This window comes from Schistosoma mansoni, chromosome 6, assembly GCF_000237925.1.
Source record: "Schistosoma mansoni strain Puerto Rico chromosome 6, complete genome".
Classification (NCBI taxonomy): domain Eukaryota; kingdom Metazoa; phylum Platyhelminthes; class Trematoda; order Strigeidida; family Schistosomatidae; genus Schistosoma; species Schistosoma mansoni.
Genome location: NC_031500.1, coordinates 5,522,561 through 5,580,027, shown reverse-complemented (window position 1 = coordinate 5,580,027; position 57,467 = coordinate 5,522,561). Strand labels below are relative to the sequence as shown.

At 35.4% G+C, this 57,467-nt stretch overlaps 4 protein-coding genes and 1 non-coding gene across 6 annotated transcripts; 2 read left to right on the top strand and 3 right to left on the bottom strand.

Annotated features, from left to right (window-relative positions):
* Window positions 1-6,419: 6,419 nt before the first annotated feature.
* Window positions 6,420-13,228, top strand: Smp_030830.1 (rna-binding ras-gap sh3 binding protein related; the record flags this gene model as incomplete). Of its 2 annotated transcripts, XM_018798051.1 has the most annotated exons (6): window positions 6,501-6,806; window positions 6,839-6,998; window positions 7,030-7,109; window positions 7,151-7,521; window positions 11,433-11,502; window positions 12,831-13,228. In XM_018798051.1, the coding sequence occupies 6 exons, from the start codon at window positions 6,501-6,503 to the stop codon at window positions 12,978-12,980; spliced, it is 1,137 nt and encodes a 378-aa protein (XP_018653031.1). In that variant the 3' UTR covers window positions 12,981-13,228. The 2 variants fall into 2 exon arrangements, with proteins under 2 accessions (XP_018653032.1, XP_018653031.1); XM_018798052.1 differs by lacking the exons at window positions 11,433-11,502; window positions 12,831-13,228 and having other exon boundaries at window positions 6,420-6,806; window positions 7,151-8,226.
* Window positions 13,229-15,008: 1,780 nt separating this feature from the next.
* Window positions 15,009-15,080, top strand: Smp_tRNA_01984_Pseudo_TTG.1.1. The gene has a single exon. It is a non-coding gene (tRNA).
* A 3,323-nt stretch (window positions 15,081-18,403) lies between these two features.
* On the bottom strand, window positions 18,404-30,932 carry Smp_138870 (hypothetical protein; the record flags this gene model as incomplete). The annotated part of the gene is made up of 4 exons (XM_018798049.1): window positions 18,404-18,514; window positions 27,708-27,947; window positions 28,589-28,783; window positions 30,924-30,932. The coding sequence occupies 4 exons, from the start codon at window positions 30,930-30,932 to the stop codon at window positions 18,404-18,406; spliced, it is 555 nt and encodes a 184-aa protein (XP_018653029.1).
* Smp_183070 (hypothetical protein) lies at window positions 25,356-25,907 on the bottom strand (the record flags this gene model as incomplete). Its single annotated transcript, XM_018798050.1, has 2 exons — window positions 25,356-25,676; window positions 25,854-25,907. The coding sequence occupies 2 exons, from the start codon at window positions 25,905-25,907 to the stop codon at window positions 25,356-25,358; spliced, it is 375 nt and encodes a 124-aa protein (XP_018653030.1).
* Window positions 30,933-33,104: 2,172 nt separating the features above from the next.
* Window positions 33,105-53,075, bottom strand: Smp_138860 (hypothetical protein; the record flags this gene model as incomplete). Its single annotated transcript, XM_018798048.1, has 18 exons — window positions 33,105-33,268; window positions 35,705-35,897; window positions 37,034-37,171; window positions 37,516-37,796; window positions 39,607-39,735; window positions 39,883-39,998; window positions 41,865-42,095; window positions 44,346-44,643; window positions 45,426-45,474; window positions 45,663-45,712; window positions 46,738-46,787; window positions 48,206-48,279; window positions 49,781-49,920; window positions 51,074-51,203; window positions 52,511-52,618; window positions 52,651-52,812; window positions 52,846-52,941; window positions 52,980-53,075. 18 exons carry the CDS (start codon window positions 53,073-53,075, stop codon window positions 33,105-33,107), a joined length of 2,505 nt encoding a protein of 834 aa, XP_018653028.1.
* Window positions 53,076-57,467: the final 4,392 nt, after the last annotated feature.

The window sequence follows — 57,467 nt, the reverse complement described above, 5'->3', positions numbered from 1 at the left end:
CCTTAATATATATAGTGCACGCAGTGTTGAGCCACTTAGACTGGTGGCCACATTGCAACTTGATCGATAGCATTCGATCAGCACTAAGGACTTGACATGCATGAGATTGATCACCACCCAGTGATCAATCAATTGTGATGCATTTAGTAAATGGCCGGAAGTATATACCATGCCAAATTGTACTACATCAGAAACAATCCACAAGCTATCTACCCTGTTTAGCTGTTTCGGAGTACCAGAGACCTTAGTAACAGATAACGGCTCACAATTCGTCGCAGAATCGTTTAAGCATTTCTGTAAAGCGAACGGAATAACTCATCTTCGTTCTCCACCCTATCATCCACAATCTAACGGACAAGCAGAACGCTTTGTGGACACCTTTAAACGAGCATTACTGAAGGGATAGGCGAAGGGACGACTGGGCAGGTGATCACGAAATTTTTAACATCCTACAGATCCACTCCGAATCCAAATGTTCCAGACAGCAAGTCTCTTGCGGAAGTCATGTTCGAACCGTCTTCAATGCCATGTTGCCATCCAAATTAGTTGATGAACGCAGTCACAATCAAAATATCCGGAACTTCAATGTCGGCGACAAAGTTTACATTAAATCCTACATCGGGAAGAACCGATGGGAGCAGGGAGAGGTTGTACAAAAATTGGGAGTTCTGTACAGAGTTCGAGGAACTTTTGGGACATGCATACGACACACAAATCAAATCCTTAAAGACAAAAGAACGATGCAGAATCGAAGTAACCGGCCGATTTTTCCGTTAGATTTAATCTTAGATGCACCAATGCCACAAATGCCCAAGGACACTGAAAAGAAGCCGTGGACAAGGAAGACGACGAGAATAATGGGACGACGTCGCAACCCAGTTGTCAAACTACAGGTTGACCCTAGAAAGAAATCTCATTCGGGGGAGGTGTTGAGTCGGCTTCCGGAGAACTCCAACAGAGCTTCCAGAGGCCCAAAATGAGCCCCAGCCAATCAGAGTACGATGGAACATTCTAGAGTTCCAATGTGGCGTGCTACTATTGGTCGGTAGCATAATATGTCGTTAATGGATTGGCTGGAATAGGATGTCGATTTAATATACGCTAACATCTATAAATACCTATGATTTTCTGTACAAAAATGAACCTTGCAGTAAAGTGTTTCTCTCATACTCGTGTCTTCTCTCTGGTGTTCAAGTCGCTGAGTAGTTCCAGTCTGGGGTTATCTGAATAGCTTAGGATCTGAATATAGCGTTCAACCTACAAGACGTATCATCAGGTACAGACCACAAATTGATGACCTTACTTACTATGCAAATATGTTTATGCACTATGATCGTGACAGAAGTTGTTTCAGATTCTATCAGGCGACTTATGTACGAGCTATATGGATTCAACAGAGGCGCGGTATCCATTCATTTATTTGACTAAATAGAATTTTGGCAGTGGAGATGCTTTCAGTTCTTGATGGAAATACCAAATATAATTCCTAATTCCAACTACCAATAGTAAACCCGAATCACTCGCATCAAATTGGCAGCAATTAAATACAGCTTGATTTCGTAATTGTGGCAGTCTGCTTAGCGACCAATCAGAATGAAGTGTGAATAATCCTATCCGCCACTTTTGCAGGCATTAGTGTTCGGTTTTCCTCGTTCTGCGTTTTTTTCGCTGTTTTTCTGTGCAGCTGAATAATTTAATGTTTCTTTGTGCTGAAATTCCGCGGCTAATGTAACACTCCAAGTGTCTATGTAAATTTTCATTGAATCAGCTTTTTTTTATCGAGTTTTGCTACCGCTACTCAGGTTAATGTATCTTTTTAGACATGCTCGCTTGTTTTCTGTTATAAAATGTTGGTACGTTTTGTTTTGAGTATCACTTTGTTGGCTAGTAAGACTTACCTTACAGAAGACAAACGATATAGTACAAAAAACCTTCTCCCAGTAACATTATTAATTGACGGCCTAAATAAGAAAAATCGACGATGTGACTAAACTTACTATGACTTAGGATATCATTCTGACATGCAATGAATATCCGGTGTGATGCAGTCAGACGTGGCAAATAAAAAATACACCCAAAGCAATATTCACAGCACAATCTAGTTTTTAATATAGAAATGCATCATAATATGGCAAATTAAATGACTATATGAACGTAAATATGACCATTATTACGGCTCATGCTATATTGGGTTGACGTGCTAATGTTGAGTTTCAAACCACCTCACTAATTTATAACCCTCATTTGACCCTAGTAGGTGGACATCTTCAAGGTCATTTTAGCACTGCAAAAAGGTCATGTATAAATTATAATCTCATGTCGAATTCTTTCAGGAACTTCGTATACACCAACTAGTCCTTCTCCAAAATTAAAATACATGTTGTTTTTTTAATTCAGATAGACATTTTCTTCCGGTGATGTCAATAGTTCACTGGATATTGTTCATTAAAATCTGAATATCCTTTGACCTAACTGCCCTATTTAAAGTAAAAATTCATATATCTCATAAAGTCATCAGATGTATGTCGAGAATATATCTAAAGTAAAGAAACTGTGGGGATCTACTTCTTAGTTGGACCTTTCTATTACAATATTCAATTGGCATTTATCAGTGTCAAGGACTGTTGACTCGTGAAAAAGCTGAAGACTAAACGACGATTTTTAAATTGCCAAAATAAAAGTGTTTTGAGAAGAGACATTGCGTTCAATCAAATATTTATCTTGTCGTTGGATATCTGAAGTAGACTGCGAGATGTAGTCCAGTTGTCGAGACTCTCGGGGTGAGTACTTGTCTGAAGATGAGCTTAAAGAGAAAGTAAGAGGTTTCTGTTAAGTAAAAAGAGTGAATTCTCGGCCTTCCATAGAGTGTTAAAAATACCGTACAGCATAATACATGGCTAGGAGTACTTTACCGGAAGTGCTGTACCTCGATTCCGTGCATAGCAACCGTCTCGATAAAAATCTTAAAGGTTGCCAAGAGTGGTTAATCCACTGTTGTAAGACTCCTCCGATTGCTGAGTCGGATGCGTCTATGGCGAGCAGGGTTGCCTTTGCGATGAGTTCCTTAACTGTGGAGAATGCTTTTCGCGCTGTGTCGTCTAGATGAATTGATTTCGCATTTCCATGAAGTTGGTCGGTTAGCGGTTCCATAAGGGACGCGCATTTAAGTATGAACCGTATATAGAAAATTACACGACCGTTACATGTGCACAGCTGCTTAATTGTGGTCGGTTCTGGGTAATCCAGAATGGCTGCCACTGTAAAATCCAAACTACGTTTGGGTGAAGAATAAATGTCGGGTAAAAGTGAAGATGCTCGTGCGCTCCAATCGAAATCAGAACAAGGTGATTGGGGTAATAACGGTTCTAAATTTCATCGTAAATACAAATGTACAATTTAACCTAAACAAATATTACCACTCAGTTATTCAACCAATAACTGTTTCCACAATAATTGATCTAAATTACAATAAATAACAAAGTGATAAGAAAAATAAGAAAATTACCGAACACTCCAAAAAATAAGTGTTATTCTATCTTTTCTGGATAGATCAAGTAAAAAATGCGCTCAATATGTTGCTTTATAACACAGTGTTTCCAATTCTGGGAAAGTGCTCCAATTCACAACCAAAATGCACGATACCAGTCAAATCAAGCAACACAATCAAAGAGGGAACAATCAATATGGCTGTCGCCAGGACAAAATATCAATTAGAACAATGTAGCTGTAAATAATTCCACAAAATCAATAGCCCTTTAAGTGCTCGACATTGGATGCTGATCATATTGTTTAAGTGGACTTGTTTAACTGGAGGCTTTCGGTCATGCATCCGTACCAGATCACGTTTCGAACCAGCGTGGGACACAGCTCATACGTTCATTAGCCAGCTTAGAACAAACGCTTCTCGATATATTGATAACGTATCAAATATATCTTTCCTACCTCTTCTCGTCTGACTTATGATTTCCATTGGTCGGGGGAAAGCTTCGTATATAGAAGGTGCCACTGGTCGCTAGTTGTCAAACTAGAAAACCAGTTGCATCTTCAACAACATAGATACAGTTCAAGAAGGAACATAGAAACCCAGTGAAAGCAAAAGTAAAACTGAGAAAACTATTATGAAATGAAGCATTACAATCTCAAATGGCATCAAAAAGGTTAACAATATCTACAAATAAAGAAACCATTAAGAAGAAGTTGCAAATGTATACATGGAGGGATTTTCACACACGAAGCCTTCAAAATGGATCTTACAGCCACTTTGCTCCTAAGAGGTTTGATGCCTTGGGCATCAATGGTGTGTCCTAAGAAGTCTAAGGAGTTGGTTCCGATTTGGTATTTCTGAATGTTTACAGTAATGCCATGCCTTTGGAGTCGATCGAAAACAATGTCCAGATGCTGGAGATGTGATTCTCTGTCCGGACTTGCTATGAGGCAGTCATCAATATAGGCATGTACGAAGTTGAGACCTCGGATACCATCATTGACGAACCTTTGGAAGGTTTGGGCAACATTTCTTAGGCCGAAAGGCGCGCGCGAAAATTCGTTAAGTCCGAAGGGGGTGATGATGGCGGTTTTTGGAATGCCATCAGTAGGCATAGAGGTTTGGACATTAATCAAATCGATTTTCGAAAAGACAGTTGTACTTTTCAAGGTATCTGTCAAATCGTGAATGTGAAGCAACGGATAATGATCGAGAATGGCTTTTGCGTTCAAACGCCGACAATCACCAGTTGGACGTCAATCGTTGCTGTCCTTTTTAGGGACCATGTGCAAAGGAGATGACCAAGGGCTATTTGACGGTCGAATTATTCCTAAGTCCATCATGTGGTCGAATTTGTTTTTAGCCAACCTAAGCTTTTCGGGAGCCAGTCGTCGTGCTTTTGAGAATACAGGTGGTCCTGTAGTCGAGATGTGATGTGTAACATTGTTGGTTACACAAGGCGATTTCGGTTGTGGCTGATATATCCCGGAGTATCTATCAAGTAGTGGTTGATATAAGGGGTCTATGGCGTGCTTAACTGTGACTGGAGATAATCTGTAACTAGAAAAAGGAGTTACGCAAACAGATAACTTAGTGTTACCGTCTATTAACCTTCGTGAGCGTGTGTCGATGAGTAGATTGTGGTATTGTAACACGTCTATACCAGTGATTGGAATAGAGACATCTGCAACAACGAAAATCCAGTAAATGGGTTTGCGTAAACCCACGTTAAGGTAAACGTACCTTTTACCGTATGTAGCGATCGGTTTTCCGTTCGCCGCCTGTAAACGTAAAACAGACTCGTGAATTCTGTCGTTGGGATTTGCTGGAAGTACGCTAACTTCTGCGCCAGTGTCGACGAGGTAGCGACCTTTGTGTTCACATCTGTGACGTAGAAGAGGCGGCTATGTTCGCCGGCTACGGTTGCCGTTAACGCGTGACGGCTTGGAAGTTTCCCGAATTCTTATTCGTGTCGGTCGCCTTGGAGATCGGGTAATTGCAGGGCTTCCTGCAATTTCTAGAAGATTTTCCATACTGGTTATGATACCAACACCAATCGGGATTATCCGTCTCTCGTTGTCTAGAGACAGATCGCCTACATGAAGTGAGTCTTCACGTGGTATGTGACCGTTTACGGTCATCACGAAATCTAAGATAGCGTGCAAGTGTATGACGTAATTCTGTAATGTCATTCTGGGTCGATATTGTCCTGCCGAAAGGGTATTAGCTGAAACGATAGTGGCGCAAGAGTCTTGACCTTCAGTCGTGTAGGAATCTGTTATGTCATTGCCAATTTAAAGTATAAAGATGAACGAGGGGAATATACTCAAAATACGAAAAAATACCACAATATGTGAAAATCAAAATAAAGCAATGATTTATGAAATTCCAAAAAGGAACAGACTCACAGTTTATGGGTTGTTGTACCAGATCACGTCGGGCTCACCAATGAAGATACCATAGGTATTGTAGTTTGACAACGCTTTACCAGCAACACCTATAATTGAATCGTGCCCACCCAGTGAAATCAAAAGTCAGAAGCAAGGAGATTCGAATATATATTTGATAGTTTACCAATATATCGAGAAGGGACTGATCTAAATTGGCTAGTGATCGCGGGAGAAATTGAGCACGGCGTTCTCATTCGTGATCTGGTGCGGATGCATGACCGGGAGTCTTTAGCTAGGTGAGTCTATTAAAACTAATGTGGTCAGCGTCTAATGTCGATCACTTACAGAGCTATTGACTTTGGGGATTTATTCAACTCTACACTGTATCAATTTATCCTCAGAGTATCGGTTGACAACTCGTAAAACTTTTCAAGAATGTGTAGTTCATTCTGAAGTTATGATTTGCATCACTTAGAATTTTTGGGCTGGTACGATTAACATGAAATTTTATTATCTTTCGAATTTTTCGGTCAAGTTCTTTGTTTGAATTCACTTGCAAATCGAGCGCTGGACTCTGTGGTATCGCGTCGTGATTGTGGTTTAAACATCTGGTTTGAAGCTCAGATATGGTTTCTGTAATTGAAAGCAACGCCAGCCCAGATTCTGCATTTACAGTTGTACGAATGGAGCCATCAGACATTTTGAGTCTGGCTGGTCAGTTTGTTGTGCAATATTACACCGTCATGAAAAAGTGTCCATCTGGAATTCATCGTTTCTATAAGGATGATTCCTCTATGATACGCGAGGATACCCCAGTATGTGGTCAAAGAATGATTCACGAAAAAATTATGAGTATGAATCTTCAGGACTCACAAATTGCTATCCTGAAGTTAGACGCCTTACGTGCCAATGGGAATAGCGTACTGATTCATGTGAGTTATTAAAACTCTCTTATTTTAATCAGGTCGCTGGTGAAATAAGTATAGTCAATGAAGAGTTCAGAAGGTTCACCCAGTGCTTTATCTTGAGGGAACAAGCCCCATGCGACTTTTATGTATTAAATGACATATTTCGATATCAAGATTACGTTTATGGTGATTTGAAAACTAATGCGGAGACTAATGGTAAGATCATTTTATCTTATAGCTTCTTCAGATGGTCACTTGGCAAAGGTAAATGAATATAGTCCATCGGAGAATGTATCACATTGCTCGATGCCTCATTCGGCAAGAGACGTAAGTATGTTAGTCGTTCAGTTTACATTGGTTTTATCTAGGATCATTCTCATAGTTGGGAGGGTGTATCTGAAGGAAACTACAAACAGACCATCGATGAGGTTCAGACATGCAGTCCGGAGGTTAAACAAGACCAGTTAACTGTGGATCACACAGTACCACGCTCTTCTGCTTCACCATCTCTTCAGCAGGAACTTGTAAACCAGTCTCATACTATCAGTTCTCCAACGGATACAGCTGTTCAGTCTGGGCCTCCAAGTTGGGCACAAATGGCATCTAGGCAACCTCATCAAGGTGTCCCAAATACACAGGCACCCAAAGGTCTAAGGAATAACGCCAATGTTTCGGAGTATGAGACATCGAACGAACGTCATAGGGCGGGTTTGCGACCACCTGTCGATGGTTCTCAAAGGTACGTTTAGTTTTAGAGGATTTACCGTCGTTATTGTTAATCATACAATGCCAGAGCATTCGAGAGACACTTATCAAAGATGCTTGTCCCCATTGTGTTGAAAACATTCCCGTTTTCTCGTTTTAGGAAAACATGTATGTCTGTTGACAGCGTAAGTTCCTCATTGGTTAGGTCTTTTTCTGTGATTTTAAAGGAAAATAAACTAACAAAACCTGTAACTAGTAGAGCACATTTCGCTCACTTCACTACATTACTTGGTCCGTGTCCTAGCTTCCTCACTTTGCGTTTGTTCAACATCGGTCCATAACTTCTTGTTGTAGCTGTCCGTACACGTTTCATGTTACCGGGATATCAGTTATACACCACTATTTTTGCGTATAAAGTCCAAGATAATTTACAGCATTTTGTATGTGAAATTCAAGGCTCCTGATGACTCAGATTTAGTTTGCTAGGGGAAGTACTTCATTATGGTTCCTACCTAACTTATTGACTCAGAAACTCCAAGATATCTTTTAATACTTATAGGATGAATACTGGTCAGTCCGGTTGTTCAGCTATCAGCCTTTTCTACATAATGATCAAAGAATCGCTCCTGATGACTCAGATTTAGTTTGCTAGGGGAAGTACTTCATTATGGTTCCTACCTAACTTATTGACTCAGAAACTCCAAGATATCTTTTAATACTTATAGGATGAATACTGGTCAGTCCGGTTGTTCAGCTATCAGCCTTTTCTACATAATGATCAAAGAATCACTGGTTTCCTCTAGGTCATGAATTTATAATTTCTCTGTCAACAAGTGCATAAACACTACACGTTTTCTAAGTCGACAAATATTTGGATTCCCTGATGTAAATATTGTGCATGCTCAGTTTTAATTGTTTTAAGTATAGATAGGAAGAAACCAAGGTGTGGGTAGATCAAGACATGGCCTCAACCCATTAAGGCATTGACTGTTTAACTAAACTGTCTTACAGTTAAACTACCTGATCGAAATCGTACAAAGACGCTTATGCGTGTTTAATAATGGTTGGTTCAGGATCGGTCTCAGTGGAGCAAATTCACCTTTCCCTACATGTCAAGTCTCACTTTTATCCCTTATTTCCATTCTTATTAAAAATACTCGTTTATTTTACCGATATAATTTTGCGTTCTTAAGTATTTAGTTATTATTGGGCTTATGGTTAGTATCACTACAATTGCGTCCTTTTTATGAGTACCAAATTGTTAACAATAAGTAGACAAATTTACAGCGATCAACGTGAAATTAGTGTACTGTCTCATGTTTAACGTTATTATAAATGGTTGAGGACGGAATAGAAGAAGCTTTCGCTTAACGGGCTTCCGTATCTAGTAGTAGTGGATCACCAATACCTCTAGGCAAGAATCTAGGTATATTAACGATAATAGAGGAAAAAAGAATTTGGTAAATCAAAATAATATGTTATCCTTAGTCCTTAAGAATAGGTCAAGTTTCCTTCTTATAGGACTCCTGCGAAGTCGCTTGGACTAGCTCAGTCGGCAGCGAATTCCAGCATTTGACAACTCTTACGGAGTAGAGTCAGCAGGTTGGTCATACAAGAATGACCCTTTCTGAAACCGTGCTGTTGGGGTGAGAACAATAATAATAAGTATTCTTGCATACCGTCGTATATTAGAGATTCCATAATTTTAGAAGGTATGGAGAGAAGGGCCAATGATCGGTAGCTTGGGGGTTCACTGCGTCGACCTTCTTTGAAAATCGGTGTGATGTGAACCAGCTTCCAAATTTCCGGCAGTTCGCCTCTACTGAGTGTGAAAACATTTCGCTAAGTGGTGATGCCATGATTGAAGCTGCTTCCCTCAATATAGCAAAATGAACCATGTCCGGACCGGGAGAAGTGTCTTTTCTTAGGTGCTGCAGTTTACGGAGCACCAGGTCAGCACTCAGGTCCACTTCGGAAAGTTCTGTACAGGTGCAGGTGAAGCTCTCGTCAGTATAGTTGATGTGGGTCGGCTGGAATGTCTGAGAGTATTGTTCAGCCAAAAGGTTAGCGGCATCACCGTCGTTATTGGTCGGACCATTAGGACCTAGCAGTTGGGAAACTCCAGTTTTGCCTTTTCGGATTGGAGACAAATTTATCGATAAGCTTGGTCTGGTACTGAAGCCTGTCTTCTCTTATTGCCTTTGAGCATGTGTTCCTTATATGTTTGTATTGCCTGAACGCGACGTTGTTATCAATTCGTTTATATTCGGCCCAACAGTGCTTTTTGCGGCTTAACAAGCGACGAGTGCGGTTCTTGATGATTAGAGGTTGTTTGTAGCTTTTTGGGACCATTTGAGGAACTGAATGCTCAGTAGCACTTAAGATCGTGTGCAGTAAGAAATCCCAGTGAGCATCCACTTCAAGTTGGGGGTTAACATCCCAATCCACCTGTTGTAGATAGTCATGTAATGCTAACACATTCAACCGTTTGAAATTCCAGCGCCTGTTGTTAGTGGGATATCTTAGCTCCGTTTTGCTGACAAAACTGAAGGATAGGACGACGTGATCACTTTTCCCCAGGGGAGCCATGATTGAGAGGTCGTCGACTAGGAATTCTTCATTTGTGAATACCCAGTCTAAGCGTAGCGGCGTCTGACTGTTTCTCCAACGAGTTGTCGACTTCACATTTTCGAATAATCCCAGATCATCGATGAGGTTGAAGAACTGAGCTTCAGTAGAGTTGTCACCTCCAATGTAGGTATGTTCCGCGAAATTATAGGTCTTAAACATAGTAAAATATATAAAGCCCAGTTGTATTTACCAAATATGATGTCACATTAACACACCATAAAATTTGTAAAAGTTGTTATTCTATTTCAGATGACAGGTAAAAATTGATATTACTTTTCTAATAAAATTATATTTAGTCAGAATTCCCGTAAAATACCTACATACCTTAGTTGAATTGACAACATACATTAAAATAAGCGAAGCTAGGTGTTGTGTTATTTAAATTAGTCACTTTGTCTCGTCATATTCATCATCAATTAAACATATATCATGATAAATAAGCCAGTCAGTCGCAACACAAAACTCGACCAAAGTTGTTTCACCACAGTACATTGAAGTAACAATAACTAGATGCATAATAAATGAGTAGAAATGGTAAAAGTAAAGAATATATTTCAGAAAATGTGTGCTTAGGGAGCTGTTAAAGCTTGACGTTTATCGAAGACCGAGAATGGATACGCATGTAGAGTTATTCAGTCACTGATGTACCAGGGTGAAAGTAACCATCACAGTAAATGATGCAGTCAACCCATTCAACTACTTCATTCTCTGAAGTCAGTCTATACGTTTATGCGAACCATCAGTCCGTGGTTACAACAGGGATCAAATAAACGAAATCGAAAGACAAAATTTATTAACAACCTAGTAATTGCTCTTACACGATTAAAAAGAAACTAAGACAAGCAAGTAACTCATGATAAACAAGCGTTTTTCTATTTGAAGGTAGTTACGGAAAAAAGTGAGAATGTCAATGTTACCATGGTAGCAAGAAATTTCTATCTTTTTGGTTGAATGCTAAGGCTTCATCAGTAAGTCATGATCAGCATAAGATCTCCATCTAGGTCTTTCAGTAACTACACCTTTGGTAAGACGCAGTGAATTCGTGCTTCTCTGCTTGTTATTTCATTCAAACTAACTTGAGCATCATTGAAGCTTTTATCGTTGAAGCAACACGTATCCGTGCTGTAGAAAATATTCTTCACTCGGTTGTGGTATGTGTTGGGTTACAAGTTTGGATCTGGCATCTTTTTGATAATAATGATAGGCGCGCTGAACCGTTGCTTTTCATAGGTTGTGGTTGAAAACTCAACCAACCAGGTATGTTTAAGGAACAAAAAATCTACCAAAATACTCTAAATGACTCATTATTTTTAGGGTTCGTAGTATGGGGCCACGTCAGCAAGGTGAATCACGAGGGATTTCAGAAGTGAATTACACACAAGACGTAAGTACATATGCTATTAATACCTTATATTTTCTTATTTGATTCTGTTCAGAAATAATAGTATTTCTAACTTCACTTTATTGCTTTCACTGAAGTTTACCATCATAAATATTTTTGTAGTAGAGTCATTACTTTCACCAAACTCTGACACTAAGATTATAAGTTCAGGAGCGTTTGAGTGCCATGTCATTAGTACATGTATATTCACGTTATTCTGGTTACGTCTAATAATGCGATTCAGGTCTAATTACTATGTAGTACCAGTAATTTAGATTGCTGTTTTGATTTATCCACTCTCTTGTTCTTTCAGCCTACACTGCTAATTATTCATGGTTCATATTGTTTGTGGCCTTATAACAAGAAAGCTTGTTAACGTTTTCCGCTAGCATTCTGTAAATTGAGTAAAAACTTGGCTTCAAAGAAAACTCCAGTTGAAAGACTGCTGTTATTGATTTTACATAACGTGTGTCGCGATCGAATTATAATCAATTGCTTTCGTAATAATTTTTCCGTACACATCGTAACTGGTTTTCAAGCTATGCGTTCATTTAATTAATTTGATGTCATGTGGATTATTTGTCTATTTATTTATTTAAACACATAAATATTGGTACAAAGGGACACCAAATACATATGCGCCACACAAATCATTTGATTTGTGTGAGGGCTGTGGTACTGCCTGGGTGCCCAGACCGAAGCAGGTAGCTTTCTTAGGAGGCCACACCTCGAGCCTTCGACCTAAAGGTCTAGTCCACAAGGCAGTGGAGCATTGTGAGGAGATGCAGTCCCATGGTAGTCGGTGACCAACGATAGGTTCATACGTCATTTGTTCCCTCAGGGTACTGGAGTCCATGTGCACCATTGGTTTGGAATCAGGGTTTTCCAACTCCCCTAGGTGAACTTCCGTGTTCACCAACCCGGTTAAAGCACCGGACATTCTCTTTTTGTCCTCTCAATTTCGTAGACAACACCCCCGCCACAAAAGGCAGTGAGTAGGCCTTCCCTGGCAGGGGCTATATGTGAGAGCATTTCGAGAGGGAGAGCGGACTCTTCCCACTCTCGACCGTACCAGGGCATTTGGGGGTTCATGTGGATAGGTTGTATAAATAAATGCACATGTTTCGCCCCACTATTTATATAACAGTAGATCATATTGGTTAATGTGTTTCATTTCGTCATCAGTAATAGAACTGAACTCACGTTCTTAGACTGATGTAGTAGCAATACCTTTCAGTTATTGTTGTAAAGTATCTGAACTACTATTTGTTTTTAATCAAATTTTTATAAGATTGGTGAAGTCTACCTATCTTATTCTCGTTTTAATACAGAACCGCGTTACTTCTCGAGGAAATGCACCTAGAGGTTCAGGCTTTGGTGGGTCTTCTCGTGGTGGTGGCCGAGGTGGACGTGGTGGGTTGGGAAATGGATCTATGGGTGGAAGAGGTTCTGGAGCAGTCAATCCACGTAGAACAAGTTAATACAAATAATTAAATTATCCTCTCACCTGGACGACACAAATACTACAGATACCTTCACACATTTGTTTACCACATATACTTGTCTCAGCCACCAATATATGTTCTCAAATACACTTAGGAGCCAAACCGTCTGATGACTTAAAGTTTGTCTGCTTTCCGGTTTTGAATTTTTTAGTTAATTTGCCTTCGTGTTTTTCAATATGGCTATTCTCTCACAGGTTCTCGTTAATACATGAGATTGTAAAGTACCCCAATTGTTTTTCTCTTGAGTTTACTATAACTGACACCTTAGGAAATATTTTTTGTACTAGTTTGAATTACGAATTAGTCGTGCATTCGTTACGTGTTATACTGCCTGATAAAACCTCATCCATATGGTGTCATTCTTTAAGTTCTTATGGAAGTCCTTTAGGAACATTTGAATACTTGCTGATACTTTGATGCATTTGAAAATAGATAATTTTACAACAATATCACACCTTATTAATGATCTCATTTATAATTTGAATGAAGTAACTCCAATTTTAAATCTACTGTTTCTGCTCGTTTAAAATCTTTTTTTGTACTCAGACTTTGACAACTTTGCCATCCTTGAAGACAACTGTATGTATTCGGTCAATATACATCTGGAAATGACAGTTTTACAAATTAACAACCGACACAGTGTAGACGAAAATAATGGTTAATAAACATGTTAGAATTAGGCAGTACGACTAGGCGGTTGTGCGCGGACCTAAGTGTGGTACAATACTACATACTAGGTCAACAAATAAAGGAAAGATAACCTGTTCAATGACGAATCAAATTGTTAACTGTCTGAATGATGTAGTTTGGCGTTCATGATACTGTAAAAGCTAGTGGTTTAGCTCCCGTTAGTGTTATCGATATTAAACCTAAATGTACTGTGGCACAGCGTCTGGTTGATATTTTGAAATACCAGTGATTACCTTGGTGATAAAGATTCACGCATGCTATCAGTATTTTCTTTTCTCAAACAGCTATTCTGTGTGTATCTAATTTTTATTATGAACTGTCGACTGTTGGAATATTAAAAGATGGGTGAAACTTGGAAGCTGTTTTGTTTTAAATTAACACACTAAATATCGTAAAAGTGAATGGAACGAAAGAGTGGATGTCGTTAGTTTTTTTCAAGCGTATGACTACAAGGCAGACTGCTCAAAATTTCAGGAGACCTACTTCTCTACCCATTAGTGCCAGTTGAGTCAAATTATACATATTTTGAAAGAAATAAACCGTTATTGAACAGGAAACGTGTTAGGTAACCAAATACAAACATTTTGCTTCATTCACGTTATAGTAGCCGTATGATGGTGTAAGTGTCGAAGGGAAGTCGAGTTCTAATAGGATGGGTACCACCGACAGAAGTGGTTGCCTGTAGTAGCAAGGATGTACAACTGAGAAGTGATAGCAAACAGCATGAGTGGTAAACAGCAAACCCAGAAATTTTTGGCCATACACCATATATGGTTATATGTGCTTATTAAGATGTATATGAATAAAACAATTTATGATTACTTTGTTATGTCCTAAGCCCCATCGAGTATCACGTGACTAAATCACCGATTTGAACACCGGCTTACATGATCTTAGCACTGTGACAAACCAATGACGCGTTAACCAGCACGAACAGCCTAGAGTCATCACTAGTTCTCGCCTAGCTCTGACCATCTGAGTCCAGAACACAATCTCAGCTTCCCCTGCATGAATCGTGCATTTCAGCCATGCGCAGTTTATATACATGCAAACTAGACAACAGCACACCATAAATTAGAACTTAACAATCATACAAGTTCGAGCCAAAATGACTGAGTGTGAGGGACTTTAAATAATAGATTGGGAATAACTTAAGAATAGTAAGTCGTATAATAGAAGTCTAAAGGTCAAATGAAGACTTATAATAAGGAAAATAAGAATATTATCTGGTTCTAAACATCATTGGGAAAATTCGAAAGAACCATACAAAATAGATTTACACTTCACCCCATTGTACAAACTAGTGGCTACTGGGATTCAGTAGCAAAGTGGGTAATGCGATGGCGTTTGGAGCGAACGCTACCGGGTTCGAATCCCGGAGTAAACATCAAGGTTGGGATGCAGGCACGTCCAGCTAAAGAGTCCCAAATAGGACTGGACGTGCGTCCTGGATTCCAGTGCTTGTTATGTTTGTGATTAAAGGGAATATCGAGAGAGGCCACCCACATATTTGCCAATAAGAGACTGGTCAATTGCAGTTCTAACACATCAATGGGAAGATACAAACAAATTATATAGTCTAGTTACTTGATAGTTTTACAACAAGTATATATATGTCTATATAAATATATATATATATATTTCTGGAAGTTTTCATTATGGCCTGCTATCAACTAGGGAGTCATTGTAAACAAACATTCACTAGACAGGACTAAGATTAAAAGCAACTTTTTCAATGTTCATTAGGCATGCCACACTCAAAATCTCTAGTAATTTCCCCGTCCACTTGGTAGGTGAGTGCTGTACACTGGAGTACACTCTTGAGAATTTCATTTTGATGTGTAGGCGAGAATGACAATGATTGGTTGTTTTGCTGAGTCAGACATTAGATAGGATGACAGGTGTTGTGTGTGTTATATATATTCCCCTATCCGTATTATGTATGGACTGTTATTGATTGACTGTTCCTTGTGTCGGATTTTGGTGGAAATATATTGACGCTATAGTCAGGCTAATCTCGTGTTCTTGATCTGAGTTGTGTTGAAGTCCTGTAGAATAGACACTGGGTGGGAATCTAGTGTAGATATTCGTCTAAGGTAAACTAACGTCCCACATACGTGTAAAGTGAAAGGACTGTTATAACAATAAACCCTAACGTTATAACAAGTATCCTTTACAGTTTATAACACATTTCAAGCAAATGCAATTGTTCAGAAATACTGGTTATGGGCCTTCCTAGTTTACTACAGCTCGACATCCCAGATTACAAGCACAAATATAGTGGGTGAGATTTTCTTATGAAAACGACACTCAAGCAATGCCTATTCGCAAGAAGGCTGAGAAATAAAGTAAATTCCCAGATACGAAACACTCAGTGATTGTTAAAAACATGGCGGCTAATCTCAGACCTAGATGGCCGTTTTGACTTGTCAGCAAATAATACTCATACCGTCAAATCAAAGATATATAGGTCTGGAGATGGTACATTTAGATCGCTGAGTCATAATCCAGTTGTCTACAACTTTATTCTAAATGAATTCGTGAAATCGCGTGACAATGACCGAATATAACTAAAGATATATTTAATTTCATTTTACTTCATTGATACGCATGACTTTCAGTGTGCATTTAACTAAAATCAACTGACTGATTTTAACTAATGAGCTGCTGCGAACTTTTCGGAGAACCATTTCAAAACAAAATAATCTGAACTATTCTCAAAATGAAGAAAACTGCCTATATAGATACAGGGTTTCGGACTTAGAATTGCCAATGAATGATCGGTGTTATGATGGTATTCTTCAGATTTATTTTTACAAGGTATTATCTGTTGTACTATACCAGATTAGTGTTTTCTAAAAATAAGAATGCTGTATTGTTTTCCAATTTCTAAGCATTGAAATATGATCGTATTTCGTCATGTGGTAGTTTTGAATAAACTTAATGGTAGTACGACAGTCTCGATTATTGGATGCTTGAGCTAAGATCAGTTCTAAACATCATGATTAATCCATCTACAGCACTAGTGTTTTAATTTTCTTTTTATTCACGTTCTGATTTGAGACCAGTAATACATAGTATCATATTAATTAGTAATTACACTTATATAACTTATAAACATGTATGTGCCTCTAACTAGACTATTTTTCTTTTGGTTATCATCAACTTGAACTGAAAACAAACTAGGTAAGGATTTATCGCAAAGCGGATTGTTGAGCTAATCTTTAAGTGGTGACCGATATCATGTTCATCCAGTCTTTTGGTAATGATTGGATTCGATCGAGCAAGTTACAATGCAGTCACTAGTTTGACTGACTGGACATCGCGTGCAGCATGTTGAGATGTAAGGTGGTTGAAGATTATGGTAACAGATTGAAACTGTTAACAAACTATAGTGTTGAATAAGAATTAAAGTGTAAAATAATTGATTGGTTCATATTTTGATGCATAAAAATAATTGTTAGGTGATTGGAAGTAGCCGGGAGGATACCATGGACGTAGAGGTCTTGTGCTATTTGGCACTTGGTGGCAAGGTTACAGGTATATATATATATATATATATAAAGTTGAGTGTATAACTTATATCACATGTACTCATGTATTCGAAGTTTTTACATAATTTAATGCAATAGATTTTAATCAAGATTGTTGATTTGCATTCTTAATAATATTACATGAAGTGATCGGATGCTTAGTAGTTTCTAGTTTTGAATTCATCTTCTTTGAAAAAAAATTAAACATTCTACACATAATTGAATTATTTCATCCAGATAACTGTAATCTACTAAGATAAAGTGTCAATCTATACACACACATACATTATTTATCCGAAGAGAAATGTAAACACAAAGGAAATAAACGCTGGACAAATCATCAATGGTGGTAAATAAAGGAAATGAAAAAGGAATTTGTATGCAAAAAACGATGAAACAAAAGAATACAGACAACGAAGAGAAGGGAGATAGAAATAAGAGTACCACAACTTTTGATAGTGGATATTCATAAGTATAGATGACTGTCAATCACAAAAGATAAGAAAAGTACCTAAAGAGAAAACAAGACGAACCAATGGAAATTATGAGTAGCGATAATATTAAGGGAGATAGAAATAAGAGTACCACAACTTTTGATAGTGGATATTCATAAGTATAGATGACTGTCAATCACAAAAGATAAGAAAAGTACCTAAAGAGAAAACAAGACGAACCAATGGAAATTATGAGTAGCGATAATATTAATAATATGTGTAAACAAAAAAAAATCATCGTGATATTGGTTAAAATATCGAAGACCCAACAAAATATACACATTTTAATATCTGAAAGACCACACGTATATATATAGGATAATCGAAACAACAAAACTACGTGTATACAAACAATCAAACATATATGGTAAACACATTAGATCACAGTTAGCTAGGAATCGTTGATAGGCAAATCATATATAAATGAATATAAAAGGACAATCAAAATGGGAATAATGATACATATATATTCGTGTAATAAGTTATCATTGCCACAAATAATATTGTATATCAAAATAAGACAAACAACATCAATACAGAGAATAGTGAAATTAAGAAAATCCAAATCACAACAAAGGAGTATTAACAATCGAAAAACAGATTGTAGGATAAGCTTAGGAAAAATCAATACAAGAGAAAGAAGAAGTGAATGATACACTATTACATGTATAGATACATTATGTCATAGATCGAATTTAATCTGTTTGACTAGATTTGTTAAATGTGCAACACATGAATGCACCGCATCCTCCTTGGTAGATCGAATATCGATTCGTATTGTTCCAGTAGTAAACTAAGCACAGTGAGAGACATAACAAGAGTTAACATGTTAGATTGATTAAAGCTATAAATATACGTATAAATATTTTCAGGCCAAAAAACTCTGAAATAATTTATGTGCTGAATAGTTAAAAGTAATGTTCGCAGAGATAAACTATGCTGACAGCCTGAAGCGATTCTAGAAGTTACATGAAACGTAAAATTTTAATATGATTTTACCAAGAAGCGCCGTTCCTAACAGACTTCTTTGCCCGAAAATATAGTGGACCATACAACAATCTCGTCTCTGGATTCCACCCAATCACTGGATATCTTTAGCTAGCCACAGTGACGTAAGATGCTGTTTTTCAACAGTCCAAGGTCCTGTAAGTGATCAACAACCATCCAAATGAGCCAAAATACGAAATCTACTCAAAAGTAGGATTCCTAGCAGTAGATTATTCTTAAGTGCATTCTGAAAATTTCTATATAGTTTGGTTCTATTATATAATTAAATGATAAACCAATTAATTCCAGATAGATACTCAGAGGTTTTGCGCCAAATTCAAAACGCAACGACGGGTGATTAGTACTTTATTGAGACCTATGCAAGAATTTAGTAAAACCTACCTGTTTGGTTACTGAGGCACTTGAAATCAAGATGTGGAGACCATAGAAGTGACCACTACTTCGAAGTTCTAAAGGTTCTTAATATTTAAAACCAAAGAACTGTATCAGTATTCATCTATATGGCTACAATAAATATTTCCATCCCATTTCTAATCATTACGTTTAGCATTAAACCATCTCTTAATCTTAAGCCTAAACCCGACACTTTGTGTGAAAATAATCATCCTTTTTCAACGATCGATAGAAGTACAATATCTAGCATTTTCAAACATTTTTCAGTTCAATTAGTAGGTGAGTCCTGTATACAACAATGTGATTTTCACTGAAAGTTTCAGCTGCCATCTGAAGCTATTATATATGTTTTTTCGTATTAACACAACACTGTTGTGGATTTCAAATTGTCAGATGAAAAAGCAAATAAAGTGAAAGTTAGAGCTTGAAATGAAATCTTCAGTAGAACTTAGGTTTTAATATGCAGCACTCGCTCTCTGAGTGTGAGGAAAAATGCCCGAAAATGTATGATACTATGCACGTACTGAACATAAAAAAAGTGTACGCTACAAATCTGTGGGCAGGTATTCTATTCTTAGCGCCTTTTTAGATCTTCGTTTATTAAGCTATTTATTTGTTTTAGTTGGATTCTAACTGTCTCAAAATTGACTTTACTTCCTCAAGGTCATTCAGGAGTGGTTAAAAGTCATCGACAAAGTATGATCCACCACAGCATAATTTGTGGCATGAACAAAATTTTGTCTGATTCTCAATCTCAAATCTGCTTGGGAAAGAAATTGTCCAGTTTGATTTTGTTAGTGTGTATTCTTATGTATATTCTTGTAGTTTTTGCTGAGAAAAAAACATGAAATCTATGGTGTGAGCATAAACCAAATTGACATATTAAATTTCCATCATCTAGGTATTTGGGATCACATGATTACCCTTTGAAAGTAGTTTTGATCTTATTACTCACTTACCTGTCCTAATTGCTTAGCAATAATACTATTTAACTCACTAAAAAAGTGATCCAAATCAAACTCAGCATAGACTGAGTCCTATGAATAGACTATAAACTAATACTATTATTATTCATGGCTTTATTCAATATTATGTTCTGGTACAATATAGAATTCTGAGCACTATGTGACTCAGAAAAATGAGATGTTCATTTTGTAAATAAAGTTTTAACTAACTACACATTAGTATATAGGTGGGCAGATATAATCAGTGTACACTTGTAAAAATCATAATGATCTATATTAGAATAACGATCAGCAATATTTAACATGTAGCTACTAATTAGTGTTAACAATGTTTAACTCATAAAGATAAGTTAAGGAATAAATAAATGAATAAAAATGAAGACATGGGTTCGAATTATCACAGCTTAGATGGAGAGCACACTAACTTTTTCGATAAGTGTAAGCCTAGATCGTTGGTTTCTGGTAGACACGTTTAACTAATAAGATAATGACTGAAAATTTTCATAGAATTACATCTCTGATTCATTCTTTTTAAATAGGAACATATTGGTTCCAGTGGTATTTAAATATATTTTGTCAACCTTCTAAGTGTTCAGACTTATTTGTGTGAAGTAGATATTTTTCTGTAATTTGAAGGTCATTATAAACATTATTAAATAGATTATTTCTTCATTTCAACTTGATGATAATCACTAATACACTTTCTACCCTACCAATCATACATTTCTTAAGTTTCGTAAACTTTCTCTTTCAATGGCTATTTGTTTTATTGAGATCACTAAGCGATCTTAGTTAAACATTGAACTTGGACCAGTCAGTGTCCCTGAATGCCCTGGCAAGACCGAGGGTGGGGAGAGTCAGCTCTCTCTCTTTTTTTATCTCTCAAAATGCTCTTACATGGCCACGCGTATACAACCACTGCCAGGGAAATCCTATACTGTCTTTTCGCTTCGCGGTGTTGTTTACAAAATTGAGAGGACGAAAAGCGAATGTCCGGTGCTTTAACCGGGTTAGGGGATGTGGAGGATCCACCTAGGGGAGTTGGCAAACCCTGATTCCAAACCAATGGTGCACATGGGCTCCAGGATCCTGATGGAACGAATGGCGTATGAACCTATTGTTGGTCACCGGATACCATGGGACTGCATCTCCTGACGTTGCTCCATTGTCTTGTGGATTAAACCTTTAAGTCGAATGCTTCGGGTGTGCCCCCCTAAGAAAACCACCTGCTTCGGTTTGGGCACCCTGGCAGTATTACAGCTCACACACAAATCAAGTGACTTGTGAGGCGCGTATGTATTTGGTGCCCCTTTGTAACAATATTTATGTGTTCAAATAAAGAGTCAGTATTCTCCATGTAATTTAACAATCTCCACAACCTCCATACTGATAGCTATTTATTTATTCAACATTATGTAGTGAAATTTCATATTACAACTAATTAAATTCTAAGAGACAGAATTAATTACTGGCCTATAATTTATCATATATATATATATATATATATATATATATATATATATATATATATATATATATATATATATATATACGATTGTACACTATTTGGAAAATAAACTTGTTGAGAAAAATCCCTTCTCTGAGTAGATCGCTTTATGATGTATGGGATTATATTTGAACTAAAAATACATTCGCTTCAACAAACAGAAATTAACGAGAAGAGTTGACATGTAATGGTGATTGAAAAATGGAAACGTATACTGGAGAAAGTTTCCTAGTGAGCAGACCAAAAAAATAAGTCAGTATATCAAGACACACTGATTGGATTGTGTGGTGGTGAATTAAGTAGTTTGTCAGTTGATAAGCAGACAGAGAGAAATTAAGTAATGACTGGATTACCGCATGTTCAGTTTACATAATTACGAAGGAAAAATCAAGGAGAAATTCAGAGCACATATATCTGTTACTGGAAGTCTGAAATTATTGATTATAAACTGACAGTGACTTTGCAATTAATATAATTTCTTGATCCCGTGGTAACCACTAAATCTAGTAAGCATAGAGCCCTTGGTTTTGGTACCAGTTAATATCTTTTAGCTAGAATAGCCAAGAGTCTACTTCTAAGTAATGAAGGGAATACATCCATTAGTATGTTTTTTTTTGAAAATCACTCACATCATTCCGACTGTTATAGTCTTATTGATATCACGAACTAATATAAAATAGACAACCATTAATGACGGTGGCGGAATGACGTAGATTGATTTCAGTTGGAATAACGCACCACTGGATTCTCGCCCAGTGGTCTAGAGGTTAGGCGTTTGCGTGTGAAACCGAATGTCCTAAGTTCAATATACTGTGGTGGGATCGTCAGCACACACTCCTGAGAAATCCCATACTACGACGAAATAGCTATCCAGTGCTTCTATGTTCCGAACCATTGTTTAGCTAAGATTAGTACGTAATATCAACAAAATTCAACAATTTCTACAACCACCCATACTGATGGTCTACTAGAATCGTTTTAACGAATGTTTATGTTAACCCGAACAAATTGATGGGTTAGCAGCTGTAATTTCGCAGTGTCGAAAATCCAGATAAGGATGGAAATGCTTAACCAGAAAGCTGAATAACAATTATTAGAAACAGAATTATTTTGGACTCAGTATAGCTCTAGAGAAACATTTTTATCGCAAACAGTTATCGATATAATGAGAAAAAGCAGCACACTAACTGAAAACTTACGGATATTTTCATTAAAATGCATAACGGTTCTCTGAGTGGAATGTATTCTGTGTACAGTGAAGCGGCACGATTATCCAAAGACTCAATTACTAAAAATTAATTGTATGTATAAATAAAAATACATTCATGAAAAGAAAGATAAGCCCGATGAAAATATACATCTGAGCATTTACTAATAAGTATTGGATAAAATACGAGGGGAATGAAGTTCAAGAATGGCTAATATCTTTATCTATCTATGTAACTTGTAATCCGTTTTGTTCGCATTAAAACTATTCTTCTTATGGGGCTTCTACTCTGTCCGAATAAAGAGGTAGATTGGTGATTATAAAACAACCGGCTTGCGATCAGATCGTAGCTTTGAAATCCGTCTCATCATCTATTGATCAGTCATTACACCAACAGTGAAATAATTAAAAACCTAGTACATTAATCTATATTTGATAAATGAATTATGATTACTCTATCCAAATGTAACATAGAAGATATCAACAATTGAGAAATCATTAATGTATATATTCTGAATTATCATTATTTCAAATCATCGAGATGAAGTATCTAAATTTGTCATCATTAGTCAGTCAGTAGTTAGAATTCAACTATAGACACCACAGAAAAACACTGTTTAGCTAAGAGATAGTTAAAATAAAAATAACTGAGATTTCAAGTATAATGATGTCATGTTAATAAAATAATTTCTGAAAAAAATTTAGTAATAAATAATGTAGCCAATCAGTAATCAAGAACAGATTAATGATGACCTAAGACTTAGAAGTAGTTAATCTAAGAACTGTTTAGATAAATGAAGATAGGATTGATGACTTAAGTAAATCTTAGTCAGCGTAGAGTAAATAAAAAACTCATGATCTGGATTCCCAAACAATCAAGTCACAACTATGATATACTCTTATAAATGCAAAATATAAACATATAAATATGAGGTTGTCAACGTTGAAAAATATAATAATCGGGTTGAATATAATTCATTTGTATTGGTTGTTTGAATAGAATGAAACTACAATCCTGGATTCCACTATTAGCCTGGCATATAGTAAGCGCGTAAATAGGATTGTCAGTACAAGTCATCATTTCATTTACTTGTGTGAAGGCTATGATACTGCTCAGGTGCCCAAACCGAAGCAGGTGGTTTTCTTGGGGGGCCACACCTCGAGCCTTTGACCTAAAGGTCTGATCCACGAGGCAGTGGAGCATTGTGAGGAGATGCAGTCCCATGGTAGCCGGTGACCAACAATAGGTTCATACGTCATTTGTTCCCTCAGGATACTGGAGTCCATGTGCACCATTGGTTTGGAATCAGGGTTTTCCAACTCCCCTAGGTGGACTTTCCGTGTCCACCAACCCGATTAAAGCACCGGACATTCGCTTTTCTTCCTCTCAATTTCGTCCTGCTTCAGTCTGGGCACCTGGGCAGTATCACAGCCCTCACACAAATCGAATGAGATTTGTGAGGCGCATATTTATCTGGTGCTTCCTTGTACCAATATTTATGTGTTTAAATAAATAAATAATAAATAACTCTCAATTTCGTAAATAACACCCCGCCACGAGAAGGCAGTGAGTAGGACTTCCCTGTCAGGGGCTATATACGCGTGGCCATGTGAGAGCATTTCGAGAGGGAGAGCGGATTCTCCCCACTCTCGACCGTACCGGGGTATTTGGGGGCTTGGACATGTTCTACGAATGTCGTCCCGGAGAATTCCACGTCGTGCATTATTTGCCGACGCTGGGACTGATTGGAAAAAGCGGAGAGGTGGTCAGTGTATGACATGGTGTTGTGGTATGAAAGGAAGCTGCAAAGGGCTAGCTTCTGTTGGTCCATCACAACTCCCTGGTTGGGGTCCGAGAGATGGTGCAACACAGTGGCTAGAGACGTTATCAGATATGGCTCAGAATAGAAGCCAGTGACGAGCCTGCTGTAACCTTCTTTTACGTTCTTCATAAGGAGTGGTTATAAGTTTCTTAACTGAGAGAGTTCTTCTGGTTGTACATTTCAGTTCCCCCCATTATTACTCTTCTCTTTTTTTTCATCCGTTTTTTTTCTTATTTTATATATACGCATCTTCCTTCTTTCTCCTCCTATTCTCATTATTTTGTGTGGCGCATATGTATCTGGTGCCCTTTTGTACCAATATATATGTGTTTAAATAAATAAATAATTACTACTAGCCACTATCCATCTCTGCTTATAAAATTTAATGTAAGTTGTTTCATACTGAGGATTAATTAGTAAAAGAAAAAAAGATTAGATTTCACAAAATGCAGTCATCATAACATTGGTTATTAAGATTTAATTTAAAATCTGAAACCTAGTTTCAGATTGCCATACTAACCACCTTCAAACATAGCATTGGCACTTAAAGGATGGCATAAAAATATATACATATTTATTCTTTGAAATAATTTTTGTATATTACTAATATGAATCTCAAATGTAAAATAAAAATATTATATCATCAAAACTGACATTTCATATTGTTTAAAAACATCTTCCATATCCATCAACACAGAGGTGAATGCAACACACATAACAGATATTTTCCTTTAGACAATTAACTCACCTAAACATGGTATCTTCTTTTCAAGTACAGATATTATTTGTGCAAAAATTTTATTTGTATGCATTGTTAGAGAACTAGACTTTTCTGATTGACGAATAATTGACAATAAACTAGGACAACAAATTTTTGTTGATTGGAATGAATTCAATTCACCGGTGGATAAAAGGGAAACGAATATGTCAGTATTTATTATTGATGATGATATACAGAACTTAGTTTCAGGTGTAGATATATTATCATTGTTACTACTACTTATGGATTCATTACAATATTGAAGGGATGATAATGGTGAACTATTAGGGCACTGAAATTAAAGCACAAGACAAAGAACAACCCGTAACAAGTTATATTACAAATAGTATTAAAGATTACATCGAGATACACCTAGCAGTCAAGGGATAGGGAGACTAGGTAAAAGTAATGTATGGAAAGCCAGATGCAATAGTCGGTAAGCTAGAAATGAGTAACTCAATATACTTACCTGAATCAGGTGGCTATCATCCACATGTTTAATATCTGGAGATGTTATGAACATCTGTAAATACGCACATAAGCTGCACATACTACCTATTAAGCAAATGTAAGTTTATCTTAACCATTATTATGGTTGACCTGGTCGTCAGCGGCTAAAATAGCGTCTGAGTAATTAAATAATCAGACAGTAGATCATACCATATCAGCTTTCTAATTCTGCTTAGATTCTAACGATATTCAACTTAATATCTGTTCAAAGTGATTACAATGAATGAATGAATAATCCAAAGATAAAATAAATGATAATATATGTGAGTAGCTATTGTGACGAAATTTACGTAGGATGAAAAAGAATGCAGGCTACATAATAGAGTCAATTAGATTTCTTTTTTTGAGTGAATATGTGGTTAGATTAAATAATCATAAAACTACTAAACTCGGCTAGAATATGAAACAACATTCAAAGAAATAGGCAACCAACTAATTAAGTTATTCATTAGTTAAAGTTGATTAACCAACTACGAAATGATAACTAGATGAAAACTTACAGACACTGGGAATGATGAACAGTTGATTCGCTCTAGAACGAGAGTCCTTAGCAGTGTAAAACCATGAAAACTTAAGCTATCAAAATTATAATTCTTAGGTCTTATATTGGAATGTCTGTGTATTGAGAAGAGGAAACCATTATACAGCAATTCTTGGTTTTCTCTAACTGCAGTTAGCATTCGGTAATGAAAACTGACTTCTGATTTGATAATTACACCAAACCTATGATCACATTATAATTATGATTTTTGCAAAAGAAAGAACTTGGTATGACGGCAAAACAAGGATGCTTTATTGAAGGTTATGGCACTTGATATAATCCTATACTGGATACTAGATACATAAATCGGCGAGGCTAAACACTTGACTGGGGATTGGATCAATAGACACCTTATCAAGTGATACGCTTTTACTAAAAGATGACCAAGAGTCCAAGAAAGACCAGTATCAAAGTGTATTATCATACAATATAAAGCAGTTAAGTTTACATATAAGAGAGTCTTTTAAAATTTCGTGTAGCTGGACGTATCTATCTTCATTCTTGAATCGGTTACATTTTATTTTCACTTGACATTACTGTTATATCCTAGCGAAGACATAAGTACGGGTAACTCCCAGGACCTATTAATGGACAATTATTCTATATATATTCCTATTGTCTAACTATTGAGTAATTAGATTGCGTATATCTATATTTATCTTATTATAAGCTTCATTTTGACCTATGACTTATTACTGTACGATTTACTGTTCCTAAATTATACTCAGTTTATTGATTACTGTCCCCCACGTTCACAGTCACATTTGGCTTGATCTTGTACAAATATTATTTTCTATTTTATGGTGTGATGTGGTCTGTCTGTTTGGTATATAAACAGAGTATGCTTGAAATAAATGATTCGCATAACAGAAACTGTCATTGGTGTTCTGGACTCAATTGGAAGGGCTAGGCAGACAAGGGACCAATAAAGACGCTAGACTGCTCATACCAGTTGAACGTCATCGATTTGGTACAGTGTTAATATTAGACAAGTTGTATTTCGATTGGTGGATAATTCACGTGATAAAAAGCTGGATATAAGATCAATAACGAATAAGCATACGTCCTTTGTTTATTTTGTAAAGTCATAACAAATTGGCGACCGCCTTGGTCAAGTCATAACAATTACAACTATCATTAGTACGGCAAGCATAATTTATTCTCTATAGAACCAAATGATAAATAGACATTTGCAGTAGAACTACACTATTTTGTGACATTTATTGAAGTACCCACGTTTTCATAGTGACAAAGAAAAAGAAAATAACATACCTGTTCGTTTTTATCATTATTATGATGAGAATTCAATGATGATTTCGAACGGACTTTTTGTGATGAGAATATTATAGTTTGCTTTATATCTGAGTCGAATGCTTCATAGCCTGATCGATGACAAGTTGTATTGGTAACATTGTTATTCAATGGATTCTCATCATTAATATTCTCGGAAGATATTGATTCATTGACTAGTTGATGATTATTATTCACCTTTTCCTTATTTAATTTATGATGCTTACATGTGAACAAAATACAAAACAAAAATTGGTTCAGTAAATAAGTGAAAATTCGAGCATAAATCAAATAAAGTTTAATATCCCAGTCTATATATATCGGTAATAAATTGTGATTGCTATTTGTTTGCGTACTTTAGTATTATACAATAGTGATAACAATAATATAGAGAATACGATAGACTGAAATCATTTGAATTGATCGATAGGATGCCATGAACACTAAAATGGCTAGACAAACATGAAAGTGGTTACTACTCAATGATTAGTTCATTGTAAATATTTCACTCCTACAGGAGGTCATTCACAGCTTGAATAGCCATGTGGCAAGATTTGAGACTGTGAGCGACACAGAATTCGATTCACCAACAAGCATAATTTCCCCTGAGATTACGAATACATCTTGCCTACGGGTAGTAGCTAGTATGAAACCAAAGTCGAATATTAACTGAAGAAATATTGAACGTTATATATCACTTGTCACGAACTTTCTTAAAGTTTTGGACAAAATGCAAGTAGATATCTGTAACTACACACCGTATAATTAATTTATCTTTAGTGGAATAACAATCGATCTCTTTTATGATGAAAGAGTAATATTTATTTAATTACAGAAGAGGAAAATTTCAGTTGAACACTTACTTTAGACGAAGATTTTGAAGACTTCTTTGGTGAAGTCTTGCGAATTGTCGAATGTTTACTTTGTTGAGATGGAATAGAATGTGATAATTTATTGTTATCTTGTGTAATAAAATTATCCAATACAATATTTAGTCGATGATGTGGATCATTAGCATTTTCAGTATCACTTGGCGATTCGTTATCCATAGATACTCCCTGAATAATGACGATAATAAATAAAAATAGAATGAAGAATGACCCGTTTTCTTCCAAAATGTATTGTATATTACAGGTAGGGTTAGCAATAAGACATGAAGTTACTATGTATGTGAATGCATGTACATGAATGAAAATTTTTTATACAGCAGGTCACTCTTCAAATGCCCTGGTACAATCAAGGGTAAGGAGTTTCTTTTCTCTCTCGAAACGCTCTCATATTGTCATGCATTTATAGGCTCCGCTATGGAAGTAATACTCAAAGCCTTCACGCGGAGAGGGTGTATTTTACGAAAGTGAAAGGACAAAAATCGGATGTCTGGTGCTTAAACTGGATTAGGGGGGGTCTAGGATCTACCTAGAAGAGTTGGAAAACCCTGATTCCAAACCAATAGTGTACATGGGCTCCAGGATCCTGAAAGAATGAACGAAGTATGAACTTACTTAAGGTTTACGACTACCAGGGGATGGCAACTACCGACATTGCTTGGCTGACTTGTGGATAAGATCTTTGGATCGAATACTTGGGGAATGGTGCCTGAGGAAAGCCAACCAACTTCGGTTTAGGAGAGCTGACAGTATCCCAGATCACATAAAGTTTATCTCGTGTGGTGCAAAAATGTTTGGTTCTTAGTAGTGTCAGATATTATGTGAATTGAATAAAGAAATAAAAATGTATGTTACAGAAATGACTGTTTGTAAATATAGACAACACAGGACCTGGGACGAAAGTGTATCGGTTTAATTGGCTACATCTTACACTAAAACAGCAAGGGATGAGATGATCAAAATAAAAAAGTGTAAGAAGAGAATAGTAGTGGACAGCTTAGTGTAGGAAACACAGTTCAAATTAAACTAGTGATAACTATGAAATAACGGATGCAGCTATGACAATGAGACATTTTTCTCGCCATTTCACTAATTGCCATTTCGAATTATAGATGATGATTACCACTATGATCTCAACCTGTTCATCAAGGACTAAATGAAACTTGATGAAGGCTGTTTACTAGAATTCATACATATTCATGTGTAATGAAACATACAGAAATGTTGTTATCTCAAAAAGTCATCTGAATGCTAATTCATAGAACCCAAGTACCACAAGACACTTGCCGTTGAATGTAGACCATATCTGTAAGTCGATGGGATATGCATACAATTTGTATATAAACAAAAAAACCATTGGTGAGCTTTGACTATATAATGTGTAGTCTCCAAAGGTAGCATAAATATGAATTAAGAAATAGTTAAGAAAAATAAGGTTATGAATGAACGTAATTTAGATCGTAATTACATAAAAAATGTTATCCTATAAAAAGACTACACATTTCACAACTAGTCAAAGCTAGATAAATAACACAAAGTCAAGTTACATATGATTGTCGAACTGAATGCTAATAATAATAACAAATTACTATAGGAGACTTGATTATCATGGTTTACATCACAGACTAATCTTATTTAGACATCTGATGAAAACTAGAAGGCATTTGACAACCGTTTCATCCTAATATGGGCAATTCTAGCAGTTCATTTCCAAAAATCTCAACGCTGACCGGACCCAGGACCTTCAGGTCTCGTGGCGAGCGCTTAACTTTTAGACTACTGATCTGGCATCCAATGGTTTATATGTACAACTTTAATCAATTGAAGATTTTGAACAACTAAATCTGCCGATATCATTGGTCTTCCGTGCTTTAGATGTATTAGTAGATAACTTTCATACATCTAGTGTGATTGAATTTCTAGAGAGATGATTTACGGAATTTTAGTAAGAAGCGGTAATCTGTTGAGTTCAACCATTCTAAGTGCGAGACAGTTACCCATCAATGGCAATGAAAGATGGTTAAGCAATATTGTGAATTGCAGATATTAAACATGTAAATCATCAGGTATGGGACCAGTGTTCTAAAGGTTAAGCGCTCGCCAAGAGACTTGAATGTCCTGCGTTCGGTCACCGATGTGGTTTTGGATATGAAATGGTGAGGACTGCCCACATTATGACGAAATAGCTGTCTAGTGTTTAGTAATTTTCAATAGTTGTCTAACTAAGATCAGTTCGTAGTGGAAACTATGAACAGATCGATCATAAGTTCATAATAAAGAAAAAAAGCTAATATTTACATACAGAATTTACCTCAGGCATATCATAGTCACAACGAACAACGTGTGAAGTAAATTTGTCCTTTATAATGTGATCTATTTTATTTTCTTCCTGAGTGCTGCCAACCTGATTAGTTGATTTAGAATTATTATTACTTGTTAATGAAGATAATGATGGTGAGGATGGTGGTGGTGATGTGATCGGATGTTTTTTCTTATGGATGTTTTTCGAATAATTGCTTTTTATTGTTGATCTAAGTGATAAGAGAGGTTATAACAGAACAGAAATCTTTAAAATTTGAAAACATAATAAAAATGGCCATAAGTATACCGGGCTAATGATATACTGATACCACTTATCTGTCTAAATTAAATTTAGACAACTTGATGTCGAAAGCTAATTACATTTTGAAATCCAAATGTTAAGGTTCATCAGAGCCAAGGAATATGACTTTAAAAAGTCTACAGTTTTAAACTTTAGATCCCATACTCTCGAATATACAGAAACAATATGAATGACAAACAACGGACTTACTTTACAAAAGACAGTTCTATGGTTTGTATGACGGTGTGTGATTACTTAATGATCATAATTCATTTGTTATAGAAACCAAACAATCTGTTGAAGAATGTAGATTATCGATTATTTGTTATACTACAACCCTTTGGTGAATACTATTCTGAAATCCAGATGGGAACGAGTTGGCAATTAGGTTATACTGTAAGACATTGATTTACGAGAATTCGATAAAATATGACTTTCAAATTGTTATTAGTACCCTGATGGGAATGGTGCATAAGGTGGTTAGGACATATATCACGTATGTCCAACTAACTTGACGTATGTAAGAGAATGCCAGTGGGGAAGGGGATAGACCAATACATGGGGTAAGTCCATCAAGTCATTAACTGTTAGTCTGAGCCATGTTGGTAGATACAGATTATCTGATTAGGGCCCAAGGCATGTGTTCAACCAATGGTTGCAAGCTTTGGGTGACATGATTCAGAATTGGTCAGTGGGATAGACGCATTTACTCTTTATCTCTATTTAGTTCTTGAGCTTGAGTATTCGTCAACATATACCTTTCCATTTCCTCCTTTCAAATAGAATCCTGATTGTTTGGACTTTTTCGTTATAATCACCATTACAATTATTCATCTTATTCATTTCATCTCGTGTTAATATGATATGACAATTCGGGCTAACAAACGTTTTCCTCAGGCTCTACGTTGATAATGACTGATTGACTGAATGTCACACAACGATTTCACATAAAGATTTTAAATCGTCTTAGGAATTAGCATTAGCAACGATTTTAAACTTTCCTATATGACTCCTGATTTGTTTTAAATAATTGCTCAAGGACTAATATCAGTGACTTTGATGAAGTATTCATTTACTAAAAACAGAATTATGTACACCTTTTTGTCCGAGATTTAATGACACCAACCAACTATTCAATTGATAGATGGAGCGAGGTAAATAGCCTAGTATCATAGAGAAGAAGTATAATACCAGAAAACTGCTGATATGTGAAATTGAAAAGTGAATCGAGTAAGAGTAGATGTATTAAGTTTGCTCGTTTAAAAGTAACTATAAACTAAACAGACGTGCAATCTATGCCTAATATACTCAAATCATATCGAATATATAATATGCTAACTTTTTACCTTTTTAAAATTTTAGGTCGCATTCAATATTTCCTGTTGATTATCAACAGATAGTTAATATGGAAGAAAGTGAATCACAATGTCGAGTCATTTAGATTGGTAGATGCACTGTAACTTAGATAGATCAGTGCTGATAAGGCAAAAATTAAGAGACAAGAAGTGAACACATCTGCCTCACTGAGACTGATTTTAAGACATGTCACCGACGTCTCCAGACATTGGTTATGACGACTGAGAGAACCCCAACTATGTAATATACACCTGTCAACATGGTTTAGGTCAAAAGTCATAGACGTTTTTAACTAGTATCCTGAGTCTAATCCGAAAATTGGCCACTCAGAAGTCTTAGCATACATGAGCAATGCTTGGAAAACATCGATAATCGAATACTATTTTTAAAGGCTACGTTTCAAGGTGATAAACTAAAACCAAGTGTACTGGTACTTATCATACTCACTTTTTGGTTATTAGACGGACATCATACCCACGTAATTATTAAAAAAAAATAAGAAATATGTCATTTGGATTATTTTACATAAACTGACTATATATAAACAAATGCTTGTGATAATAAAAGAAAAAAATTAGAAAAGCAAATAAATAGAAAATGGCGAACTGACCTCAATATTCGTTCTACATCAGATGCAGCAGTTTGAAACTGTTTACGCATTTCAGCAGCGAACTGATCGGATGTAGCCAATTTACGTGCTGTATTTAAATATAAATAAATGAAATTCGCAAACGATGATAAATAACTAAAAACAAACAAATTAGGAGCATACAAGTTCATGTAGTAGTTACATAGCAGAAAGAACTTAATTGCTACGCAAAGTAGACATTAATTACTAGACATCTTAGGTAATAAAACTACTTAAATATAGTCATTCACAGCAACGAAATAGACCCATTGTGTCATTGGAGAAGAAAAAAAGCAATTCAGCGACGAAAATTTTCTTTTCGATGATTTCATTTACTTAAGTTATACAGTCGTATTTATAGTTAATTTTATTTTCTAAATTAGTATTCTATAGTAAGATAGAAAGGCGCTAATTAATTAAAAAAACCTTGAAGTGGTATGTTGTGAACATTTGAAAATCAGATATTGAAAGGAAAATGAGTAATAATCGGCTAGCCAAAAAGTGGTAAGGTAAAATACTTGTTCACTTGATAGTTAATAAGAAAAGAATTGTTAAAAGTTGTAATAATTGTTAGTTAATAGTTGTGAAGATAATTGGAAACGAGTAGGAATGACAAAGTAAATAAAAACAAATGAAAATGACGGATAATGGAAGATAGAGAAGGTAGGTCAAGGCAATTGAAGAATAAGAGACTGAACATACTGTTTTTGTACGCAAAGGTTGGGCCTTAAACTGATGAATAGCAATAGCCTTGTTATATCCTAGTGAAGATTAAACTACGGGTAACTTCTGAGATCTATTGATGGACTAATATATATTTTTATCGTATAACTGTTCATTAACTAGATTACGTATATCTACATTTCTCTTATCATAAGCTTCATTTCGACCTATAGATTATTACTATACGATTTACTGTTCCCAAATTATACTCAGTTTATTGATTAATGTCTCCCACGTTTACACTCACTTTTTGGCTTTATTGTGTATAAATGTTATTTCCTATTTTATGGTGCGCTGTGGTCTGGTTTGTCTGGTATATAAACCCAGTATATCTGAAATAAATGATTCGCATAGCAGAAGCTGTTATTGGTGTTCTGGACTCAACTGGAAGGGCTAGGTGGACGAAGGACTAATAAGGACACTAGGCTGCTCATACCGATCGAACGTCATTGGTATGGCACAGTGCTAAGATTGGATAAGTCGTATTCCGATTGGTGAATAAATCACGTAATAAAAAGCCGGGCTTAAATCCACAACAAGCCTCTGCTGTTTTTCATTTGCATTCCTACTGAGCCAACTTTTCTGACAGTATGTGTAATTCTGAAGGAGGCTTCAGGTGAAGCGGAGTGGCCGGAATCGAATAAATGTTCCGAAATTGAGCTTCTGAATAACTTCTGTAATCCTTTGGAGAGCCAAGCAGGGTAATGTTTGGAGATGCGTTTCGAAAGAGTTCGCTTTGTGTGGCCAATATAACCTGCTCTACATGAGCAAGTAAACTGATAGATGCACACTGATTTGGCTATTAAGTGGACAATTATTTCACCTTACCACTTTTTCACTAGCCGATTATTACGCAACTTCCTTTCAATATCTGATTTTCGAATGCTCACAACATTTTTTAAATTAATTAGCATCGAGATATACTTCACTTCTTTTTCATTCGTATTTTATTTTGTTGATTTACAAGAATTTATGTGATATCCCGAAATCTGGTATCATGAATAGATGTACTATAAAGCAATGTTTGGAATGCAAAACGCTAAAAGTAGGATAACAGTAGAAAGTTTTTTATAAATTCTAAGTATGTTTCTTTAGGCGATTATGTTGAAAATGTGTTACAGATGTTTGGCACTACAATATACTAAAAGATATTTATCATATTTACTAGGTTATACAAAGTAACTGATGAACTCTGGGGATATACACACACATTAACTGGTAATAAGCCAGTAAATACTCAACACTAAAAAAGACTGTTTGCAAAATACATAGGCCAATGGAATAGCTGAATTAAAATTTAGTTAGGTAAATAGTTTATTAAGTATGGATCTGTATAGTCGACTTCGGACAACAGTTTATGTATAAGGAGTCTAGATCTTTACTAGCCAACTGTCATAAGCAAGGTAGATAGAAGAGTTTAAACCCATAATCTACTGTTTGGAAACTCCGAACTCTAACCAATGCTCTATCAATTGAAATGAGTAGTACTTTCCCGATATTATACTAAAACTCTTTTATATTAAACTGACTCAAACTTAGAACAGTTCAGTATTGAGTTGTTGGTTCATGTACTAGTAATAGCAATTATATGATGAAGTTGAAAATACTCCACTGGAAATTCCTCAAACCGAAGTAGATGAACCGAGTGTTCGGACAAACAATTACCATAATTTGATTATTCGGATAACGAGGTTACAGCTTAACCGACCAGGTTACTAGCTTTAGTTAGACAATAATAGGGTAACAAATTAAGGAAAGCTAGAAGATTGAATAAATTGCTTACCACTACTTTGTGTTTGACAATATTGTTTGTTAGAATCAGTTACATTTAGACCTAACTGTTCAACACCATTTTTGATTACGTTAACATCATTTTGTTGTTCATTTAACGAGTTCTCTAAATTATTCTTTTTAGGATTTACCGGTTTTAAGTAATTAGGATTGTTTTGTTGATTTTGCAACCGTTTTGAACGCATCTGAATGGATATTAATCAATAAGAAAAAAATGGGCAATTTAATACAATAAATCTTATTGACAGTTGTACAAATAACTTCAATTACTAGGAGGAAAAAAACTGTTATTTTTAAAAACTACTACTTATGAGTATATGTCACACGGTTAATTGCTATTTAAACAAGGCTATAGAAGATTATTTGAACGTCTTGACAATAGTTCCTTTTTACCTTCATTGTAAGATGAGAATATTTACTATGAGGACAGAACAATATGATTGAAATATTATGCACAAGTTCTGATCTAATGTATTATGTTGGTAAAAGTTCACCAAGTGTTGGTGGTTTCAAAAATTAGTGACAGCAACTTTCTTGTATGTTTTGAACGTAACCATGTGACAAACCTAATCCATTCTCAAAACAATACGAAGATATTAACTGGGAATCAATTTAAGATAAATAATCAAGATAAACAAAGACAGATAGTTTTCTGCGTATAATCTGTGGATTTTTGTACAGTTCAAAACCATAACCCTTTAGATAGATAGGTCTCAGAGTTGTCGTCTAGTCATTAGGGTTGAACTAAGCTGTAATAGTTTATATCAGTTCGCTAGTTAAATGAAGTGATTTCAAAATATATCAGCCGACTAAAGAAGGATTAAAGCGGTGTATCTGTAAATGCTTTTAAATGCATACACATAAACAAGTTGTTTTGTTACAGAGGATGGTTTCAGAACTGTTATGAACATGATTCATTTATATTGGTTGTTTGGATCTTCCCATTGATGATGAGGACTGCATTTGATCAGTCTTCATGATGTAGGTACATTCAGCTAACGAGCCACAAACAGGATGAATGTCGACAACCTTACAAAATTTTTTGAAATACCCTTTTTTATTTGGTATGTTTGGTCTATAGTTAGCAATAAAATCCAGAACGCTCAGTTCTTCCCACGTTGGACACATCAGCACTTCAATGTTGATATTCCATCTTGAGACTCGAAGCCGGTACTCTTCGCTTTAAACTCGAAAGCTTTATCCACTAAGCTAAAGAGTTTCAAACATGTACTACAAAACCTTTATTGAGATCTATTTTGTAAATAATACCTTGAAATAATTTACGACCAAAAAAATTTAAAAATAAACCATAACCATTTACCTCATCTGATTGTTCAGCTGTTAGTTGAACAGTTTGAGATTTATTATCTTGTAAACCAAAGAATATATCACATTCATTATTGACTGATTCATTATTCCAATGAATAGAATGATGATCATCAGTATCATTTATAGATTTCTTTAAAAAGAGAACGAAAATGGTTAAATAAGTGTATAGGGTAAATTAAGAGAGAAAGAAAATTCAACGTATTGGTAATACCGTATTGTACAGTAAACTCAAAAATCGTCGGCTCCAGTAATTACCGTAGCATCCCCCACATAAATGTATAAGAATAATGTCAAAGTAGATGGGGTTAGATCACAATGAGAGGACACAAGATTGTCAAAAATGAAAAAAATACTTGACGGTTAAGCTGAAGTGCTTATTCAGGGATATATTAAACATAAATGAATTAAATGAATATACTTTTGTGTGATAATTCTAACGAAAACTTTTAAAACGAACAATTGAGAGTAACTAACCCCAATAAAATCTAATGTATTCGTCCACAGTTGTTTACGAATTGGTGCTGGTGGATTAATCCAAGCGTCTAAATCTAACCCTTCGGGAATAGGAACTTTTTTCTGAGCTTTTGGTGCTACAGGGATGATTTCACCGGTGAACAAAGCATTTAGTTCATTTATAATTGATCGAATTAACTTGAGAACCACAGTTGGTGATACTATAGATGTAAGTGAAGGCGAAGCATCCATTTGAATTGAATTACTTCGTGAATGAAGTTGCGTGTCGACCCTGTTGTCACCTGTATTGTTATTGATATTAATAGAAGTGCTGATGAGTTGAGAATTATGAAACTGATCAGCTAAATTATCTAATGATTGATAATTGGATAATGAAGGTGAAGAATCATTGTCCAAAATTAATGTTGACGGATTACTATTTTGTTGTAAGGCTGATGAACTGGATAAAAACGATTGAATTTTTGTAAAACGCTTTGACACTAAACTCAATATTTGGTGAATCGACACAGCCTTGAAGTTATTTGATATAAAATAACAAGGAAGAAAACAGAATTAACATTGAGGAATGAATTTAATGAGAAAAGGGTTCGTATAGTACTGAATGATTGAAAACAAGTAAAAAAAGTGATTAACCTAATCAGGTATTTATACTTTTTGGAATTAGTGAATTTTAATACGCTCGTTAATGAAATTGAATTGATCGTATGAGGCTATGAACATATAGTGTAATCAGTCAGTCATCTACAACGAAGGACCAAGCAAATATATGCATCGGTTCAAGTCACCACACTTCTTTAGCACAAGATGAACACCGAATACATATAAGCAGTTACTTCAATTGTAGTAATATAAAAGAAAGATTGCATATAAGAATACGATACACGGAGAAAGAATTAGTTTGTAGAAAGAAAGATATAAAGTAATTTTAATCTCACGGTTTTAAGGAAGACAAAAAGTGTATAACACCTACGCCACTGTGATCGATCCTGAGTCATGTCACCCAGAGTCACCATCCATTGTTGACGATAGTTGCGTGGACCTTAACCAAGTAGTCTGCATCTATCAACATGGCCTAGACTAGAAGATAGTGACTTTAAGGACTGATGCCACGTTTTAGCTTAGCCGCCCCTAACTTTCTTCCATCCGTCTCCAACACTAGTAAGCATTGAGCGCCGTAGTAATCGGTGTTCAGGCATGCGTAATAAATAGCCCAACCATCTCAGTTGATAAAGATTTACAACTTAATCAACCGATTTACCATCATTTCTTAATATTCTGTGTCTAACCTCACTATTTCTTACCCGGTGATCCCAGCAGATGTTGGCCACATCGAAGTTCTTCTCTGAAACCTGACAGGCAACGTTATCTGATGTATGAGTATTTTGGAAGGAAGCTAGGAGAGATTGAAATGAAACGCGACACAAGTTCATGAAGTCTTTGACCATTACTTTAAGCCGTTTTGATAGATGTAAACGGAACGCGATCAATGGTCGGAAACAATGAGTGACACGGCCTAAAATTGGTCACTTTTAAGGTTATTCTCGATCTTGAATTTCAGTATTCTTCTATTTATAACTTTTCATTTAATCTTCTCGAACAGTATTTTCGTTATTTATTATCCCTAACTGTCATTGCTATTATAATTATTTGTAGTTCATTTTTATTTATCTTGATATTATGATGTAGTATGGTAACTTGCGCTAGTACACATCTCTCAAGATCTATGTTGATTAAAACTGAATAGATGTAAAGTGGACCTTTTTTTATAAACAGTAAACTAATTATTAAGATCGAAGTCCGATTGGTATCACCAGATGGACTATCTGAATAAAAATATTCACTGATCAATTCTTTGTCCAAAAGTGATAAATGGGTGATTTTTAATAGGTAGTGAGTGACCTAAGCTTTACTAAACTTACTTACACTTAGTTACAATTGATCTGCTTAGAATCATTAAGAATTTTATTTGAATGTTTAGGTTTTTGACTGTGACTATATTAGATTGAAAGATTGTATGATGGTTTTGATACAAAGTTATGAATTTTCTTTATATTAATTATCAGTATATATATTTAGAGAGAATCAAATAACTTACGCGTTCTTGAACTTCTAAATCAGATGAATGGACATATTGGATGAATCTATTCATAAGAAAATTTGTCAACTCTATCAGATGAACAATCAAATTTTGTAAAATCTTTAAACTTGTAACTTGATCATCTACAGTTTCGGTGTTATTATTTTTATTATGATGATCGTTTTCACTCATATCAATTAAATGTTCACCATTTTCTTGATACTTTTTATTTGTAAACATCAAAGGTAAGCTTTCAATAGTTTTACATGTAATATTTTTAATGACAACACTGTATATTTTAAAAGCATTGAATATGAGAACAGCTTGAATTGAACTGGATAGGCCGGGTAGTTCAAGGGCGATTGAAACAATTGAATTCAGTGTTTGTTCTGGATTGTTTAGACTACTAAAATACACATAACAATACGAGAGATAGAGAAAGATTATAGTATAAAGAGCCATAATATTTATGATAACAATATTTATTTTCAAGGAAGTTGCATCATATTTACTTAAGATTAATATCGAGGTACAAACTACTAATGATAAGCTATTTATGAATAGTTGCCGTATGAATAGGTTACAGCCACCTGCACAAGATTAGATAAGAATATGTTATCATTGGATGATAAGAGAATGAACTATGATAGTTATCGTACTCCGTAGATCAGCTTTCACAGTACTGGGTTGATAATCACACGATTGGAGAATACAATACTACATATACGTTACTAATTAATTTAAGAGAAAAGATTTAACTGACTCTATTAATTCCAAGAAGAGAGTTTACACCTTTTTCTTTACAAATCAAACTTTTATTGTTTTTCGCTTGTAACATTTGTAGAATTCTCAATCATGTTACTCATTAGTAACCAGTTTTTTCATTGTATTTTTCCTGCTACATTGGAAAATGTTAAGAGAAGTAAGCACTAGATTGATTATAATTTCATTTCCCTTACTGAAGAAATCGCATGGTATTTGTCAGCCAGTCATGCACATTGTTACTATGTCTATATTATTTATAGGAAATACAAAAGTACATGAATATATTCGACTTCGGTAAATCTCAAAAGAGTAATATTTGATTGGAATGTTAAAATAGTTGTTTTCTTCAACAGCACAGCAAAACAACACATAACTGAGTTGTGAAACCGAATATCTTCAATATAAATTGAAGAACTAGCGTGAATCAGTGTTCAGTCAAACGAAATGGATACCATGTACTAACATACATATTACTGTCAACGAATAAGGAAGTGAATATGAGGAAAATATAGCTCCGCATATAGATCATACTTTTTAAATATGAAGGTTTAAAAAACCACCCCGGGCTGATAAAACTAAAATATACAAACAAATATTCGAAAAGTTGTATACATACATGGTTGTAAGCTACTGGTCCACAACGAAAGAAAATGAAAAGTTCAATGGAAAGAAACGATAAGAAACAACAAGCTAAAATTCCGGATAATGACAAATATTGTTAACTATGCCACTGAACGAGGTTCATAATGTTACATAGTTATCAAATGATTCTTATGTGAGAAATCTGGCAATAAACGATTCACAGAAATTAATTTTACCTTTTAATAATAAATAGCATAATAATAATAATTTATTTCCCAGGTTTAAGTTTGTGTGTTTGATTTTAAGTTACGTTAGGCACAAAAAATAATATGAACCACAAAAAAGACAGATAACGTTGTGAAGAAATAAAGGAGAAAAGTGGAGTGCAGTCAAGAACAAAATACGTAAACACGCACAACACATAATGGAAAATACAGTTCTGGTAATCTTCGTCTTATCGAAATACAGTTCAGTTAAAAGTACGACTAAGGGAGATTTCCCTCAATTAAGGAAGTGGATCTCACATCTACGAAGAATTTGAGAGAAAACTACAGCAGAATCATCAGTGACCGCCATTCCGAGCTGTCTTTATAATGTATCAAGCCACAACTAGAGAGTTGGAATGGACAGACAGAGACCAGTTCTACACTGTTTTCTTGCATATCACCATGCTGTGTCGTAAAACTGACCACTTCTCAGCTTTTTCCTCCTAGCCCCAGTGTCAGAAAATAATACACGACATAGAAGCCACTGAGATGGCATTTTTAACACATGATGTTCAAGCCAAAGAAGCTAGTGTTAAATAATACAATTATTCCTAATTAATATTTGTTGCTATGATGCAGCATTAAACTATATAAAAAGTTAGTATATACAATTAAATCTATAAAAATACACAATATGTGAAATTAACTTCAAATCTTACTCCGCATATTCACCACATATCCATGCTGCTGCACGAAGTGTTTCTTGAATAGCATTTTGTTTACCTCCACTTGTTAACGACTGACTAATATCCAGTAATATAGCCATTTGTTCAACACAGAAAGTTCGAACAGTTGGTACACGAATGGAAACATCTATAAGTTGAGCAGCTAATAAATCACCATTTCGAATACCATCAATACTGGCTAATTCCACAAGAACAGTAACATACCTAGTTAAAAGAGCATTAAAATGTGTTACAAAACCATGAGTTATGGATTAACATTTACTTGTATTGAGAATGAATAGTGAACAATTCAACAATTTTTACCAACTACTGAATAACTTCATGATTTAGTGTTGCTTTGTTTGAGCCGCCTCTTTAGGACTTTCTCACCCCAATATTATACCAGACAACAATGTACGTTAGTGTCGCTGGTGGGCGGACGTGATAGACAAATTTTCCAACTAGTTTACATAATACACAGAATCGGGATCTTACCAACTAATTTACATTATGCGAAATTCTACTCCAGATGTCAAAATGATTTCACAACACACGTGAACTGTGCCCATAGATCATGTGTGATCAAATATCTATTAGTGCTAATATTTCAACCTTGAGGTAAAGCGGATAGGAAAACATCAAACAAGGTTTTGATAAGGCGAAACCACTGTTTATTGTCATCTAACATTACTGTTTTGTTATATTATTATCTTGGCTATCTAAAACTGTTGGGGAGTTCAAAATGTTCCTTGGAAAAGTCAATAAGGACTCAGGAAACGTTAGAAAGCATTTTATTTAATTAGCGTTGAACAGAAGCTTCTCAGGAACATCTAGAGAATACAGGGTCACGAGTCACATGATTTGATAGTTACCTATGGTGCTGCTATATTTAGTATGGTTCCAGAAATTTATGGAAACCAAAGCTTGTCTATAATACTAGAAATACCCTCGTTTTTGTACACAAATTAACCTTGGCGTACAGCGTTTTTTTCGCAGCGCACCTCTTTTGTGCTCAAGTTGCCATGTAATTTAGCCTGGGGTTATCAGAAGCAGCTAGGAAGTCGGATCGAGAGTTCATTTAGTAGGACTTATCAATAACCACCTATTATTGTTGCGCAGATACTTTATCACTTTGTGTTCAAACGGTTTTTTACTTCTTGTCATGCTCAGAAACAATTATGGAAAATTTTTGAATATCCAATAAATTTATTAACTTTCTCATAACTGTTAGATTACTAAAAGCCCCTTCATAACAGGGATTATACGGCGCTAGAAGTAACGGAAAGTTCGTAACACTTTTGCATTAGGCGTTTAGCCATTTCTATACACATATCTCAGATATTTTCGTTTAAAGACTGATCATAGAGTTATCTAACTAAAACGTTTCTGAGTTCAATATGACGCAAATAAGACTGCTCAAACCAAGTAGTTTCATTATAAGCGTATGTCCAAAAAGTGGAGGTACGCCGTTAATACTGTATGTCTTTAGGAAATGGACATCGAATTTCGCGACACTCAAACAGTGAATCGAGCGGATTCATGCCACCGAATAAAGTCAAGTGAGGAATTATATATGGATCACTTACGTGTGATTCAAAATACATCACGCATACATAACATGTGATATTAATTTTTTGGACAGTGAGTCTGGCTGTCCGACTAAGTACATTATCTGGGCATAGGAAGTTTTAACATCATAATTTAAAGAGACTAGTTCTGATATTTAGAAAACAAAATAGTCAACATTGACTATACATGCGAGTGTAAAGAATTGAGGGAGAAAATAAAATTTTAGGAGATTAATTTTAAATTAATTCGACTTAAGTGTGCTGATGATTTACAGTCCTTATTTCCATACACCGAGGAAATTTACTAAGAAGCCAGAAAAATAGGTAAAAATTTCACTGAACACATTTTTGATTCAGATACAGAACTATAGCGACCGTCAGATGAATTAGTATACTAAAGGAAACTACATTTGTCGATGTCGTTGATTTAATCTGTCCAAACTTTAAATAATTTAATCAATAATAATGACAATTTCATCGAATTTTCCGTCACTTAGTTGGTTAAACGCAAAACAGAACCTGGTAAGTATGTACATCAGTTCAAGTTACCACACCCCCACTGGTACAGAGAGATGGAATTGCCATGTCGAATCCCACAGTAGTGGTAGTAACGGTATCAGTGATAAATTTGACTAAAGCAAGAAAAAAGAACACAGCAAAATAGTGTGGATTCATTAATATCGCGGATTCCTCTGTCCCACAAAGTATGTATATCGTTTTTTTCTTCACTAAGTAACACTATTGTTTCTATGATGAAAGCAGCTGAAGAGAATCCGCGAAATAAGTCAGTTCACAATTTTCTGCTACGTGTTTTGTTCTTGCTTTAGGTAAGTAATAATAATTTTGATAATAATAATAATGACTAACACTATACACATCAATACAAAACAATGGCTTTGTAACTCACCATTCAAATGATGTAACATTACGATAATTATCTTGTGAACATATATACACAACTTTACTTAATAATTCATTACGATAGTGTAAACCAGATGAAGAATTGCCAATATGTATCATCAAATGCTTAACAATATCCATTAGATTAGTTTTTGATACCATACCATGTAGTAAATCCAATGCACGTAATCGAATTGATTCATCTTTATCGTCCAGACAACCTAATATTAAATCTTTATGAGGTTGTACACTTTGTGGATGATATAATAGAATTTTACGCATTGCTAATAATCCAAGATATTTTACTTGAAAGCAAACAGTCCAGCAAAAAGGAAATAAACAAACAATATGAGCAGGTTGAAAATGTGAAACTAAAAATTCTTTTTTAAAAAAGGCTATAGAACTTGGATTAGTCAAACAAACATAAGCAACATCAAACCAGGCAAATATGTGGATCGATCCAAATTGTTACATTGTATTAGCACAGCGAGATCCCAGGGTAGTAGAAGTAGTGACAGTATCAGTGGAGTTAGAAACGAATGTGCATAGGCAAAGTGGTTCAAGAAAAATGAATTCCTGAAATAAGAATTACATAGTAATTTTGAAAATCAGGATCTAAGGGGAGACAAAGAATAAATACACCTGCGTTTAATAAGGCCAATTCTGAGCCATGTCACCCAACGTCTCCAACCATTCGCCATTATAATCATGTGAAGTCTGACCTAGTAGTCTATACTTAACGACACGGCTCAATCCAATAGTCAATGTCTCTATGAGGTTGATCCTATGTCTTGGCTTGGTTGAACATACCTTTCTCTCAGCCTGTTCCTACACCAGCTAACAACTGCCATCGAGATACGTAGGTAGTGGTTGGGCATATGTAAGAACTTGGATGATAATCAAAGTAATTTACATATAATGTAAGTCCGAAATTGAATCATATGCAGACATTATATGCAGACATTATACACAGTAGGTATATATATATATATATATATATATATATATAAATTTGTTGGTGAATAGAGTGCATGATAAAAATGAAAGTACAATTCATAAATTATCATTACTATTTTTTGAGACTTACAATTTTGATCTGAATCTTCAATTAGGATGCGTAATTTTTGAACGCATAACTATAAAAGAAGATAAAAGTTGGAACAAACTATCCATATATTTTTAAATGAAACTAAAAGATTAAATGTAAAGACAAAAACCAAACAAAATTAAACTTTACTGGTTTGTTCAATTAAATGTGGATATGGATAAGTAAATCAGTAACCTGTAATAATTCTACTAAAATTTATTGAATAGATTTATCTACCTGTATAGAAGCTTGATGACTAGGAATTCCAGAAGATATTGATATTAGTACTAGAGTTGAAAAATGAAAAGAATCGGTATATTAAAAATCATTATTTGATTTATAAGTTATATTTGTCAAAGATTGATTTCAGTTAAGACATGACTGAAAACAACAGAATACTTGACAGTCGTTTTGTCCTAGTATGGGAATCATCATCAGTGCGCACTCATAACTCTATCAGAAGTCAAATCTAGGACGTTTAAGTTTCACAGTCAGTCACACACAACGTAGAACCTGGTACGTATATGCATTGATTCGAGTTGCAATATCCCATTAGCACAGCAAGATGAAATCTCCTAAGCAAATTCCAGAGTGGTACAGACAGTAATAATACCAGTGGTAATGGTAAAGATTAGGGATAGAAGTTATAATATCAAAAAATATGGATCAGTGGAATAGGTTTCTGTGAAGTATTTTAGAAACTTTTGATCTAAAGGAAGACAAAGAGTGAATGGACTTGTAGCACAAAGAACGATTCCGAGCCACGTCACCTCGAATCTCTACTCATAGTTACGATGATCGCTCGGATCTCAACCATGTATTTCACACTAACCTACACGGTTCGGTTCAAGTCTGGAAGCGATTGTTTAATTATTAGAAACACTGGGTTAGTTAGTTTCCAGTAGTATAATTTCGATTTCAATCGATTTGTGATACAAGAGAACAGTCATCCAATACGATTGGAACATCCTTTTACTACATAAAAACTTCAACTAGATTAATTAATATAACCCATTTATCAAATAAAAATTCGTGTGATAATAGAGATTTACAATTCAAGTGATTAGTACCATGCAAATTTCCGCATTAACAATAATATGAGATTACGGATGATGACAACAGCAAAGTGATAAGTTCATGAGAGATAACTTGGTTGTTTTATACAAAAGTTTGTGAAAACAAAAATATGATCTGGAATATACTACTCCGCTGCTATATATGCTTTCCTACTATTCCAATAGTTATATGAGACAATACGAAAAAAATGACTAATCGAATTACTTAGTCATACGCATTAATAAAATACACATACCTGCAACAACCGTATTTATACATTCATATAACAATGACATCGCTGAAGTACTGTAAAATAAATTAGTTTTAAAGACACAAGTTGTTAGATTATATCACACAGGATAAAATGTTAATTTTACAAATAGAATGGGGGTCTGTGGAAATTGTAGTAATTTTCAATAGTTGGATTCATGATTCGATTTTAGCTAGACCACCATTGAAAGCCTAGAAGCACTGGACGGCCGTTTTGTCTTAGTATGGGACCCCTCTGCAGTGCGCATGCGGGATCGTGGATGAATTCAACTACTGAAAATTTTATAATTAACTAGATGAACAATCAGAAGCGATGTAAAAATAAAGCAATTAACCAATAAGTAATTGTGATTTTCCAATTGAAGTAAAACAGTTGTTTCATGAATGTATGCAGGTTATTTTATTAAAAATAAAAACTATGAACGATACAAAAACATGTGAGATAAGGCTTAAACGAAACCAAATTTAAATCAGGATGTAAATGATTAGTAGTTAAATATCTATACACAATTAAGGTAAAGAAAGACATGATATAGTGCCTAGGAGAAATATGAATTAATTTGATTTATTGGGTATATTAATACTAAAATATTTAGAGAGTTAAAAACAAAGAGTAAGATGAAAATAAACTACAACCGTATAAGAAGACATGGAGCAGTTAAGTTCAATACTATTCATGGTTTAAAGGGACGTAGAGAGAGTGAGTGATCTAGGTTTCTGTAACCTAAAGTTTGTAACTATTCATTCTGGTATCTCAAGGGCTTTAAACTTCAACTTACGAGTCATTTTCTACGTTGCTTGCATACAACACTGAGACAACATAATTTACATACTGAAAGTAGAAAATTTACATCCCCACTGTGCATACTATTTAAATGTTTTTCAAATAATTAAAGAAATCTCAGTCACCACGTGCAGGTGTGCTAAATTAAGTTACAAAAAGAATAGTGACATTGCCTTGCAGTTAAAACAGAAATAAACTGAGCATAGTTCGACCTTGTGACTTAAAGGTTTGAAGCCGAATGACGTTAACCATTAGACCATCGCTTCTCTCACTTTATAAGGATGAAATGAATCTTTAGAATTCATATATAACTTGACCTGCATCAGTTTGGGCATCTGGGCAGTATCACCGGCCTCATACAAATGAAATGAGATTTGTGCGGCTCATATGTATTCGGTGCCCCTTTGTACCAATATTTATGTGTTCAAATAAATAATAAATAATATATAACTTGAAAAATATACTACTTCTATAAGCTAAATAAAAATGAACACTAGTAACTGTTCAGCGGTATATACCATTTTTTTCAAGATTATTATATTAAGGTTTGAGATGAAACCCATGTACATCATTCAGTGATATCAAAAAAATTCTGAATGACTAACCAATTAAGAAAACTTAAAAACCATCCTCACCATTATATTTAGCATATATTAACCTGTCTACTTACCTATGAATTAAATTGGTCAACGGTCCGATTAACTTTTTGCCTAATCTTGGTTCCAAAGGTGTCAATGTGCCAAACTGATAAAAAATGTAGAAAGTATGCATATAAGAAATGAAGATGACAGTAATTTACTCGAAAAAAAAACACCTCTAAACAAAATAAGTGATACCATTTTCTGTAAATATTCAAGTGAGTCAAAACATATCAGTGGAGTACGGGAACAGTGAAATATATTGTGGTAGATTTTCTAAAATTCCCTCTACTTAATTAATTAGAAAAAAACATGAAAAAAGGTGATCCTGCTTTAGAATAAATGGTACATCACATACTGTGGAAAAGGTTAAGTAATTACTATTGCTAATACGTCAATCACGCTTCAATTGTATTTAAAGTTATATTCAAGGAAATAGCTAGAGAACCAATGAGAGCCACAGAACACTGTTCATTCATGAGCAAACAAGATCGGTTTTAAGACCTGCCATGTCTCGTGGTAAGATGCTTTCAGAAAGTTGATTTACAATCTAATAATAAGCAGTTTTTACTTGAAATTATTTGTGATTATTTACTTACCTACACCTGTTACCTTTTCTGGAGAAACATAGGCCGCCCACCCGCACTTTCCATTATTCATGATACTGTGCAATAATCGCTTACTACAATAGGCGACACTTATCCTGCTCTAAATTGAACTCCGTTGATCACGGATATGGGAATTCATGTCGAAGCTGGTTACTACTAAGATGGAAGGCATGTAGGGACTAATCTATTTGAAGTTAGTTTGTTTGCTTGGATAACTATGGAGTATCACTAGTCCTCAGATTCATAAAAAAACACAACTTAAAGCCCTGAGTACACCAACTCATACTTGGTTATTGATTTGGACAAATTCATTTTTTACTCAACCTATTAAATAGTTTGGTATAGAAAATTTGGGTCCGATTTTCATTCTGCCGTTCTAATAATTCGTAACAACAGTAATAACAGAAGTATTGGTAACAATTTCCCATAAACAGTGGTCAAACGACCACCCATCCCCGCAATTCTTGGATTACGGCTGTCGAGCTGCTAAACTAGTCAGAATGTAGCTAAGTGATGTAGAGTAGAAGTAGATCTGTGTTCTGTGATTCACGAACACATCACATAGAGCAAAACAATATGTACATTTCTGTGAACAGATTCGTAATTAGTTGAACAAACAATCGAACTGTGAATGTGATGCATTATTAGTAGGAATAAAATGGTTTCTGTTAGCATACATATGCAACATGAAATGTGAAAAGGTTAATCTAAACGACTATTTTGTCGAAGTATCGATGAGAAAAAGCGCAGATTCATAATTTAGGAAAAATACTCTGAAGAATTTAAATTCTTATAATCTAGAGATCTAGTTACATACATAGACATTAAATGAGTCGTTGGTTTTCTTAACTGGCGAATATGCACATGAATCGTTTGAGATCAGAGTAACGTCAGATCCAAAATAAGTTTCCATCAATTTATAGACACTTTAAATGAGTTAGATCATACATTTAAACAATGATTATGAACACTCGGGAACATTAGGATACGTATGCTTACCAATTTAATGATTTTGATAAGAACCCAATTATTTGATGATGTAGTCATAAGTTTAAAAAATATGGGTGAAAGTGACAGGTAATTCTTTGGATTTTTACGTGCCAATTCGCATATTACATTAACAGCTGCTGATTGTACACCTGAAAAAGACAAGGCCTAATAAAATAAAATACTCGCAATTTTCCACTATTTGCTTTCAGATTCAAATCTTGCCCCATATAATTCAGTTTGTGTAATAGGCCAAGAAAGATCATTAGCCTCCATGAGCAAAGAATATGATTTAAAGCTTCGAATAAACAAACATACACTTGAATTACTGAATTGGATCAGATCAAGTCCTAAATCGTTTTCAGGACGTATTGGTGTTTGTATTTAAAACTAAACCATTTCAAACTTTAACCAGAAATAATATGGTCCAGTTGACTCAGATGATCATATTAAAGTGTTTCATACAACCATAGCGCATCATGAGTGGGTTGTAAACGGAATCTACTAGTATTGCTTTAAATACAACGTCAAGATGTACTACTTAATTCCTCCTGTAGCCCTTCTATGGATAGAAGAGGGTTGGGTGTAAGGTTGGCAACTACACAACAACGTAAGAACCCTGCCATAGAACTGCTGACTACAGAAGGTCAATCAAATTTCGATCTACGAGGATATAAATGCTTTCTGATAAATATGATCAATAGTAAAGTGTAAAGTCTCCTAACGTTGCCAATTAACCTTTTATATAGGAATGAGCAGAGATTCAACTTGAAAGCGTAAGCAAAACTAGAAATGCGTCTCAGCCACTGACAATTGTGAAAGTAAAACGAACTGAAATTCCAAAAATGAAGTTACACAGGAAATAAATGAAAAGCCAGTTTTTGAGACGAATCATGTTTTTATGAAAAATAGAGTATATGCATATTTACGAACTTTTACTTCATTCGTCTAGAGTTTATTATGTAAAAAGTACAGTTAGTAGTGTGACACTGATCAGAAACATCTCCAAGAAAATGTATAGTATTCGTCATCTGTATAGTTCATTTTACTTCAGTAATAAATTTCTAACAGAAATTTAGGATAAAGCTGTATACAAAATTGAGTTTGAGATATGGTTTTTAATTTTTCTATATCATGTTCTTATATCATTGTTGTTAAAAGCGTAAAATTTATTCACACTGTTACTTCGCCTATATTAACACTGCCTCCCTATATATTTGTTATCTAGCATTTCGGTGAAATCTAACTACGATACTAAAAGAGTGTACGAGTGCATGGCACGGCCCCGAAAAAATTGGAACTTACCTGGGTCTGGATCGTCCAGCTTATCTTTCAACTGTGGGAAACAAATACGAAGTGCTTCAGGGTAGTTAAGGAAAACTTTGTATAATAATAATACGGCTTTCTTTCGTAAATATGGTTTTGGAGAATTCATCTTAAATGTAAAGAAAAAGTGCAAAAAACATGATCAAGAAAACATCGGATGAAACATCAAAGAATTGAATTTAGAATAGAAAATAAACAATATACGAGGCAACCCTAATTAGAGAGAAAGTAGATTTTCATTTGTTTTACAGTAAGACAATAACGATAAATGAAGATTATCGTGGTTGTTACATCAACTGCAAAAAGTTACTACGCTTTTGGTTCTGTTGCTACTAAGCCGAATGGACACATTGACCAATGTTTAAATTTATTACATGTCATCTAAGTATGTGATCTACTAAGTAAGATATAGATACATATTTTGGGAATAATGAGACCTATAATACATAAAGCCTTCTTGACTAAGGACATATTTCTAGTGTTTCATAAGTTAAGAGTAAAACGTAAAATTTCATAAATAGGACTTCTGCTTGAAGCTTATTTTGTTTATTATTTGCCTAAAGTTGGAACCAATGGGCCGTAATTAGACGATCAGTTGGTGCAATAAGTACGGTCGATGGATGAAGGCACTGAGTGACATGGCTGAGGATCTATCGCAATGACACAAATGCATTTACCATTTATCTTTTTTTGGATATTGAGTTCCAGTATTCCTACATACGTGTCCTTTCATACCGTCTTTTTGAACTATATTCTCAATGTTTAGACTTTCACCATCATTGCTACAATATTATTTCGAATTATTTACGATTCACATCATTAATTTAATCGCATCGCACTAACAGTATAGCGACTTGGAGTAACATTTGTAGCAGGCTCTGTATTGATTACGACTGGCCAGCGAGTAGCTAATTCGTATAGTTAAGGGCGTATTAGTAATGCTATTGTGGTTAAAAGCTGACAATACGAAGACAATATTTCTTCAGGTTTGTTCGAGTTGTGCATATTTAATTTATGGGACTATTCCTAAGGAATAGTTGCAAATTCAAGTATACTTTGCCTCTCACCTCCCAGCCAAAGTGTCTTTAGACTTCGCATGTACAATTCCTATGGTTTATTTCATGATACTCCGGCTCAGTGCTTGGTTAGCAAATACCCCAGCACAATTCGGAGTTTTTTTAAAAACTTGAAATGTTATTATGGTTTTGTCAAGGCGAGAAAAGCCCAACTCAGTCGCTGCGTTCAGAGATCGCTTACTATAAACCAAGGGCTGAAGGATGTATATGGCCAAACTAACTAGCTTGACGAACACGGGGGATGGCCTTAATAACAGACTCCCGAACCAGTCCATACAAATCGACCTTACTGATAGAGCCCCATCACTGAGGCAGATGTATGTGTAAGAATTGAACTTACCAGACTTAGAATGTCAGAGTACAAATCCGTGGCAAGATCTGGATTAATGAAACATGCAACACCCGATAATGCGATTCCAGCATCATACAAATTACAGCTCATTAAATCCTATTTCATGTAATCCTGTATATAATTGTTACCTTGCGAATGAGATTGGTAGCAAGCATGAGGACATCTGTACCGGAATGAAAGCTCTGAGAAGCTGCTAAATACCCTATACGTTTGAAGGTGAACTTCTGAGAACTCATAACCTCAACGATATTGAACACAGCCCAGCTCGTATCATAACCAAGCATTTGTATCTAAGCTTTCAAACGGGAATTTTACAAACTTACGTATAATAATTTGCTAATGGCATTAGCTTTGACTGAAAATGAACTATCTTTCAACTCATTTTTAATTTCATCTAGACATTGACCAATGTATTTGGCCTGGTTCAGAGTTATATCAAAACACTCCAAAGAAGTACCTCATCCACACCGTGCTTTCTAATCCCGCGAACAAGATCTTGTGGATTTTTATCAAGCACTCTTTCTAGTTTTCCCTTTACTACAGAAAGTGCCATTATCGGAAAAGCAGTATAAACCAAGCGCCCTCGGCAGAGTACAACATACAACCTGTGTGATTAATACAAACACATCTGTGGTCCGCAAACACTTTGGATACGTTTAAATGGCTGTTGGTGGAGGGGAAGAATCCTCACTTCTATATTTCCTGCCGTCAATGGATATCTGTGTTGATAAATTCAACGACAGGATTATAGGCTAGCTAGTATCGTCCAATATGGTTTTTAAGTTACTCAACTACAATAATGGATTTACAGGGAGGTGGGTTCGCGATAGTGATTATAATGTAGGAAAAGATGTTGAAAGTAATTTTTTGTTGTAAATTCACTATGTACGTCTGCTTCAGCGAAGGACGGTAAGTCATGGGTGAGTTCGTATTCATCAAACCCTCTTTTAACTTTGCTCACTGTAAAGGTGGTGGTTGCTTCAGCCTGAGGAGAATCCTAATTATTGTGAACCAGTTATGATAAAATGAGTGATATTGCTTCGGTATTGGCTCCCTGATGTTCAATATTTGTTTTTTGCCCCATAAAGCGGTATGTTGATGTTGGTGTAGGTTGTTTTTATTTGAGCAATCAGAAGTTCTCTATATATCGTACACTGATATCAAGTTGTTTCGTATTCACCTATGTGTATGTATTCGTGTGTATTTATCAATAAATTCCTTCATCTTATGCACATATCTTGTTTTTCTGTCGGTGTACAAATATTGAATTGCACCTTATCAAATCGGGTTACACGTTCGTCTTCTGTTATCAGCTTCTTTTCCTTTACTGTCTGTTTGAGCTAACGAATGTGCGGGATACCTGGGTTCCAAATCCGTTCTCTATCTCGACCCGTATTATTCTAATATTCACCAGAGCTACCTAAGCCAATAATTATAAACAATAGCAGGTGGGATATATATTTTGTTAACATTATCATCCTATCATAATGGGGTCAAGCGCCGGTTTCATTTTATAACGAATTAAGTAATGAAGACATCAGGAATTGTGTCTTTAAGGTCAGAACCATGGTTTGAGGGCTCTAATGGAAGTATTCATTCAATAAGCATCCCCACTTCACTACAACGGACGCTTTGTATCTTGCTTCAATCTGGATGTTTTTTCCCTAGTCAGTTTCTCGTCACAAGGATATTAGTTGAAACGACATTATGGAAATCTCACTTCTTTGTTTCACAGTGGTCAAAACCTAACGGCTTTTTCAGTCATAAATACATCACTGGCAAAGACAATGCACAATTATAGTATGGTAACTGCATAAGCAGACCTAAACATGTATGCTTCCGGCGTGATGTTCGTTGTTAAACGCAACGAAGTGAAATCTTGATATCTATTCATATTTCAAACATTATCTTTATTCTAGATAACGTGTAGTGCCGTGCTTCAATAATAATTCACTTCGATAACCGTTATTATACCAATCCTAACGGTGTATAATATCAGAAGGCAAAAGGGAAACGGCAACTACATTTTTATTGATGAATGATGCAGACTAGAAAGCTGTGGGCACATGAGCAAATGTAAGCGAGCGAAGAAAAGATGATGCATAGTGGAGATGGCCGGGAAGCCAACTCGCTATGAGCAAGCATTACTCAATATTTATAATCAGACAAAAATGAATGACAGACATATGATGAGTAAGATACGAAGGGTACATATATACGCTCATATAAAAATATAGTCAAGGTTAATAAGCGAATAATGAACAAGATCAAAATATGACTCAATGTATAAGTGAATTGGCCTGGCCAGCAACTAGAACAAAATATATGGGCTTAACATAGAAACTGATACTACAAACGGTAAATTAGGTTTTTTTAGTTTTTCGCCTAACATCCTTCTTACCATCACTGAAATAGATGGGGAAAGTCAAATTTTTATATACTTGTAAGGCTATGTTTAGTTGGAATGTTGTCTCGAAATCAGATATTGTTACGGGTTGTTAGTGCTGATCAATAACACGCGGTGAAGTCGTTAACCAGAACTCCATGTGTAAATTTCTCTACCCCACACCCATTATTTCTTAAGTAACCTAATATCATAGACATGGTCAACTGTGCGTCTGTTTCGCATTTTCAAATGTGACCTCACTTAACCTAAGCGCCTACTGGTTCGCCGTCCTCAGCTTTCACTTATCCACTGCTGTGAGTCCGAAGATAAGTCTTCAGCTAGTTTCTGTAATATATTTGCAGTGCACATGGATCAATGTATACAGGTACTAGTCCATAACACACTGTAGGGTCAGTGAAATGTCACTGAATATCGAGCAGATCATTGATCCCTGTCAAGGTCAAGGATAGTCAACGCGCATCAAAAAATATACGCCATGGACTGGTCCGCGCGGCAGTGGTTGTACTTTCACTTCTGTACTTTCGTGGTTGTACCTTAACTAATATATTCTTGTAATAACGTCCCTCGTGTTGTACAGTCTCCATAGCATCCATGGCCCCTTGTTACGTCGATGGGGGCAATCCACGTAAGGTGCTGATCGCGAGGTGTGACTTCGAAGTTAGCCTGTTCGTCACATAGTTCTCGTCTAACTCTTGCAGGCCCCCAATCATTCGACATAGACCATCAACGTTGATGTTCTACAACACCGTAAAATAAAAAATCTAAATCATACATAAACAAACCCAAACTAGATGATTGAAGCTGTAAATAGTAGGTTGAAGACAAAAATATGGATAGCAGGCAACATAATAATGGTTAGTGGGTCGAAAGTAAAGCACACGATATACAGAATGTGTGAATAGATGTGATAATTTGAAGTATTTGAATTGTAGTATAGACTAGTAATCGCAGAAATTTAATCAAGAAGTATTAGGTGAGGACGAACGAATATATTATATTTGAAATTCAAAATCAAGCAGTCATCAACACAAAGAAATCATTGGTCCATATAAACACCACTGAAGATACCATCAGTATTGTATTTTTACAACTCTTTACCAGTAGCATCTTCTATAATCTAATCGCGCCCACCCAGTTAAAATCAAAAGTCAGAAGCGAGGAGGTTGGAAGATATATTTGATGGGTTATCAATATATCGAGAAGTTACTGATCTAATCTGGCTAATGATCGTAGGAGATGTTTCCCACACCGTTCTGAAACGTGATCTGGTACGGATGCATGACTGAGCGCCTTCAGCTAAATAAGTCCACTAAAACTAATGTGATCAGCATCTAATGTCGAACACTTACAGAGCTATTGATTTTGGGGATTTATTTACAGCTACACCACAATAGATTAACCCAGGCATTTAGTAATTAAACAGTAAACTATGCAAAACGCTAATGCATAACATAGTTTCGGGATTTACTATTTGTCCAATCTTTGTTTGGATACATAAGAGACCACGCATTCTTTTGCCAGCATCGCAAACATTTCATCAGGGAATTCTAAACTTCACTTCAGTGATATATATCAACCGTAATTTAGTTACAATCATTCAAATGCTGATAGGAGATTGGGATTCAGAGCTGTGAAACCTGCTCATGTTAGTTAACAACATCACGTTTTCCGAAGAAAACCGTGAATATAATTCAGTGTACGACTTCAGAAAACATAATAGGAAAACGCACAATAACTGGTTCTCGAGATTTTTCCTATGGTATCCAAAGATATGACATCTGCTGAAGTATATCATTCACCACTACAAGTTATATAAATTTTCTCTTGGGCGGGTAGGGCCTATTATGAACTGACGGAAATACAAACCGTGTGAAGATTCTCAAAAGCCCAGTCAAAAAACCACAAATTTGGTTTCGGATATTAAAGTGTACTTAACTCAGCTCTATATTTTGAGGGGCATGAAATAACAGGTTGTACGTCCAACAGTGATGTTGTGTCTTGTCAGATGGGTTCAGTTCGACCTGCCATTAACCTTGCTCATAATTTACGTGGTAGAAAACCCCAAATATGTTATACACATAACTTATCGTTACTTGAGTATAAAATACCATCGTTGACACGCTTGTTTTCTGAAATGTACCACCACACGCGAATACACTGTGTTAAACATGACTGAGGTAATCAAAATAGATGAAGACATCCGACAGTTCATACTAGGTCCACGACTTTACTGTTCGCATGGCGTCCATCATGGATGCTCAGATGACCCATTGTAGTATGAAGTACAGCAAATCTCAACTGGCACAGAAATTACTTCCTTTCTTATTGCCCTGGAAACAAATAACTTGGCCACAAGTATGGCATACTACAAACCTCGAATCAGTGTACTCAAATATATGACCCTAACTATTTATGAATTGATGCACATAAGGTCATTCGACTGTCACACTATTACATAGCGAGCACTACATTTAGATCAGCCACCCTACAGTTCGGACCATACACGACAAATAAATCAAGAACTCACTTGTTCTAAAG